Source organism: Macaca nemestrina, chromosome 1, assembly GCF_043159975.1.
Source record: "Macaca nemestrina isolate mMacNem1 chromosome 1, mMacNem.hap1, whole genome shotgun sequence".
Taxonomy (NCBI): Eukaryota; Metazoa; Chordata; class Mammalia; order Primates; family Cercopithecidae; genus Macaca; species Macaca nemestrina.
Window position 1 is genome coordinate 72,045,335 of NC_092125.1, and position 72,089 is coordinate 72,117,423.

The following is a 72,089-nucleotide window of genomic DNA, read 5'->3' on the forward strand; positions in this document are numbered from 1 at the left end:
GCTAGATATTTATCACTTAAAGTCATTTTTGGTGCCATATCTTACTGTTTGAGTCTAAAAGAAATTTATTTTTTCCAACCCTACGAGGCCAATATTCTATATTCTATTCTATTTCTGCTTGCAAACGCAATAATTATTTCCTGAGTCATCTCTTTCTTGTAACTTTCTTGTAATACACGAAAGAGATATTTCAACATTAGCCAATACCACTATTAAAATTCTGTTTGCTAACCATTTCCCCTAAAGGTATATACCAGGCACATGGACTAACTTCTCATTTATAGCAGCAATAGTTGGATTTATCACTACATAACATGAATCTCCATCTTTCCATTTTCTGGTATTAGTTTCCTTCCTGCCAGATGCTGTATTACTAAACCAATGATAAATACTTGGGATCATGTAAAGGTCAAGGAATATGGTTTGGTTATGTCAATATCCCACTTCTGGTACCAATTTCTATACTACAGCAATAAATACCGGTTTCTGTAACAGCAGTCTCAGTGATTTCACACACAAGTTTATTTCTTCCTTATGTAGCTATCCAATGCAAGTCTAGAAGCTCTCCTTGGAGGCTCTCTTCCAAGCGATGACTCAGGAACTCAAACCAATGGCCTCTTAGCTGACTGTAGAAGAGGAAGGAAAACTGAAATATTCTTTAAGATGTTTTTAAGGGACATGACTAGAAGTGGCTTATATCCCTCTGTCCCAATTTTTTTGACTGGAACCCTGCCACATGGCCTCAAAAAAAACTGCAAAAGGAGAAAACGAAGTCTTCCTGTATACTCTGGAATAGGAAATGGGATTGGTGATTTTTATGGCTATCTGTGTTGTATTACAATATGTTATTCATTTACTTGACTCCTCGTTGATGACTGAACAAACTGAGATTATCTTTCTTATCTTTCTTCTCTCAGTCACCAACTAGATACTTCAAAAATAACATTTTTATATTAAAAACACAGGTTCTTCCTACTTTAAAATTACTTATGAGGATTTAATGCAAGTAAAATATTTCACATTTAACAAATGAGACAAAATGGAAACATTGACAGGTTTCAAGGGACCCACTGTGAATTATCCAATGATCAGCAATATGGTAGTATGGCCAGGTAAGTTCGCCTGGCTCAGATAGTTGCTTAGGTGCCATGAAATAGAGTTTCTGGCTTCCCAAGGTCTGCCTGTACTTGGTACGCATGGAACCAGAAGCTCCCAAATACTCCTGTGGCATGATATAATGGTACTGAGAGGCAGGAGGACATGTGAAAGCCTGGGATTAGAACAAATTGGCTACAGAGTGTAAAGATTCTACCTCCAGAGGCAAATGGCCAGGACCATGGGCAGGACTAAGGGCGAAATCTAAAAGACACAATAAAGGAGCCACTCATCTGTGACACCAGCCCAGGGACCCAGGCAACAGACCAAACCTGTCCTGCAGCAAGACTCAGAGACCTTGCAAAGACCAGCAAAGACTTGGAGGTAACAAGCAAACCCAAGGTCCCCTGTCCCCACCACCATTAGGGTACATCCACCTCCTCCCCTGAAGGCTATTTCTCTTTCTCTCAGTCTGCAACATTTGCATTCTTTCCAATTAGTACATTCATTCATTGACAAAAAGCCCAAGTTGCTTTTCTGGTTCTTCAGCTTCTCAGGCTTCTGGTCTGAATGGTCATTGTCTGGACAAACCAGGAGCTGGGAACCTACTAGCTGGGCCACCTGGCCTGGCAGAGGTGCCTTCAGGTGCTTATCTGCTCCCTTTAGATACTGGGTGTTTCACCAGAGCCATGGACAGACCAGAAGGTAAGGTGCCATGGTCACTTGGAACTTAGCAGCTTGCAGGAGCACCTCGGGAGAGGATGCAAGTCTTCAAAAGATACTTTAAAAACAAATGCTTTCCAACATTCGGGCATCACATCCTATGGAGCATGAAGCATGTGGCAGGACAATTATGGTGGGCTTTCTGAAGTCATGGAAAAGACTAAAAATGGCCCGTTTCTCAGGACATAAGGAAAAATAGGCATTGAGCCAGTGGAAACCAAGAAGTAAGCCAAAAAGAAATGGAGGCATTTCTGCTTTTCCTTACTAGTTCCTTTCTACATTAAAAACCAATTTTACTAGCATTTTGTCAGCCAGAGTCTTCTGTAAACAAGCACTTCCAATTTCTCAAGCCAATGAAAATGGAGATTCATAAAGATGTTTTAAGAATTGCAAGCCTGAAATGCCTTGGTGCATCATTAATACAAATTAAATATGATCTGCCTTTTTTAAAACTATTGCGTAATAATACTTATGAAAACTGATAATTAATATTTAGAATGTTTAGAACATCTACTTAAATATTTGACTTACGGGCCAGTTTTGCTATTGAATGTGCTAAGAATTGACTAACTAGCATCATAAAAATCCATGTACTGCAGAATTCAAAAGAGAAGATCGCATGCCAAACCTGATAATTTATTAATTGTGTGAACTTCACCAGGTCCTTTAAACTCTCTGTGCCTTATTTTTCTCATTTATAAATGAGGATAATGATATCTCCCATCCCTGGTTATTAAGCTTCAATGAGATGGGCATGTGCCCATACCTAGCACATACTTGCACAAAGGAGGCACTCAACAAATACAGCTGCTATTATTATGATGATGATGATGATGATTTTTAATACTGCTACTACTAGCTGTGTGAGCTTATTTGAGTTCCTAACCCTTTCCTTGTTGTTCTCGCCAGCCTCTGCTCACCCTCGCATTCTGGCCTTGCATACCCACTGTGGAACTCTAAACGTTTTCTCAAGTTCTGTTATCAGTCCTTCCTTTTCTCATTAAAAATAATAATAATAAAGAGTTACTTGAGAGTGTCTGAGACTCTTTCAGAGTAACTCCCCCTCCAAAGAGACACCTCCCTCTGCCCTTGTCTTGGTTCTTCCCATCATTTCCTCTTCCTCTGGGTCAGACCTGGATAAACTTGCAGTTTCCTTCCTTCGTGCTCTCTGGAGAGCTGAGTGCTGCACACTTGAAAGCCTAAAAACTTGTCATTTCCACCTTGAACTAGTGGCTGACCTCGCCAGACAGCCTGAGAAATGAATTAGTGTCCTTAAGCGGAGGCAGAATATGAACAGTGACCCAGCTCTCCTAAGCAACCACAGAAACTGTCAAGCAGTAGTTAAAAGTTCCCTTTTTCCCAACCCCTTTAATTATGTTGAAAACTATGTCATATTGTTTTTGAAAAAGTTAATGAAATAGTAGGTAAAGGTGAACTAAGGAACATAATTTACTTGGATTTCCTTGCAAGCTTTTGATAAGGTCCCTCATAAAAGGCTATTAAGGAAAATAAATGACCAGAAGGCTGTGAGCAAAAGTCTTTCTGGTGTATTAAAAACTGGTTAAGCTATTTTAGAAGGAAGAATCCCTGATGCTGGCTACTTCTTGGAGCAGGGAAAGGTTAATCACAAACTGTCCTTAGTATTAGTATTTGGACTTCAGATATTTGAATGATTTATAAAGGAAAAAAAGCGAAGTTGGCCAAAGACAAAAAATTATTATTTTTTTTTACTTTCTTAGACTTTTATTTTTTTACAACATTCTTTTCATTTTATTTTTTTAAGCTGACAAATAAGAATTGTACATGTTCATGGAGTACATAGTAATGTTTTGGTACACATAATGTATAGTGATCAGATCAGGGTAATTAGCATATCCATCACCTCAAACATTTGTCATTTCTCTGTGTTGGGAACATTTGATACTATTCTAGCTATTTGAAACTATGTATTATTGTTAACCATAATCGTCCTACAGTGTGCTACAGCACACCAGAACTTATCCCTCCTGTCTTGCTATAGTGTTTTATTCTTTAACAAATCTCTTCATCTACTCTTCTGTCCCCCTTGGAATTAACCTTTTTTTTTTTTTTAATTTAAATGAGTTTTAGGGGAACAGGTGTTGCCTGGTTACATGGATAAATTATTTAGTGGTGATTTCTGAGATTTTGGTGCACCCATCATCCGAGCAGTAAACTCTGTACCCAATGAGACACAAAATTATTACCATGGTCAAACCTCCAAGTTTTTGGTATGAATGCAGGACCCTTGTCCATCAACAGGAAAACCTTTCAGAGTAAGATAAAAATGCTTCTCACTTGTGTGGCCCCAGTCCAGCCAGGCCTGAGGCTGGAGGGCAGGACACAATGATCTTGCGAGTGTCCTTCCCACCCTTCCAGCAGATGGTAGTTTAAGGCCATGAAAAATTAGAAATGAGTGGCATGGGTGGAAAGCATTGAAGCAATATGAAGGCACTATTTTGCATGTTTTTCATTCCAAAATTGTAAAAGAATAATTCTATTGGTAAAGGAGAGCCAAAGGAATGTCATGGGGACTCGGGCATTAAGTACATTTCCTGTGTAAGTTTTGTATTTGACTTGATGCAGCAGAAAGTAAACAAGAGATACTGAGACCTGTTTACTGCCTATTTACTGTACGGGCAATGGGAATAGCTGCTTTTTTTAATGAAAGAAGACCTCTTAAAGTGCTGATAATCTAACAACACGTTTATTCTCATAGGTATTTTCACCACTGCTCTCCCCCTTCCAAATATTTTCACTGTAAAATGAGACAGAAGAAATCATACCAATATCTGGGTGTTGATGACATAAATCCCAGGTCCTCTTCCAGCCATGGCCCTCATTAATCTTTATGACACTTTTTCTTGAGCCTCACCTGTGTTTCTCCAGGATCAAAAAGTCCTAAACACAAAAGTCGCACTGCAAAATCAATGGCAAAAATAATTCTAATCTAGGTTTGCCAAAGCTGCTTCTCTTCTGCTTAGTCAAGTACTAAAGTACTCTAGTTCATACATAGGGTGCCATTTATCCAGTAGGAAAGCATTTATTTTGAGAGACGGAGACTATGCAAAATAAGATGTTAGACATATTAGACATCCCCTCTCGAAGAATCCAGCAATAGACGCACACAAATATAATTATTTATATTTTGGCAAAAGTGCAAGGGCAATTTAATAGAGAAGGGATAGGCTTTTTCAACAAATGGTAGTGGAACAATTGAATGTCAATATGCCAAAAGAAAAAAGAAACAAAGAAAAGAAAGAATCGTAACACATACTATCTACAAAAATTTACTAACAATGGATCATATATCTACATGTAAATGTAAATTACAAAATTTCTAGGAGAAAATCTTTGTAGCATTAAGTTAGGCAAAGAGTTATTTGATACAACATCAAAAGCACTATCCATAAAAGAAAAAAAAAAATGGACACATGGGGCTTTATCTAATTTACTTTTTTATCTTTGTTCTGCAAAAGACACTATTAGGAGAATGGTGAAGCAAATCACAGATTGGAAGAAGACATTTGCAAATCTTCTATCTAAAAAGGACTTGTATCTATCATATATATATTATATATGTATCACTTTTATATATCATTTTTAAGACGGATGTGGTGGCTTATGCCTGTAATCCCAGCACTTTGGCAGGCCGAGGCAGGTGGATCACAAGGTCAGCAGTTTGAGACCAGCCTGGCCAACATAGTGAAACCCTGTCTCTACTAAAAATACAAAAATTAGCCAGGCATGGGTGGTGCATGCCTGTAGTCCCAGCTACTCGGGAGGCTGAGGCAGGAGAATCGCTTGAAACTGGGAGGCAGAGGTTGTGGTAAGCCAAGGTCCCACCGTTGCACTCCAGCCTGGGCAACAGAGCAAGACGCCGTCTCAAAACAAAAAAACAAAAAACAAACAAACAAACAAACAAAAAACACGTTTAAAAAGCAATAATTAGAAAACAAAGCCCCCAGTTCAAAGAAATGGGCAAAAGATTTGAATAGATGCTTTACAATAGAAGATATATATACAATAAATAAACACACAAAAAAGTTCAAAATCATTAGTTGTTAAGAAATTACAAATGAAAACACAATGCAATGCCAGTACAGACCTACTTGAATGGCTAATTTTTTTTCTTATTTATTTAATCATACCATGTATCAGCAAGAGGAGCAAATGAAATGCTCACATATTGCTGGCAGAAACACAAAATGGCATGTTTTGGCAGATTCTCATAAAGTTAAAAACACATGTATTACATGACCCAGTAATGTCACTCCTAGATATTTACCTAAGAGAAATAAAAAGTTAGTTTTATATAAAAATCTACAAATGTTAATCTCAGTTTTTCTCATAACAGCCCCAAACCAAAAGTCCTTTAGTGAGTCCAAGAATGGATAAATAAACTGCACACACACCTACACCACCCAGCAATAAACAGGAGCAAACTCCTGATGCATGCAACAGCAAAAGGGTGAACTTCAACAAATCTGCCAAGTGAAAGAAACCAAGTATAAAAGGCTAGGTGTTGTATAGTTCCATCTACATAGCACTCTAAAAAAGATCCAAGGAACAGATCAGTACTTGCCAGGCCTTGGGAGTAAGGAAGGGGGTTGGATATCAAAGCATGACCCAGGAAATTTGGAAAGCAGGAGCTGGGACTGGGCAAGGGCCTGGGGGTGGTGATGGAGCCATGCTTTATCATGGCCGTGTGGTAGATCCACAGCTGTGCCTTTGTCAAAACCCTCAGATCTGCACACTCCCCCAAAAGTGAATTATATTGTTTTAAAATTTGAAAAAAAATTAAGGCAACAAAACCCAAAACCAAAACAAACCACAACAAAACAAAAACAAAGGCTGTTATGATAAAAGCTGGATTATCATTTGTGTATAGGTTTTCATGTGAACATAAGTTTTCACATAAGTGATCATAATAATACATTGTATTTACATTTCATATGGACAATCTTCATTTCCTTTGCAAGAAAACTAGCCCGAATTGGGGTGCAATCTGCAGTCATGTTCTGCTGTGTCACTAACTGCCTCAAATGACACTGGATTCCTGACCTTCTCATTAACTCACACACACAGAGTGGTCAAGCAATCTTTTCCAGACTACTCTGCTTGTCTCCAACTGTGAAAAGGATTATTTGATGTTCTTAAATATTGCCCTTCGCCTTTAACTGTACATCATAATTATGTTACCATGTTGACGCTAATGACAACGAAGCATCTGCACTACTTCCTAAAGCTCCAGGACAGGACACCTGTGTTTTCAAGACGTAGTACCAAGACGAGAGTTACAGCCTGCATCCGCTGGGTACCAGCGACGTTGGGAGACTCAGTTGGTCCTGCGAAGCACCATAGCCACCCTGCATACACCAAAAAATGCTGGGGATAATTAAGTGGTGATGTATTTTTTTTTCGTAGTATGATTTTCCAACTGAGGAAAGAGAAAGATACACAAAGATTATAGTTATTCCCCAGTGTCTGTGGAGTACTGGTTCCAGCATCCCCTCCAAATACCAAAATTCAAGGACACTCAAGTCTCTGATATAAAATGGTGTGGTGTTTGCATGCAGTCTATGTACATCCTCTTGTATACCTACTTACAATACCTAATACAAAGATCTACAGTACAGACACCAATCATATATTTTTTCCTGAATATTTTTGACCTGCAAAATGGTTGAATCCACAGATGTAGAACCCATGGACAGGGAGGGCTGACTGTATTTCAGAGCAAACATTAGTTATCATTGAAGAAAGCAAGCACATTTCACTAAAAGCCCTAATACTTATTTCAGTACAATCAACCCAGCTGAAGATCATCATGTAAAAAAGTTATACAGCAAGACTCTTTCTGTTACAAATATTTACTGAGGTATCTGAGTTTAAAGCCACTCAGAAACTCAGAGCAGGCCCCATTCCCAGATAGCCTAACTACCTACTCAAACTTCAGGACCTGAGTCATAAGCAAGAGCTGAAACAAAAGCAAACCTTTCATTATTTCCAACCAGACCTAGCGACATTAAACCTTTTTCTCAGAAGCATAAGAAGCAAGAATGAGCAACTAAATTTTAAAAATGGCAGCTCCTCAGCTTCATTTCCCCAAAATGGGTCAGGTGAAATTAATGGCTCTTTCTTCTGCATTATTAGTCATTTGTGTGCTTTTACAGTGCTGTACTTAACACAGTCTATTGTCATTAATTGTCATAGACTCATCCCAATGTGCAGGTGTCCTCAATGGGTTGTGAGCTCCTCGGTGGCAGGGCCAAGCATTATGATATCTGTTCTCCCAGAACCTATTGAGGGTCTGGTACATAATGTGCAACCATAAATGTTTGAAGAATAAAAGAAAGAAGGAGGAGAAAAGCAAAAATGTAGGGGAAAGACATCATGAGAGGACAGAAAGAAAAGGAAGTAAGAAAGGTAGGAAGAGAGAGAGGGAAAAAGGAAAGGTAGAAAGAAAGAACGGAAAAATGAAAAGGAGGGAGGGAGGGAGAGAGGGAGGGAGGGAGGGAGAAAGGTAGGGAAGGAGAGAGGAAGGAAGAAAGGAAGGAAGGAAGGAAGGAAAGAAGGAAGGAAGGAAGGAAGGAAGGAAGGAAGGAAGGAAGGAAGGAAGGAAGGAAGGAAGGAAGGAAGAAAGGAAGGAAGGAAGGAAAGGAGGGAGGGAGGGAGGGAGGGAGGAGGGAGGGAGGGGAGAGGAGATGGAGGGAAGAAGGAAGGAAATAAAATGCAGAAATTAAGACACATAGGGTGAGTTGAAAGGCAGAGAAGTGTCTGGTGTGGGAAGGTGGCAGCCATGGTCCAGCCTGATCATCTGGGGCCTGTTCCCCAAATCTGCCTATGCTTGTGTGGCCAGTCCACTCTCCCTGAGATCCCCACCACCCTTTGTCCCTCCTGCTGCAACCCCGGGGATGTCAGAAGCCATTGTGCAGTTGAGCACAGGGCCAAGCCAGCAGCTGAGGCAGGAAGCAGGGCTGGAGCTGCTGGCTGGAGTTGCTGGGCCTGTGTGTCCTGCTCCCTGCTGCAGGCCTGGGTGCCAGAGCCAGAGCAGCCGGGTCAGGGTGGCGACGCACTGCTGGCATGGCCAGGCTCTCACACGCTCTCCTTTCCAATGGCCCGGCCGGCATTGCTGGGGAAACGGGAGGGGCCGGGCAGCCAGCAGCCGAGAGTGAGAACTTCCCCTTGCCAGAGCCAGCTGCTGGCTGCCATCTGGGCAGGGGCAGTGCCAGTTTCCCAAATCTGCCTTCCCTTTGGAAAAGGGGGAGAAAACTCTGTGCTGAGAAGATAGCTTCTCCTCCATCCTGAGGCTCTCAGTTAAAAACCCAACAAAACCAGCCTTTGAAAAAGGAAGGGATGAGAAATGCCACATGTTGGGTTGTTTCCAAAGGAATTTGCCTTTCCCGGGGCCTTTACTTCCAAAAAAAGTCTTTATTCATGCTCAAGATCCCTTGTTTCTTTCATTTCACTCCACAATAACCTTTCATTTTAGTTTAAAATTAAATATTTAAACAAATAAAATGCGGGTATCTGTGTGTCCTTTACACTGGTCACATAGGAATTGTTCACCATAAGCTGGGAATTCCCTGAGAGCTGTGACTTCCTCATTCATTCTGTAGCTTGAGTAACCCAACACCTCATCTAAACTGGTGCTCCCTGGATGCTTTCTGATAAGATGCAGTCATTCATTCACTGGATGCTTACTGAGCACCTTCTAAGCATCAGCACAGGGTGGTCACTGAAGAATTACAGATCTGGTCATGTTCTCAGAGTTTGGGGAATGAAAGCAAACCTTCCCATCCTTCTGGATGTCAGGGGAATGGACACTTTAGCTACTGTGTGTTGGCCCTAGTATGTCCTGCAAAGGATGCCAGCCCCAAGACCACGTTATTTGCTGTGCAACTACTATATTCCTAGGAGACAGGTGGGAAAAGAGTTGGCACCTGACAGAGCACAGAATCAGGGAGACCTTCCACAAGCCCCCAGAACAGCCAAGCTTTATCCAAGGTGAGTGTCAGTATTTTCAATAAGCCTCCCACCATGGGCACTAATAAATCAGAACAGATGCTGGTTGGGACTGACCAGTGTTGCTACCCTTGTGCATCCTATCCGAATGTGAATCCTGGATTTATTGTGTACCATCCCCTTACCTTTCAGGTCCTTCTTTTCTGTCTTGATATCTTTCTTCTCAGTGAAGGACACAACCAACCCAACTTCCTGACATCACGAATACTTGTTGAAAATTACCTGAGTGGATGGGCGCAGGGATAGAAGTCCCTATGCTCCACGAAGACCCCAACATGGCAGAGATCCTCATGGTGGGGCTTCAGATGGACTTCTCCAACTTTGCTGACATCTTCATTCTGAAGCAACTCTAAACATACCTATTATTCATGTAATAGTTGGAAGTGGCAGGCTGAAAGCCAGGGAGGTCTCAAGAGTGAGGCTCACTCTCTGAAATACAGGATTTGGTCCCCCAGCTCTGAAGCCTTAATATTTAGCTTGCCTAGGAGCAATCAGGCCCTAAGAAAAACTAGTTCACGTTGCCAATCTCATAGGAAAAATATCTTGCATTTTAAAGTGTTTCCTAAGTAGTTTTACAATGAAAGATACATGTAAACACAGCTTGAGTCTACAGTGAACACTCCCTTGATGAATTTAAATTGAATGATATCATTTGAGCCTCACCACATTGCCTGAGATGGCCAGGGCAGGCATTAGTAGTTCCTGTTCCATAGCCCCACAGATGTAAGACCTTGTCCAAGCTGGTGGAGTAAGTGTCAGCTAGACCAGAAGGTGGGTCTTCTGCCATCTCATTCAGTGCTCTTTCCAGAAGCCAAGTGACTAACTGATAATAGAAACTTCAGCATCCTAGTGAGGACAATTACTGGAGAAATGAAATGAAGATCAGAAGTTGCCCTGATGGATACATACATGAAAACACAGAGGATCTGTTGATGAAGAGCGCAGGCTTTGACTCCTGGCTGTTCCTTGCTGGCCCAATGGTGTTGGGCAAGTTAAGACTCTCTGCAACTCTCCTTCCCTCTGCGTTCTCATCCATAGGAAGAAAACAGCACCTTTCTTTTAAGATTGCCGTAAGGACTGAACTAGGTAACAAAGGATCCTTACTTCAGGGTCCAGCCTAGGGTATATGTTCCATATGTGATGATAATTTTTGCTATTTTTATCACTTATTTCTGAAAAGGTAACTTCCACCCACCCTCAGCCTGGAAAGGCTGTTCTTGACTGCTTTGTGCTACCCCGAGCTCCTGTTATTTGCTGTCTCCTTCATGAGGTGGGAGGAGACATTTATTCACATACTGGTATTTTCCTGTGTTAATCCTACCTACGCCCCTCCTGGGAACATTTGTTTGTTTATTCAGCACTGACTCTCTTCCAGTCATCTCCTAACACTTTAGAAATATTAATTCATTTCATCTTCATAATAACCTTGTAGGTAGGAACTATTATTATCCCCATTTTACAGGCAGGAAAAATGAGGTGCAGAGGTGAAGTCAATACGTAGCAAATGGCAGAGCCAAGATTAAAACCAGGCAGCCCAGCCACAGAGCCTATGTATTTATCCACTAAACTCGATGGTCTCTACGTTCAAACAAGAGGTAGGCCTTGAATAAAAGAAGTCTGTGACCTTGTAGAAAAGGTGGATTGCAGGTAGGATTCCCTTTTAAGCCTCTCAAATCTCACTTTGAAATCTATCTCCTACTCTCTACCAAAAACCGGGGTAGCACTGGGGTCTCTTCCTACAGGCTTCTGGAGCACTGAGACTTGATAAGCCAGAGCCAGGAAAACTGACTGATTTGCCTAAAAGTCGTTAGCCATACATTCACAAAAATTCATTTTCTAAATGCCTTTCAAACCATAGCTTTGTGGCAGGCCCTGGGCTAAGACATTACTAAGAGGGTGTTTCCTGTCCTCTGAGAACCTACACTTATGGAATACGAGACAGTTACTGACGCACATGTGGAAACGCCAAAGGTCTGACACTGATTCAGATAGACTCTAAAATGATCATAGAGTTAAAAAGACTCTAAAATTATCATAGACTTGGAAAGAGTCTAAAATGATCATCATCCCTTGGAAGGACCTTTGTGTGTGCATAGCCTGAAGGACTGAAACCTACTCACACTGCATAGGCAAACCCTGATGGAAGATGAGGGAAACTTACACAATCATGAAAAGTACAGACAGAGTGAAAACAGATCTGTTCTCAAATCCCAAAGCCTCGAGCCCAGGGGACATCTCCTTGTTTGCAGAAGTTTCAGCACAAATAAAAGGGAATCCTACTTCAATACACTGGCAGAGAGGCAGCCGGTGTGAAAGCACATGTACAGTAGCTTCAAGAAGGGTTTTCATAGAGGTGGGAATACTAGAGTTTCTATAACTCTAGTTATAGGGAAGCTAGGGTGATTGAGTTGTATCATAACCAAGGCCCCATCAATACTTTGCCTTTGAATAGAGCTGGGTGTTTCACATCTACCCTTGCCTGGGAGCTCATCAGGTCCCTGGGAAATTCTCAAGGCAGGCATTATTAGGCACACTCTATGCAGCTGGAAATGGAAGCTCTGAGAAGCTATTTTCTCAGTATTTATAGCACTGAGACATCTTCCATCTCCAAACTGAGGGTGAACTTGGTTTCTCAGCCAAGTGGAGACATCCGGGGACAGCCCAGGTCTATAGACATACTAAGAGTTTGCCATTTTCATCCAAGTCACCAGGATCCAAGATGATCCTGAATAGAAACTTTTGTAGACCAGACCAATCCCAGCCATTCAGAGGACAAAACACCATACCCACAAGCCTTTAGGTCTCCCCCACTAAAACCAGGCTCCCATGCATAACAGGCTCACGTGAAGATCTCACAGGGGGATATGCTGTTGATTTTTTAAAAAATAAAACAACGTATGAGTTTTATCTCTTTATCTCCTCAGTCCAGAGGGAAAAAAAAGAGCACAATCTGTCCTCCCAGTGGGACATCCACCTGATTAGATGTCATAAAACAGAGTAGTCCTTTAGTTAATAATGGCTGGAATACCTCCGACCCACAGTTACTGGAAAGAAAAAGAAACCTAACTACAGATAAACGCCCTAGGGTTTCAGATCCGTTTTGCAATAAGCTGTTATGAAGGAAACCTGGCCCCAAAAGATAGTTTGAATGCAAAATAAAGATAGTTCACATGCTTTGAAGCAGGGACAGGGCTCCTGTGGAAGCACCAGAATCATATTTTTGGAGGATCATTATATTTCCTGCTTCAAACTTTATTTGGGTCCCACCGTTCTTTTATACAACTTCTATTTTTGGTCATCAGAGGCGCCATGTCCTGCCAGGCAGGGGCCTCAGCAGGGCAGGTCTGGGCAGAAGGGGTAAGGATTGGATGCCTGCAGAGGGAGGAGCACTGGATAGGCGAGAGGCAGGCAAGGTTTGGGAACAGGTGTGACCCACAGAGCCAGACAGGCTGGAAGTAGGGCCTGGCACAGCCTCAGGGGAAAGATCAGGTGAGCACCACAGGTTTATGGAACAAGACTCTAGGTTCCAGAAGGCTAGTGAATTATCAGGAAGGGACTGGAATATGGGCACAGCAGAAGCAGGCAAGGACTCTCTGAGTTCTTCCATACACCCTGTCACAAAAGAGTGGGCAGGGGCATGAGTTTCAGCCCAGGAGGTGCAGGAGGACTCTGATTAAGGCATAGGCAGAGGTGCTATGCTTTCTGGATGGTCCCTACAAGCAGGGGTCTTTAAAGGAGAAAATGAAAACACATGTGGTCTTAAAACATAGATATATACTAAGGCTCCATCATTTGTCCATGGATTCATGGGTCTCCTAAGAACCAACTGCCATGCAAAAGTGATAGAAGTAGACAGGAGAATCCAGACCAGCTGGCCAGTGTCTATTGAGAACCTGCTTTGTACTCAGCCCGGGAGGAAGCAAGGGAGGAAAAGGCAGCTGAGATGAGACACAAAATAAATGCAAGTCATGGTTCTTGTCATCAAACTGGCTGAAGGGACAAAACCAATCCTTGTGAAATAGCTTGGGAGAACTACTTGGAGGAGACCTTCCTTCTCTTCGCAGTACCTTCCCCAATAGAAAGAAATTCACTTTTGTTGAAAAAAATGCTAGCTTTCCTGGGCATTAGTATCTTCTTGTGCCTTTAAATGTAAAGTTCAGAAGAGAGCTGAATATCTTTGTAACAGAAAGAAGGAGGTATTCAGTGAATGCTTGGGGAAGAGTTCAGAGAGAAAGAGAAGCAGAGACACCCACAGGTCCATGGCTAAAGAGGACCTTTGAGGAGAGAAGGTGAATATCTTGTTCTTTATGGATAGTTGGGTGTTGTATCATGTAGCTTTCCCCTCCATCTCCGCTTGAAATCATAGTCAACTCTACATCATTCATTAATACCTTGTGGGTTGGGTCTGTTTTGAGGGGATGTGATAAAGCCCCAAATCCAACTTAAAGAAGGTCATAGGCAAAGGAGGAAGAAATATGTTTCCTGTCTTGTGAGAAAAACTAAATGCACGAGTTACTTTGAGGACATGTTTAGCAATGCATTAGCAAATTTAGATGTGAAACACATGTGCTCAGAAAGCTCAGAGTTGGGAAAGTAATCTAAGGATTGGGGGGTAACCAAGGTAGTCTTCCTCAAAGAAGCAAATTTTGAACTAGCTATCCCTTGGGAGATAGATTCAGCATGCTGAAATACAGAAGAACTTGTATAATTTCACAGAGACCCAAAAATATATACACTGTTTCCTGACCTCAACTCAAGATATGGACATGTGCCCTCAGCTACGCCAACATCTACCATACAGGAAAATACAGGCATGCAGCAAATCACATATCCATTACACATACCATATAGTGTTTAACATCTTTCAGCCTGTGCAAAAGTGGCCACTGCTCCCACTGGGATGTCATACGAAAAGTGTTCATTAGTATTTAAACCATGTCACTGCCGAAGTGCAAAAAAGTCAAATTTATAACACATTAGACATTTTTAGTGGAAAATGCAAATACATAGCAGAGAAGGTTGGGCACATGTCCCTTGAAACCATTACCTCACAAAGTTTATCCCAGGTCTAGGTCTTTCACAGAGAAAGGCTATTCAATCTCAAGCAATATCCAAGATCATCTTATCAAAGTCAGGACTGAAGCTTCAAAGGACATGAATAGTAAACTCAGAAAATAAGAAACACAAATAGCCAATGAAATGTACAGATATTTTAAATCCAGACCTGCTGAAAGTTAAAGGAATGCAAATAAAAATGATATGATACTATTTTTGCTCTAATTTTCAAAACTTAGGCATAATAAAATAGTTCCTTGTTGGTTCAGATGGGGTATCTGTTACGAAGTGAGTAGGATTGCAGTTTGGTGCATAACCTTCGCAGGAGACCGTTTCTACCAAAAGCCCTAGCCACATGCATTTCCTCTAATCTGCAGTTCCACTTCTAAAGTCGTGTCTGGGTGGAATTCCCATGTAAATGCACAAAGATGTGTGTATAAGGATTTTCATCAGACTAGTCTTTAAAATACTGAAAAATTGGAGACTATCTAAATGTGTAGCAAAAGTAGGTTATTAAATAAAGTATAATACTCATTCAATGAAATACTATCTTACAATTTTTAGTAATAATGTAAGGTTTCATAACACAGAAAAAAGACATAATACATAGCAAGATGTTGTAAATGAGTAAAGCAGGTTCCACACAATATATAATACAATGCATTTTGTGGGAACAAAAATAGTTCATGTGTTTAGTTGTTAAACCAAAATAAAAGCTGCATGACAGCGGTGGATCTTCTGGGTGTTAAATGAATAGCAAAGACTTGGAATCAACCCAAGTGTCCATCAGTGACAGACTGGATTAAGAAAATGTGGCACATATACACCATGGAATACTATGCAGCCATAAAAAAAGGATGAGTTTGTGTCCTTTGTAGGGACATGGATGCAGCTGGAGACCATCATTCTTAGCAAACTATCACAAGAACAGAAAACCAAACACCGCATGTTCTCACTCATAGGTGGGAACTGAACAATGAGATCACTTGGACTCGGGAAGGGGAACATCACACACCGGGGCCTATCATGGGGAGGGGGGAGGGGGGAGGGATTGCATTGGGAGTTATACCTGATGTAAATGATGAGTTGATGGGTGCTGACGAGTTGATGGTTGCAGCACACCAACATGGCACAAGTATACATATGTAACAAACCTGCACGTTATGCACATGTACCCTAGAACTCAAAGTATAATAATAAATTTTAAAAAAAAATGCTATCTTGAAAAGTGCCTGGCATAAAATAGGGAATCAAAAAATATTTGTTAATTAAATGAATTCCTGCTTACTGTGCAGCAGGCACTGTTGTAAACGCATGGTATAGTATCTCATTCTCACAGCAGCACTATGCTCTAAGTCTTTCTGGGAATTCCACAGAGCCCTGAGGAAGCTGAGGCACAGAGAGGTTAAGCATTATGACCCAGGTCACCCAGCTAGTAAGCAGTGAAGCCAGAATTCAAACTCAGCAACCTGAATCCAGAGTCTTCATTCAAACACTTTATTAATAAATACGTGTAGAGAAAATTCTGGAGGGATATACACCATTACCTTTTCAGCAGTGATTTGGGCAGCTCTAGGTAGTAAGATTACTCAAGGTTTTGTTTTTCCTTCTTGCTTGACAGAGATTTCTAATCTCTCTCCAGTGCAGATGTAAAAATTACTTTCTTTAAAATGTATATAGATCTTACTTTTAAATAGCATGCTCTTTTCTTTAGTGGATGCTTTCTCTGGCTAGAAGCAAAAGAAAAGGAAAGCAGAGGAGAGGGTTTCTCAAGGAAGAGGGAAAAGATGAGGAACAAGCAGAGGGATCATGGTTCCCAATCCCCAGACGTGAATAACTTATTGAAAGCTAGATTTTCATGTTGTAAAGCAAGGTAGAAAATTTCTAGAACTTACAAGCCTCTTAATTCCCCATGCTCTGTACTGTGCTCTTCAACCCAACAGTATTCCAGGATGCTTCCTTGGGGTTGCCACTCACTTGGACAGACACGTGGTAGCCCAAAGTGGAGAGCTGGACAGCCTGTTGCATGGCCATCTCCACGAGGACACAATCATTCAAGTGCCATTGTCAACAAGTGTTTTCTGACCTCCTACTCTGTGCTGGGCATTGGGTGGGCATGAAGATTACAAATTCATTTTTTGTTTGTTTTTGTTATTAGAGAGAGGATCTCACTCTATCACCCAGGCTGGAGTGCAGCAGTGTGATCCTGGTTCACTGTAGCCTCGATCTACTGAGTCACTGGGATTACAGGCATGAGCCACTGTGCCAAGCTCATGAAGAAAACAAAAGATACAATACCTGCTTCAAGAAACTCAGAGACTGTTGGAAAGACAAACTGAAAAATACAGCTAATGTATTAAGGAGCTAATAGAAGGACGTTCAGGAGGCTGCAGGAGCACACGGGAGGGCCTCTAATTCCTGCAACATCCTGTACTTAACTTTATCACAGAACTCGTTTCATTTTCGAATGTATTTGTGTGCTTTGTGATCCATCTGTCCAATGATCTATTAACTCCTTGAGGACTGGCACTGTCTCTTATTCATGTCTGCATCTCAGTGCCTGGAACAGAGTAGGTCGTTTAACCAGCAGCTTTGCTCAAATAATTGTCTCCATATGGAGATGGCTTTGTAGGCAACTTCTACCATTTGGCCCACTGAGGATAAGGTCAAGGTAGAAGAGAATGCCTAGAAACCTCTCTAGCTCCGACAGAGTGAACCAGGTGAATAGACAAGAAGAGGAAGGAAAGAATTCTTGGGGTGACCAAATGAACACAAAGGCAAGACCCAGTTAAGAAACAGTTGGTTATATTCCAGTCAAAACAGACGTGGCTGAATGAAAGATGAGGCTGGGTGGTGAGCAGAGCTGAGTCATGAAGGACCTTTCATCCACACTAAGAAGTAAATTTTATCTTGCCAGTTAGGAGGATTCCAAGGAAAGAGGCGATGTGGTAAGATTTAGTTGCAGGAAATCAGTCTGGGAGCACTATGGAAAGAAGAAAAGGGGTAAATCAGAGGCAAAGAGGCCAGCTAAAACAGAAGACTACTGCAAGAAAGCAACCAGGAACTAACCAGGGCCTGGAGGAAGGTAGGAGCTTCACAGGTGGAGAGAAAAAGACACCCCAACATTATTTTTCTCCTAGACAGCTTGAAATGATTCTCAGGCAGGCAGAACAGTTAAAACCTGATGTCGAGTGTGGAAAAGGCAAAGTTGATCTTAAGTACCTAGCCATCCTGCCTGCTCAGCAGCACCAATCAATCCCCCGAGGTTTCACACCCCACTAGCACCTCAGAGCACACTCCTGCAACAGGCAGTAACGAAGACATCCAGGCAGCCAGAGAAACACTCAGAAGCAGTGGCAGAGGGGGAAAAAAGTGCATTACAGAGCCCAGCATCTGTGTCTAGCAGCTGCCAAGCAACCTCCATGTGTTCCTGCAGCTGTCGGCGTGGAAGCAACGGAAGACAGAACAGAAGGATGAAAAGAGCGTTCAGCAACAGGCTCTGAGTACCAGGCAGGTAGGCAGACTCTGAGGTAGTTGAGGCTGATTCACTGGGTGTTCTGGGGAGCTGTTGCTTTCTGTAGAGAAGATTTGCCCCACAGAGCCCTTAAGAAGCCAGGCCATTCCTAAGGCTGTGCAGAGGAGGAGACCTATCACCCCACCTGAGCCAGGCAGCCCAGGAAAGCTGAGACTGGACTGGCCACAGCAACCTCCTTGGTTTGATTGCAAGACCCTGGTCTCCATCTGTCTGAAGGTGTAATATGATACATCACTTAGTGTTCAATCAAATATGTGAATCAAAGTTAAGTACGGCGGGAGAATTGCTTGATAAGTTCATGAAACTTTTCCCACCAAATAATCAAAGAGATGACCCAGGGTCTCATCGTTTCACCAAAATAGGGAATTACTGGTTTTGATGTTCACCTTGGAAGGTCGGAGAAATGGACTATGCTGATTATCCACCCACTCATCCATTAATTCAGAGGTTTATCAAGTACCTACCAAGTACATAAGAATATTCCAGGCTTTGTGGCAGCTGAGACAGAGAGAGAAGGTAATAATGCCTAGAATGTTTGTCATGCTGTACAACTTACAAGACTTTTCGCATCTGTTACTTTTTCACAACCAAAGTGAATATTCAGTCCATTTGCACGGAACAGGCATCCCAGGTATGTACAGCCATTGACTATTCTGATTGGCCAGTGCCCTTGTGAACCAAGTATTAAACACAGCATTATTAAAGACCACCTGTACCCACAGCACCGTGGTAAGGTCACATTTACATTCTCAAAGTATCTGGACTGTGACCACTTCCTCCTTAGTGGTACTTCCAAGATTAGAACACTCGAGGAGCTCACACTCGAGTTAGAAGAGGAAGATATAAAGAGATCTGAAATAACTTCAGGGTGACATGAAAATGAGGACTTGAAAGCATGGGCCAGAGGAAAAATAAAAATAAGGAAAAGATTGCTGGGTACTCAATGCAAACTTGGTGAAGGATAGCATTTTGTGCTGGGAGTTTGACAGTTGACACAGCCTTGAAGGAAATTAGAGATTTGGACAGGGTTTCTGTCATGGTTGTTATGAGAAGAGGCTCTAGAGACATAATTTTTGGGTTCAAAATACAGCTCTCCATGTATCAAATGTAGATGATGATAATCACAGTATCTACTCAAGGGTTTCTGAAGATTAAGAGACAATCTAGGTAAAGCGCCTTACACAGAATGTGCTCCACAAACGGTCCGCCTTATTATTTCATTTCCCTTTGTACGTGGCAAATGGTATAGAGCTTCTGCAGAGGCTCTTCAGTGCCACCGGGAACATCTAGGATCCCGAGTTGCAGGCAACAGAAGTCACCTCTGGCTGATGATGATCCGTGAATAGCTAAAGAGAGAAGACTTTTATTGAAAAGTAATTCATAGAATCACCAGAAAAGCAGAAGAACCAGGCCAGAAAAAGGACGGGAACCAGACAGGTGTGGTGGCTCACGCCTGTAATCTCAGCACTTTGGGAGGCGGAGGCGGGCAAATCACAACATCAGGAGATTGAGACCATCCTGGCTAACACGGTGAAACCTCATCTCTACTAAAAAAAAATTCAAAAAATTAGCCGGGCATGGTGGCAGGTGCCTGTGGTCCCAGCTACTCGGGAGGCTCAGGCAGGAGAATGGCGTGAGCTCGGGAGGCGGAGCTTGCAGTGAGCCAAGATCACGGCACTGCACTCCACTCAAGCTTGGGCAACAGAGCGAGACTCCGTCTCAAAAAAAAAAAAAAAAGCACAGGAACCAGGGTAGGTAGGCTACCAAGACCACATTCCAATTATGCTGACGAGCCACCAGGCAACAGTGCTGCTGCTGGAGCTAGACAGAGCTCCACAGCAGCACGGACGAACAGCAGGCACTGCTCTCCCACCATCACAGGCACTGGCTTGTATACCCCCCACAATGTCTCTGTTATTTTGGGTTTTCTGTTACATGCAGCCAAACTCATACTCTCACAAACATTACTAAGAAAACTTGAAAACTTGAAATTCAGCCACTTCTCATCATCAACATACCTTCCTACCCCCTGGAAAGGTAGGAAATTGTCTCTGTGTGGTGGGACTTCTTTGGCAACGTCTATGTGGACCTTTCTCCACCTGCCTCAAACCCTCCTCTACCCACTGTCCCAAAGACTCCTGAAGGTCTCAATTCCTGCTGAAATATACATATCCCTCTGAGGAGTAGCACTTTATGTTGTTGTAAGTTTTTGAACTTGTGAAAGATGGAATTAAGATTGTTCTGTTAAAAAGGCAAAAAGGAATTTATAAATAAAATATGGCATCGCCACATATACATAAGCCTCACACGTTTGCCTAAAATTGGCCTGTGTGAGGCTAGATCCAAATCAAATACTACCATCATGATCCCCTTCTTATTGTTAATACCAATGTAAATTTTAATACACTTATGATGTTTGGGGTGGGCCTAGCCACCTTTGATCCCAGGCAGAACTCCTACTCTCTAGGAAAGAGAGTCACCTGCATTATCAGGTGAGCACCATGATGTTCTTGAGCCCCATGAAAGGAGCAGGACAGGGGAAGTTTTTCTTGGGAGAAGGAAAGTAGTCCTCCTCCTCCTCCTCCTCCCCCTCCATCTCGTCCTCTTCTTCCTCCTCTTCCTCCTCCTCCTCACTGTCCCAGATATCAGACCCTAACAGATAACACTGAGTCTTTCCCTGCCTTGTCCTTGACTTAGCAGACACTTTGATTTATCTAGCAGTTGCTTTTCTTTTCACTTTAGGATCTGGTCAATTTTACAGTCTTCAGTTGTCTCGGCCTACCTGTAAGTGAAGGAATCTATATGTGCTTTCTGTCTTCAGAGCTTTGGGGAAATGTTTTAAATGGTATTTGGTGATTGAAAGTAAGACATAATCACCCCATGATATGGTTAGTCTTTGTAGTCCCCACCCAAATCTCATCTTGAATTGCAATCTCCATAATCCCCACATGTCAAGGGAGAGACCAGGTGGAGGTTATTGAATGATGGGGGTAGTTTCCCCCATGCTGGTCTCATGGTGGTGAATTCTCACAAGATCTGATGGTTTTATAAGGGGTTCTTCTCCCTTTTCTTGGCACTCCTCCTTCCTGCCACCTTGTGAAGAAGGTGCCTTGCTTCCACTTTGTCTTCAGCCATGACTGTAAGTTTCCTGAGGCCTCCCCAGCCATCCTGAACTATGAGTCAATTAAACCTCTTTCCTTTACAAATTACCCAGTCTCAGTCTTGGGCAGTTCTGTATAGCAGCGTGAAAATGGACTGATAGACCCCGTAATGAAGAAACTGATGAAGGCCCCTCTAACAGTTTCTACATCACTGTTAAGCCACACAGTCTCACTCTATGTTTTAGAGAGAAATGGCCAACATCATAATTACGAACAGCGTAACTCTCCATACCATACCACTACGATGCCACCATCTTCTTCAAACCTCTCACTTAGTGGAAGATGGATGTGACTAAATTGTCAATCCTGTTGGGGTCTCTGGAGAGGGCCAATAAGTGGCAACCCTCTTTGCCTGCAATTGACAAACAAAGTAGATGGAAGCCAAAATAAAATCTTTATTACAATAAAGACCAAGCGGAAGGATACTGTTTAGTATTTGCTCAAGGAGGTCCAAGTCACATAAAAGCAAACAAACTGCCAGTCAACAGGTTTATTTAAATACCAGGGTTTTTAAAATTCCCTTTTAAATAAAGAGCAAATGAGGATAGAAAAGAAACAAGATGGTTCTTTTGTTGTTTTAATAGCTTTTGGGTTCTGCCTTGTGTAAATTTTTTCTGTCCACCTCAAACCCTCCTCTACCCAATGTACCAGACCTGAAAGATCACAAGGCAAGTGTTAATTCATATCCATGATCTATAGGTATATGAAGAAAAATGTTTAAATGTACTTTTTTGTTCTTGCTTTTCATTTGGATTCCTCCTGTCAAGGTGCCCAGAATAATGCTTCTGGAACAGATGGAGAAGGCATATGAAACCACGCTGGGAAACCATGCTTCCAGGAATGGTGTTCACGTCAGCCGTGTTCTCCAACAGCAAGAACCAGAAGTGCCTATCACACCATCCTCTGGGCCCCGCACATGTGACCACCAGACCTTTAACACATGGTTCTTCCTAATACGTATTAGAAATATTACATATTTGTTAATTTGGTGCCCACTTCTAGAGACCCCATATTTTTCACCTTAAGGCCAACATGAGCTAAGAGCTCAAGGAAGCTTGGTGGTGACGCAGCAACAGGAGTGAAGGTACATTCTCTACTTTGGCATGATGCTTGTGTTGGAAAGGATCCTGAGAGCAGTTACGAGGAGAGTAGCCACAGCTGCAGCCAAGGTGAACAGTGTCACCCCAGAGGAGCAAAACACTATAGATAGCCCAGAGAGACAGCTGCTCAAGAAGAGCACTTGGCAGGTATCTGTAAGACATAAGGATATGGTGGGAAACACAGACTCCAACAGTGCTTTTGTGGTGTCAGAGATGACTGTCTTATTATGGATAGTGTGGTTGGTATTCCTCAATTATACCTCCAGACTAACGGGATCTGGGGGAAACGGTCAACATCATAATTACCAACAGTGTAACTCTCCATGCCATACCACCACGATGCCACCATCTTCTTTAAACCTCTCACTTAGTGGAAGATGGGTGTGACTAAATTGTCAATCCTGTTGGGGGTCTCTGGAGAGGGCTAATAAGTGGCATTCCTCTGTGCCTACAATTGATAAATAAAGCAAAGGAGTGGAAGATGGAAGGCAAAATAAAATCTTTACTACAATGAAGACCAAGCAGAAGGATACTGTTTAGTATAAGAGCCGCAGAATTAGGAGAATTGCTCTTTTAGATACTGTCCATGTTGAACTGGGGGAGGGGGTCTACTCACTGTAGATAGGAAGAAAACTCCTGCTTCTTGCAGGTGGCTGTTTCCCCAGGAGGAAAAGAGAAGGTTGAGTCAAACATGTTCCATTTATTTTTTCTAACTGTGCCAATCAGGCAAGTCACTTTACCTCCTCTAGAGGAAGTGGGTAAAAAGATGAAGAGGGTCCCGAATGCCACACCTTCTACATGGAAACAAACATCAGGAATGGAGGACAAGCACCTCTGTATCATTGCAAAGGTGAAGAAACCAACAGAGAGAAGTTAAGAGATTTCCCTCATGATATCCAATTAGTAAAAGGTGATGCCAAACCCAATGACACTGTGTCATCTACACATATGGACTCTCGGGGCAGGAGGGCTCCATCATCCCTACAGTCCTCAGCAATTTCCCAACCTTCTCCATTTGCCATATCCTCACTTCACTTGGCTTCTCAGTTTTCACTAGCCTGCAACACTCTCCAAAGTTGATGTATAAAGCTAACTGATCACCATGACACAACACCATCACTGAAGACCCATATCAACGAAGTCAACTCTAAATTCTTCACAGCTCAACTTATTTGGAAAGGACGTTTGGGGGAACTTGGCAGGTGGTTTGAAACGCAATTTATCCTTCCGCTAGATGTCTAGGTTGTATTCTTAAGTAAAATCATCAAAGACCAATATATGTATGCTCTTTTTGTCTCGGCCTCATATACAGTTGATGCTAAAGACAAAATTACAGAATAAAATTATCTAATGTATTTATTGAAGGGATATTGTTGAGAATATTGTCCATGTTGTTATTCAGTCCACTGAAATCAACATACACGTATACACGTACACACACAAATGCACACACATACACCTTTTAGCCCTCATAATTTTGTTTGTTTGTTTTTCTGATTAGATACGTTTTGCTTAAGGTCAGTATATTTAATTTTGTTGTAAACATGTCAATAAATTATGTTTCTCTTTTTGATTTGGGCATCAGAAAACTCAAAACCAAATTTGTGGTTCAATGTCAGTTAAACAGTAAAAGACGCTAAAGCCTGTGTATCTGCAAATTCTCCCTCGTTTGCAATTCTCTCTCTTACCACGCCCTCACTCTGTAACAAATATTGTCTCTGCCCTCTGTCCTGTTTTTACTCTGAAGACTACAATATTTGTGTTCTATTTTGCAGTAGCCTATACATTCTTGCAAGAAATCATAAATTCCATGAAAAGACAAAGAAACAAATAAAATGCATCCTCTATTTTCTTTCATTGTCTTCAAAAGACTAATTTTAAAATTTTAGAAAAACACTCACTAAGTACCTATTACCTGGGCTTTACGTTTTAGAATCAATACATAACATTTAATTTTATATAAATTTTCAAATGTTTAACAAGTTTTCTCTGCCATCTCAAATCAAATGTATTACAACTAGAATAGATTTTCTTTTTAAGTTAAGGTTGTTGACTCATAAATTATTACATTCTATTTTTCAACTCAGTAATTATTGAAACTTATTTTCTTTTTCACTAAGCTAATTCACAGTGTTAAGCATTCACAGAATGAAGCGTTTGACCAGGTTAATTCTGTTTTATTCTATAAACATATTCTAGATACAAAATCGAAATCATTAAATGCTTTACTTTGCCACTTTGTATGTCATGTACAAACTATTGGCAGTTAGTAAATTTTGACAAAAGATTCTCACTGAACACATCTTCCAGAAGCTCTGTGTGTTGGCATCTGCAGCTACATTTAATCTCCTTCATATCCCCTTGCCTCTTGAGAATGGAAAGGATTTTTTTGGTTCTTGTTTTGGTTAGTGTTTTCCCCCAGAAATATCAACTGTTGCTGTCATTCTTACCAAAGGAGGTTATCTCACTGTTGGTCACATTAGCCAAGCTTATTTCTTGCAAAATATTTTTAATAATCCAAAGTCCAACCACTAGACCAGTTGTCACCAGTTTGGCCTTTAAGATTAAAAGTATAAAAGTGACAGAAAATGAGGCCATTAATTTTATTTCCTGTGTTTCCTTATTCTGCTCTTAGGTACAGAGTGAAGAGAAACTGTTGAAGGCTTTTTAAAATTCTGGATTTTTTTCAATGTCAAGTAATGTAACATTTATTTTCTAAAAAATAAAATGAGACACTTAGCCCTTATAGTCATACAGATTAAGTCAAACACTTGACATTTATTAATCCCTTTCTTCATTCATTCATTCAATAAATATTTACTTGGCACCCACTCTGTGCTGGACATCGTCCTCTGAGGAATTAGGGGAAGAGCAAAGCCATGCTATGGGGGAGGCCAGAGAAACAGAAGCCAAAAGGCCTCGCCCTTGGGGAGCCAACAGGCTGCTTTAGAAAAGACAGAACATCAGGGTCTAGCATACAGCAGGTGCTACATGGATGCAAGTTGTAATTAACTGTACCTACCGTAATGATTTCAGGGCTCTAATTCAACAACATATCAACTCCTGTCCACGTGAGTCCAGATCAATGTAAGAGCTGTGTGAGTTTCTCAGAAAGCAAGCCATTAGACCCTGATGATTTAAATACATCCATTTTATCTCAATAAATTTTCAGCAAGTAGTCACCTCCTGTTTTTCTCCCCTAAGAGTGTGAGGTACTTTAAGCATGCAGGCTCTGGAGTTACACTATATAGATTTCTTAAAAAATTAAGTCATAACTTACATATAATAAAATACATAGACCATAAGATCTTGAATGTTCATTTCAATGCATTTTAGCAATTGTATATGCCCACATAACTACCACTTAAACAAGATATAGACCATTTTATCACCCCAGAAATATTCCTCAGGACCCTTACCAGGCAACTGCTTTCTGGTTTTTATTACTATAGATTATGTTTGCATGTTCTAGAAATTTGTGTAAATGGAATCCTATAGCACATGTTCTTCTTTTATGCCTGTCTTCTTTCACTCAAGTGGTGTTTTTCAGTTGATGTTGCATTTATCAGTGGTTTCTTCCTTTCTATTACCGAATAGTGCTGCTTTACACAGATAGACCATCGTTTTGTTGATCCACTTCCTTGTTAGTGGAAATTTGGGTTGTTTTCAGTTCGGGGTTATTATGACTAAGACCATTATAATCATTTGTGTACAAGTCATATTGTGTAGATGTTTTCATTTTTCTTGGGTAGATACCTAAAATTTGCTATTGCTGGGCCATCGAGCAGACATATGTTCAAGTTTTTAAATCACTGAATAGTTTTCCAAAATGATACCGATGATAGGTGCCATTTTACACTCCCTACCAACAACATACCAAACTTCTTGTTGCTCCACATGCTCACATTTTGTATTGAGGATCTTTTGTTTGTTTGTTTGTTTTTATTTTTGTTTTTAGGGTTTTTTGACAGAGTCTTGCTCTTGTCGCCCAGACTGGAGTGCAATGGCGCAATTTCGGCTCACTGCAACATCCACCTCCTGGGTTCAAGTGATTCTCCTGCCTCAGTCTCCCAAGTAGCTGGGATTACAGGCGCCCGTCACCACACCCAGCTAATTTTTGTATTTTTAGTAGAGACGGGGTTTCACCATGTTGGCTAGGCTGGTCTTGAGCTCCTGACCTCAGGTGATCCAACTGCCTCGGCCTCCCAAAGTGCTGGGATTACAGACGTAAGCCACCGTGCCCAGCCAAGAGTCCTTTTTATTTTAGCCATTGTGATGTGTGTGAAATGGTAGCTGACTGCAGGGAAATTTGCATTTCCCTGATGACTAACAACTTTTCATCTGCTTCTTGCTATTTGTACATATTCTTTCATGAAGTGTCTTTTCAAAGATTTTTGCTCATATTTTGTCTTCTTGTCATTGATTTGTAGGAGTTTTTTATATATTATGGTTATGAGCCCTTTGTCACATATATGTATTGCATTTTGTTTTCTCAGTCTGTGGTTTGACTATTCATTTTCTTAATGATACAGCAATCCTTACCGCTTCCTCCTCCCACTTAAATTTCTCTGGACAAGGATGTAGAAGTGCAATCCTTTTAATATCACTAATCATCAACCTTCTCCTTTCATCATACAAAGAAAGGCATTTCTCAAACTCTTCCTCTATCCACTCTCTACTCCTTTGCCTGTGCTCTTTACTGAATTTGGTGTACCCTAAAAGTCTTCTGTATTGCCCTCGTCTGGATTAATTGCCTCATTCCCTAAACACACATAGCACATTTGTCTTCAAGCGGACTTCTTCTTGAGCTTGGGTACAATCACATATCTAACCATGCGTACTTAGTGTGTTCAACTGGACATTCCCCTCAAAAAATGAGCCTCCAAATGGAAATCTTGATTGCACCCCTTGCAAAGATATTCTCCCTTTAGGCTTCCCATGATGATAAGTGGCATCACCATATAACAGCATGATAAGTGGCACCACCATATACCAGAACCAGATGCTACATATATTTCTTAATCCAGACACTTGAGTATTATTTGACTTTCATGTTCAATTCCTCAGACAGGGCCGTTGATCTTGCCACTCTCCTTCCCTGCAACCAAAGACCCTGAATGCATCCACTTGTCTCCATCCTACTGCCACACCTTAGTCCAATTGCTATCACTTCTCATCTAGATTCCCATTTTGGCTTTGTCATCTTTCTCCCCACTACATTCCAGCTATGTAGTCCTTCATATAGTTTCTAGAATGTGCCAAGATTTCTCTTCTCAGATCTTTGCATTTGAAATTCCCTTTGCTTATAATGCTCTTGCCTAGCTCTTGATATATCTGGCTTGAGGGCATCTCTTAAGAGAGGACTTTGACTTCGCTAATCTGAAACAGCACCACATCACCCCACCCCACCTACCCTTAGACTTTTTAGCACACCAATTTATTTATTACCTTTTTAGGATTTATCCCAAACTGTGATCTTATTTTCCTTGTTGCTCTCTCCCAGTAAGTTGTAGGTTCTGAGAGGGTGGACTCCACGTCTTTCTTGTTCACCAGTATACCTCCAAGATCCAGCAAAGTGCCTTGCACATAGTAGGTACCTACTGAGCATGTGTAGAAGGAAGGAACATTACCCTTACTAATTTAAATCTAGGGTCATGTCTTTTTCATTTTCTATTCATCCCAATACAGTTCTTTGCAACTACTAGTATAAATGTCTTCTTAGGTGAATTGCACTGACTTCCCTCAATGCTTTGCAATTTGCAAGCTGCCTTACCTTTCTCGAATCAGCTTTTCTGATCTCACTTCATATATTCTCCAATCTTTTCCTCCCATAGCTCATCTATATCCTAGGCCCAATGCCAAATGTGTTGTTTCTCTTAGAGATTTATACACTGCATATATAGAGCCGCATCTATAAGATACCAAATAATAGGGCAAGTAATGATAGGTGCATTCAGGCATTTTAGGTAAAAAAAAAAAAAAGCCAGCACCTTAACAAAGCTGGCTAATCAGCTCCATCAGACAATAGATCAGGTAGACATGTTCAGACACAAACCCTTGCTGCTTCCTGTACCTTCTTCTGCCTGTTATCACTCTCCCCTCTTTGAGGGTGTGTGAGTCGGATCCTCTCAGCCAAGTGGCAGATGGGGAAATTGTTTGCAATAGAGATGAGAATATTTTATCAGACTTCCTACAAATGGGGTCCGCTGAATTTTAATCTGCCAGCAAAGCACTGACAAAAAGAGGAGGAAAAGTCTCAACAGGACATCCTGTAAGGTCTCCTCAGGAATTAGTGTGTTTTTGGTCAACAGTCAGTCGATAGATGATAAACTTCCAAGGGCAACTCAGAGAGACCTGAAACAGATCCTTCCCTGGTCCCTCCAGGAGGCGTCCTGTGAAGGCCACAGGGCAGAAGGGAACCTGGGTCAGGAGCCAGGAAGTCTGTATTCCAGACCTTGTTCTGGCCCTGACTCTTTAGGTCACCGCCTGTTGGTGATGTCACTTTTCAGTCTCTCGGTTACTCCATCTGTACAATGGAAAGAATATATCCTATTCTTAGCAACTGAGTGTGAAGATGCTTCAGAAAGGAATATGCCATCAAGAGATGAAACAAAAATTGTTTGTAAAATGGGTATTTTTTGTTCTTTTCTCACTCAGACAACTCCCCAGCAAGCTCTAGATTATAATAATAGCCACTGATATTTATTGAGCAATTACTATATGCCAGGTATGTGCAGAGTAAATATATGTACACAAAGTATACTTTGTTGCACATTGCATGAATTATCTCCTTTAACTGTTATTAAATCCCAGGCAGAGAGATAATATAAAGGGTACTAAGATATCTGGAAATCAGCATGTCTTATTAACTGATAGGCAAAAGTTTTCCTATCTAGGTATTGCCTAGGGCCTGACCAGCAGATGCCTCTGGAAACCAAGGGTCATGACAGGAAGTGTCATATGCCTCAGGAAATCTTCACAGGCAGATTGAAATAGGGAGCCACGCAGCCATGCTCAGAAGCACATTGCTGCCACCTCTGAAGCACTCCTCCGTCACCTCCTCCATCCCAAATACTATACACACACACACGCACACATACACAAATACATACACAAATAATAAGTCTAAATTTCTTGAGTCTCGACTATGTGCCAGAGATTGTGCCAAGTGTTTTACACATATTATCTCAATTACTAATCACATCAACCCATGGAATAGATATTATTTTTAGCCCCCAGATGATGAATTGGAGAGAGAGAGAATAGCTTGCCCAGGATCAGAAGTAAGTGGTAGAATTAGAATTTGAGCTCAACCTCACATATACACCATGGAATGCTATGCACTCATAAAAAAGAATGAGTTCATGTCCTTTGCAGGGACATGGGTGAAGCTGGAAGCCATCATTCTTAGCAAACTAACACAGGAACAGAAAACCAAACACTGCATGTTCTCACTCAGAAATAGGAGTTGAACAAAGAGAACACAAGGACACAGGGAGGAGAACATCACACACCGGGGCCTGTCAGGGGGTGGGGAGCAAGGGGAGGGAGAGCGTTAGGAAAACACCTAATGCAATGCAGGGCTTAAAACCTAGATGACAGGTTGATGGGTGCAGCAAACCACCATGGCACATGTATACCTATGTCACAAACCTGCACGTTCTGCACATGGATCCCAGAACTTAAAGTAAAACCAAAAGTGATGTGACCTTAAAAAAGAAACAGAATTTGAGCCCAATCTTTCTGAAATCCAGAACCTGCTTTTCTAGCCTCTACACTGCTTCTCGGTGCATTTTCTTCCCATTTTAATATTTCCAAATTTTTATGACTGATATGCACACTTAATATAGTAGCAGAGGTTTGGTTTTTTATTTTTCTAATCCTCAGAAAACAAATGGCTGTAGTAAAGCGATGGTACCTAAGAATGGAGAAAATAGACCTGGGAATATATGCACAGCAGAGTAGAAGAGGCCCAGAACCGGGAGGCAGAAAATCTGGTTCTCCTTTAGGCTCTGCCAGTAGCAGCCATGTGACCTGAGTCAAGCCTCTTGGCCTCCCTGAACCTGTATCTCCTGACTTAAAAAAAAAATGCAGAAATTGAGCTAAATGACATTACACTTTCATGCCCCTTCTAAATCGCTATATGGAATCAAATGCAAGTGAGCTCACATACATTTATTCTCCTACCAGGAGCTTGGTTTGTGCTTCAGTGGCTTGGGGGTTTAATCTTCATTCGCCACAGTAGAGACTAAAGGAGTTTCGTGCAAGGTCTCTGTCCCAACCGTGCTGCACATTCCTCTCCATCCCAGGCCCTTTCTGTAGCTCTCTGAAAACACAGGCCGGATCCAAGGCGCCTGTTCCAGCATCACTTCTGTTTACCCCACCATCAGGATGGTGTCATTTAGCCAGAGCCATCATTCATAGTCACACCAAATGGCCCATGGAAGAAAAGTTGGTTATACTCGAAGAACAGATGACAAGTGACAGGCTCCGCTCTTGATTTTCCACAATAACAGAAGAGACCAGCAACTGCCGTGGTGGTCCAACACCCGAACGAACTACTCCCTTCCAAGCAGACACGGCCTGCCCATATCTGCTTCTTTACAGGGATTAAAGAGCAGTCCCTTGTCCCTAGTGAAGCTCTTCATCTCTGTCTTTCCATATATATCAACTGGGGAGCCATAGACAGCTAGCCCCACTAACCTGAGTTCTGCTGTCAAATGACTTTTGTTTTGCAAATAAAAATAAACCCCTTCAATTTTTAAGAGATTTTAACTGTTCTCTTTCCCCCAAAATGGCAAGAATGTGAGGTAATGCCTCTATTAATTGGCTTGATTTAGCCATTTCACAATACATGCATATATCAGAACCTTATATTGTATGCCATAAATATATAAAATTTTTATTTGTCAATTAAAAATTTGAAATATTTTTAAAATTAAATATATTACTTAAATTCTCTGTGTACCCAATGCTGCCACGGTGAGCAGACCTGACATAGAGCGGTGGTGAGAAAGGGCTAATGGCCAAGAATGCAATGGAGACAAGGGCTCCGGAAGGCCTCAGCCAAAAGGAGCAACGGGAGACAGTTAAACGCACCTTGCCAATCGCCAGGCGGGTCCGCATCTACGCCCCTTTATGTTGATGAAGGAAAGGCAAAAGGAGACTTTCCCAGAAAACAACTGAACGTGCGTCTGCTGCCCATGGGATTCACAGAAGTTCCAGGAGTCCCAGCAGTCAATCGAAACAGAATTATGAAAATGTTTCCAGCCTGCTCTGAGGCAGCTATTCGATTCTAACTTAAAAGCTCTACTAGAAAGGCCAGGTTCAGTATGTGCTCATTTAAGTCTTTTATTTAGCATTTATTAATTTGAACCATGTAAAAAGGCTGATATTTGCAGATCTGTGACTTACAAAAGTGGAGAAACCACACGGTTCAACCTGATCCTTTATGCAAGCCACTGTCCTGGGTGTTGAAGATATAAAGATAAGAAAGAGTCTGTCTTCCAAGGGCTACCAGGAGACAATCCCATAAAGAATTAGTTGCAAATTGGGTGTTTTGGTGCTATGGAAAAGATGTATAGACAAAGGAAGGGGGTAGAAATTCAGAAAGTCAGTGTGATGAAGTAGAAGTTTGCTTCTTTCATTAGGAGAAGTCCAGATCTGATGGAAAATGCACCAAGCCCCTCTTCTTGCCATCTCAGCATCTGCAGAAGGACCAGTGAGCCCAGAATCTCAAAGCAAGCATAAGAGCAGGGTGAGTTCCGAACCTGCCAACCTCGACTGAATCTCTTTAGCATTTGTTATTTTTATGGGCCCCTGAATGCTTCCCTTGAATATTAATTGTCTTCAATTCTTTAAGTATATATTAGTTATTACATATTTTTGATTAATATTTGATGGCCGCTTAGGCTGCCAAGAGCTCTCATAAATTTCCCAAGTGGATATCTGACACTAGGTAAGTGTGGGAGACCCTTGTGCAGAGCAAAGACATCAATCATTTTAAGCCTCTGACTCCACACCTTAATACCCAAAGATATATTGCTAAGAAGCCCATAACAAGTCATTAAAAATGAATGTCTTGTGGCAGTTTTTATGCCTGCAGAATTCAGTGAGAGAGGGAAGGGAACCTGAAATGTTGCAGAGGCCAGATAGCTCACTAATACTTGTTTGGACATTTTTAAAAAGATTTCCCCATTTCTCACTCCAGAACCAGCTACGTAATTTATGGGGCCCCAGTGCAAAGTGAAAATGCAGGATACCTTGGTCAAAAATTATTAAGTATTTGGAGATAGCAACAGCAGGGCATTAAACTAAGCATGGAGCCCTCCTAAACATGGGGCCCTGTGTAACTGTGTGGGTTGCACACCAATGAAGCCAAGACCCTGCCTCTCTCTGCCCTCCCAAGGACCCTCCTCTCCCTCATATCTCCCTCTGCCTGAAACTTAGTCCCTATCTATAAATGCTTTTAATAAAAACAGCAGCAATAATAATATAATATTTAATGAGATACTATGAGGGGCACTCCATTTTCATTAACTCATGGAATCAAGAGAGGGTTCATATCATGAATCCTGTAAATACTATTGCTACCCCCATTCTACAGACAGTCAATTTCATGTGTCAATTTGGCTTGGCCATGGGAAGCCCAAACAAGTCTCACAGCATCTGAGCAAGAAGCAGAGCTCAAAGTCAAACCCAGAACTTTCCACTGCATCACACGTCCCATGAAATGACCCAGGGTGATAAATGGAAACAGAGCCTGGAGCCAATCTGATCTGCACACTTTGAATGTGTGCTGAAGCCACCGGCTAACCTCATCAAATATGTTAGTATTTGTTCATTGTTTACTGATATTCCGATCAAGTCGAGAAATTTAAAGTGAATAAACCCACCTCCATAAAGGAAGTTGATAATGGCTGTGACTCCAGTTTCCCTCTTCTCCTAGATTCCCAGGTCCCATTAAGATTCTTAGGGCTGCACAGGGGACTTTTCTTCTTGTTTCCCTGTCTCTGGCCCCTCTACCTTCTAATCAGCCCTAAGGAACACCATCAATCTTGTTTATTGAGCTCTCCAGCACAGAAACCTTTACTTGCACTGAAAATGTAGCCCAGAATTTCACCAATCTTACAATTAATAAACTATAGTGTAACTTCAATCCTTCCTGCTGTGGTCTAAAACTCTATTTCCCAGGGCCCTGGTCTAGTCACAAATACAACCTTAGAACCATGGAAATACAGCCCAATACAACAACAACAGTGACTGAGAATTTCTTCTCTGCCATGACAAATCCTCCCACACTTCCTACATAGCTTCCCCCACTTCCCAAAGCTGTGCATTCTTCCAGCTCCTCTGACTTTCTCATTTACTTCCCTATACTTAGCTCCGTGTTAATTATTTGACCACTGGTTTTAGAACAGGGGTGATTTTACTCCTTCCCTCCTCAGGGACATTTGACAATATCCAAAGACAGTTTGGATGGTCCCAGCTGCAGGGGTGCCACTGGCATCCAATAGAGAGAGGTCAGGGATGCTGCTGAACCTCCTGCAATGCCCAGGACAGCCCCCCAATGACAAAGAACGAGCCAGCCTCAATGCTAAGTGTCAGTCATGCCACAGTTGAGAAACTCTGATTTAGACCCAGGGTGGCAAGTTTCTGCCACAAGTGCTCTTCCCCCCTAGTTTCCCTGTGTCCTTTGCTGTCACATCTAGTTGATCAGGGCATTGATGCCCTCTGAGCCCGGTTCTGAAGTTAGAATCCTCTGAACACAGAGCTCCAGGCAGCCTTTAATGAGTGATGGGTGCTGAAATGCAAAATGAACTCGATTGGCCATCCTTGCATTAGACACTTCTTGTGTTGGCCTTGTTTACTGATTCACACAGTAAACCTTTTGAAGCAAAGATCAAGTCTTCTATACTCTTCGTAGTCTCCAATAGTGCCAAGGCAAAGAAAGGAAGTGATGGAGAAGGAGTGGAAGAGAGGGAGGGAGGGAGGGAGGAAGCAAGGAAAATTAAAGAGAAAATCAGGGGGAAGAGGAAATAAAATTACAGAAGTAAAAAAGAGTGAAAAATAGAAGAAATAAAGTTCAAACCAGGCACTACTGAGATTAACTGAAGCAGTCCCGCTTTTTCAGGAGCTTATTTTGTGTATTCTTGAGGAGGCTCTACAAAGTAAAAGAAGTCAACACCACGAATTTCCCATAGTCAAGAGACTGACCATGAAAACCTAGTCACTTTGTTCTTTTGACAATGCAACTCACTCAGGCTCACTGTAAGAATTCCCCGGTTTCCCCCAGTCCCTCCCCACCCCAAGTACCAAGCTTTCCTGCCAAGTGGTGAGAACTAGCTGTCATCAGGTTGTCATCTTTCCAAAGGCCACACGGGGCACCCCGAGGAAGCCGGATTCAAGTTCTTCTCCAAGGTTTGTCAGCCCTCATCTTGGTGGGGATTGTAGATTAAGGCAAGGGCATCCATCCTAGTTAACACCATAATAAATGGCCAACAATGCTGCCATTTGGTGATGATAAAATCCTAAATAGTGTGTCTTGTTGATAGTCTTGACAGATAAATTCTGAGTGTTTTTATAGCTTAGATCTTCAGAAGAGATTTGGCAGGCCCTTAGTATTTAGGGGTTTATGCCATTAAAAATGACACAACCACATGTCTGTTTTGAACTTGTCTCTAATAAATGTGGACGTGTAAGCAAAAATTCTCATGTATACAAAGGGCACGCCTCAGAAAATAACAAGCCTTATTATTGAGTAATCAAAGTGATCAATTTGTTGGAAAAAAATACTCTTTGAAGGCACGTATAATTTTTGGCACTGTTCATCTGGGGATTTTTTTCCCTCATAGCATTGCCAACTAAAAACCCAAGCACAGTTTGTGCTTCAGATGCTTCCACCCATCTCTACCAGCTGAACTCACCCTATCTAAGGTACAAAGCGTTTGCTCAGTGAAGCTTCCCATGCTCAGCTCCCACAGAGGCCAGACTTGCAACCCCTTTCCACTGATTTTTTTTTTAAGTTTCTTGAACATATTCCTATTCTCAGAGTCCATCTGTTAAGTTTTTTAATCAGTGGCATATCTGGGACCCCATGCCATGCAAAATTCCACAAAGTACCCTTCTTTGTCCATTGTAAAATGAAGTGATCTCTACCTCCTCTCTGCAAAAGAGAGCTGTTTGTGGGAGCTCCTGATCTTCGAAAAGAGAAAATGCAGATGGCAGAAAGAGACCATCCTCCTTCTTTGAATCTTTACTTGGTTCCTACACTACTGCCTTTTCCATAGGGCAGACTAGACTGACACATGTAATGCAACCTCAATAAACAACTGAGCAACAGTATGTGGATACTTCATGAAAGTTTAAAAGAGTTAACTGAAGTGGGGACTACATGTAAATTCAGTGTTTGTAGAGTCATGGCATTTTCTAAGAAAATTCTAGGAAAGAAGTCATACGACCACACTCTTCACCTTTTCCCCAGCAACTTCTAAGCAGCTTGCTTTGTGCCCCTTTCATTTCCAAGCAACTAGGTCTATCGGGGCCCAGTGGGGGCAATGGCTCTGTTTTTGCTACTACTGCTAAAGCAAAGGCATCTTCCGTCACCTTTGCCTCCTGTAGAGAAGAGCCTGGTTCTCATGTTTTCCCTCATCTCAATAGCTCAGGGCTTTGCTAATCTTGCTGAACACTTCAGTTTTTAGATGGTATATCAATGAGGCATTCAAACAGAGCAGTTTATACACAAAAATTCTGTCTGCTTTGTAAAAGATTATCCTTTTATAAACACTCTGCAGAAAACATAAAAGCAAATAAGGGGCAGCACATAGAACAGGAAAGATGTTAGCAGGGAGATTAATACTGAATGGGTCGAAATGAATGGCGCTTACTAAAACGAGGTCCAGATACTTTGGCTGCAGTGAAACATAAATAATGGGAATGACACATCGTTTATTCGGGATAATGAGTTGATCCAGAGTAGAGGCCTAGGACAAGAGATTAAAGATTAAATATCCATCTCCTGATGAATATCAGTAGCCAACTTTAACCTTTTCCTTCCAAAAGTACAATTTTACTTGAACCATTCTATGTGCTTATGCTACAGTACAGAAATAGGATCCTCAGAAAGCAACAAATGCCACTTGAATCACTTTCTTATCCTGGTGGAAAATATTGTCTCACGTTTTAAGATAGGAAAAGGAATTTTATTTCTAGGCTATAAACCTCTAGATAGTGATTTTTAAAAATAGATTCCTCCCCCCACCTCATATTCTGCATTTGAGAAATCTAGTTTAGGGACTCTTCTCGCATCTCCTCATTAACATCCATTCAACAATAAAGTTTTTCAAAAGAAAAACAAAAGTGAGACTGGCACAACCCAACACAGATTTCACATCACCAGTGAGCTCTATAGAATGATAAAATGAGACAAGCATTCAAAATCTTCTCGTCCAAACTCCTCATCCCATCAGTGAGGAAACTGAGGCCCGTGGCCAGCATGTGTCCCGGCCAGAGTCCCACAGCTAGTTAGAAATGGAGCTGGGACTAGTACCCGAGGCCTTCTGGCTTCAGGCCCCGACTCTTTCCACTGCACCCTGCTGCCTCTTTATCCCCTCAAGTTGGAAATAATGACCAAAGCAGCTTGCTGGAAGAGCCAGCACCCCACATGCTAAATTAAAGCCCTGAATTCATGAAAAACTTAGACTATTGGAAGCTCTGAATACATAAGAGTTGGAAACAGAAAAGGGGGATGGGAGGAGCTGGAGCAGCAGGGAAAAATAGAAGAAGAGGATGCAAAAGGAACAGACAGCAATCACAGATGCCCGTGATGCCAGACCACAGGCTCTGCCACCTGGGTATGATTCTGAAGCAGTCTATTGGTGGCCCTTCCCTCTCAAGGGGCGAGACAACCCATGGCAAGAAGGAATTTTGTCATTTGCCCATTTCTTGGAATAAGTAGCTGCCCACTGTCAGCAAGCCAAGACCAAGAGAGTAGTCTGTGGCTGGTAGATACCAGTGCAGTGGGAGAACAACAAGATTCAAATGTGGCATTAAAAAATAAAAGAAAGAAAAAATGAACCGAAAAACCCAGGCCACCAACCAAGTGGGAGCAGGAGACCATCACAGGTTAATTCCACAGCCACTCACCTACAGAGAGCAAGGTCAGAATTTGGCTGGTATCCCATGTGATATTAGTTTGGTGGTTTCAGTCTATGCTCCAGGGAACATTTGTCTCGGTGCCAAACCAACATGCATGCATGGTTGGCAGGCTGTCCACTGGAGGTCAGGGATGAGGAGCTGTGGAAGTGTGTCTATTTTCACTTTGCAAGTATTTGCATGCCAACACCTCGGCCATTGCGGCTCTTTGGAGAAAGAGGGGAACTTATGCTTGAAAGCGAGGCTGTGTTCAGACATCTTACTCCACATTGGGGTGGTGGAGCTAGCAGTTCCATTCCCTCTATCCTCTTGCTTGGGTGAGTATTCTGAAGTTTATCACTTTGTCAGAGGTGAAAATAATTGAGCCACTTCCTAGATAAGAAAGGTATTACTGGGACCACCTGCCAGACCTTCTTAGCAGGTGAGAATTCTTTTTGTGGTTGCCATGTGCATCACAGGTTTCCACTAAGATGGGGGTAATCAAGAGACAAAAAAACAAGATGTTCACAAGACGTGCAAGTGCTGTTTAGGAAAAGGAAGGATGTGTTCAGTAGAAAGCATTTAAGAGGGGTTCTGAAAGGGAGGCCAGCATTCATTCAGATCTTTATTTGAGCAGTGAGAATGTTCAGCCATAAAGACCCAGAAAGGAACACCACCACCTAGCCTCCCTAGATTAAAAGAGTTTTCAAAAGGAGTACTCACTAGTAAGCAGACACACTTTAATATTTTTACCAAGAGATATTAAATAATTTGGTGCAAGTAATTATGGAAACAAGAAGAGAGTAGCTATGGGTGGAAAAGGGAAGAAGATGGTAGAAGGACTTCCCAAAAGAAGCATCATGCTTTCATTGAATCATTTCATGATGTCCAACCCCAGTTGAGGTGATGGTTAGCAGCAAAGAGCAGCAAACAATATGGTGCTGTGCTAGGGATGATGTCAGGTTAGAGTCAGAAGGATGATGCTATGTAGACCTTGAACCTATCTGCAAAGAACTTCCAGTTCAACACTCTTGGTACTTAGAAACACAACCCACATTTCCCAGGTGTTACCAATATTCCCTTGTGGATGGGGTCTGTTAGTAGATCTGACTGTGAAAACACTGTAGTCTACAAAGTGAAGTCATTGCATCTTTACTTCTCCAGAGACAATTTAGTGATTTGAAAAAGCCAAGATGGCTGCCCTTAAATTAATCCCTGATGGACCAATGATAAGTTGAGCTTGGGAATTTCCCCCAAACTGGCATTTAAAAATGTCTCTCTACTAGCAAGTAGCTATTGAGGCTTTGTAGAAACTCCTTAAATTGCCTCTTTTTCCTCCTATTACCAAATTCTCAGCAAATTACATGGTCATTTTCATAGCTCCCAAGTGACGTACCTATGTGGCTGTGAGACCAAATTTGTCGTTAGGACCAAAGCTACTGATAACCATTAGGGATCTTGATAGATCTTCATAGGCCAAATCCCTATTATGTTCCAAATATATTCACTGAAAAAAACCCTCAATATTTTCATAGATAAGTGGGAAGAGTGGGAAAGAAGACATCTTCTTTTATGACTAAGACAAGTAGTGAATGCTGGAGGTCCTAGGTCTCAGGTATGTTTTCCTAATTCTGGGCCTGCTTCTAGGTGGTTTTTGTTCAGACTGAAACTATCTTTTTTTTTTTTCTGACAAATTTACTAGTTTCCCTTACTGCATGCTCTGCAGATTTACACTTCCAATTCTAGAGTAGAATTGGAACATTTTTGTGTGAAGTCAGCTAAGTGTGTTCTCTATTGATTTGTTAGCATATTCTTCACAACAAGAATGGAATGGACTCATGTTTCACACATTCTAGGGACTCGGTGTCAGTTCGACGAGGAAGAAGAATCAAGAACTGAAGGAGAAAGGGCCAAGAACCCCAAGAAAAGCAGGTTACAAAGCAGTTCAAAGTGGTACATTAAGTGGTACAGCTTCATGCAGACAGCATTGATATTTAAGGGGTCTTAATGGGACAGCAAAAATCTCCAGAGGTGATACCCTGCCTGCCATGACAACTTCCCTTCCCTCAGTATGCTCTAGCCCAGTAGTTCCCAGTCCTTGCTATATATTAGAGTCACCTGGGGAGGTTTAAAAAAAATTCCCATGCCCAGCTCTTACCCAGAAATTCTGACTTAACGGATCTGGGGTGGAGCCTGAGCATTGCATCTTAAAACATTCTCCTGGGCATTGCATTGCAAGCCATTGTAGTGGGCTGAATAAAGGCCCCCCAAAATATTATATCAGGTCCTACTTCCAGGAACCTGTAAATGTTACTTTTTAAGGCAAAATTGGGTTTTGCAGATGGGATTAAGTTAAGGATGTTGAGATGGGGAGATTGTCTTCATTATTCAGATGTGCTCTAAATGCAGTCACAAGCATCCTAATAAAAGAGAGTCAGAGGGTGACGTGACACACACAGAGGGAAAGGTGATGTGAAGATGGAGCACAGAGAGATTTGAAAGTTCTGACCTTGAAAATTGGACTGATGTGGCCACAAGCCAGGTAATGCTAGCAGCCACCAGACACCAGAAAAGGCAAGGAAAAGATTCTCTCCTAGAGCGTTGGAGGGAGCACTGCCTTGTCAACACCTTGATTTCAGCCCAGATATTCTGATATCAGACTTCTGAACCTCCAGATCTATGAGAAAATATGTTCTGTTATTTTAAGGCACCAAATTTGTAGTAATTAGTTATGACAGCCAAAGGAAACTAATTCAGCGGGTCAGCAACAGCCACTGTAGTCCTACTGGCCTCTGCTGAAGTCCTCAAAAGGCCTCAGTGCTACCTCCAAGTCTTGGCACTTGCTTTTTCTCTACCTATAGCACTCTTTCCCCTGGACTTCATTTGGTTGACTTCAGGAGGCTTTCCCTGACCCAGTCTCAGATCGTGCTTTTTTTTTTTTTTTTTTTTTGGATTTTGTACTTGTCTTTCATAGTACTAATCACAGTTTTTAATGAGATATTTAGCTGTTTATTTATTCAATGCCTTTCTTTCCCACCAGAATAATAAACTACTCTCTGAGGACTACGCTTACGTCATTTTATACATCGCTATATTTTCAGCACCTAACATGGTGCCACACACATAGTAAGTAATCAATAAAAACTCATTAAAAGAATAATGAATGAACTAATAATCTTGTAACACATAGGACTGAACTCCAGATAACAGTCAGGGATGCCAGAGCAGAGTCTATCTCCTGGGAGAGGGAATAACAAGGCCCGGGAAGAAAATCTGGGCCCCAGATAAAAAAAAATCTCAGTGCTGGCCGGGCGCGGTGGCTCACGCCTGTAATCCCAGCACTTTGGGAGGCCGAGGCGGGCGGATCACAAGGTCAGGAGATCGAGACCACGGTGAAACCCCGTCTCTACTAAAAATACAAAAAATTAGCCGGGCGCGGTGGCGGGCGCCTGTAGTCCCAGCTACTCAGGAGGCTGAGGCAGGAGAATGGCGTAAACCCAGGAGGCGGAGCTTGCAGTGAGCCGAGATCGCGCCACTGCACTCCAGCCTGGGCGACAGAGCGAGACTCCGTCTCAAAAAAAAAAACAAAACAAAAACAAAACAAAACAAAACAAAACAAAATCTCAGTGCTGACTGTGCTCCAGACTCTGTGGGAGAACTGGAGTGGTAGGGGAGGGTTTATGCAGGGGTTTGTATATGAACACTTGACTCCTGATTCGAGCAGCCAACCACACTTCCAGACTGCATTTGGTATAGGTCATGAGGATCTTGATACAGTACCAGGTTTGACAAGTATTGGCTCAGGAACTGGAAAGGGAAAAGAAAAGGGGTGAAATAACCTTAAGACCTGCAGCAGAACATAACTGGAAACATGTAGGCACTGACAAATACGTGGACCAGGCAAAACCGATCCATCCCTGTATCTGCATAAAAGACAAAACACTAACTGAAATCCATCAGTCTCCAGGTGCTTTAGTGTGTTCCCACTATTCATCTGTCTCCAACTTAAGAACAGCCCCTTTTGTGATATTTGTGTATGCATCTATTTTTAAAAATCACTTGAGTAAATCCAGAACACGAAGTAAAATCCATTGTACTGTTCCTTACTGACTGCCTGCTTCTACTGTAGTAAATAGATGCCAAAGGTAAAAGTGAATGGTGCTGGATGCTGATTTTCAGAGTCAGAAAACAAGTTGATTGTCTTATCAGAACCCCACAAGCTATTCCCTCCCTTCTCTGGCCATTGCTTGGTGAAAAAGCAATGGCAAGAGAGAGGTAACTTTGAAAATCTAGGAATTCCAGGATTGCAGATAGCAATTAAACAAAAGGGCAGAATTAAAAGCCCCATCTTCTGCCAAAAAGGTAGAATGATCAGGTAAGGGAAGAAGAGGCTTGGTAAGGCAGAAATGCTTGGAGGAAGATTTCAGTTAGGTTCTTTTCTTGCAAGGAACAAACTCAACCACTCATATGAAGAAAAAAAATGATGCTTTAACCATGGCTGTTGTTTTGGTTTGGTTTGTTTTAACTCCTCCAATTTGACCTCAAGAACATATTGACTTTGTGTTTGTGAATGTAAACATTTCAATCAGAGTTAACAGCAACATCAAAAACTTTTCATCGAGAAACAATTTTCTGGAGCAAATTCTATTGTTTTTCAGCATTTCAGTGTCTCAATTTCATAGTGTTTTCAGTGTTCAGCCTCTGAGCACTGTATTTCTGGTTTTTAGCAGTTCCACTATGATGTACCTAAGTGTGGTTTTCTTCGTGTTTACTTTGCTTGGAATTTGCTAAGCCTCTTGAATCTTAATGTCTTTCATCAGTTTTTAGAAATTATTCAACAGTTATCTCCAAATTTGCTGCTTCCTCATTGTCTCTCTCCTATCCTTTTGGGATTCCAATTACACATATGTTAGAACCATTCACTATGTCCATATATTTATTTTGCTCTGTTCCAATCTTTCAATTTTCTTTTTCTTTCTGAGATTTAATTTTGCTCTTTTCTTTGGGCCTATCTTTGAGTATACTAATTCTGTCTTCTGCCATATGCAGGCCAAGCTCTTGCTAAACCTGTCCAACAAATTCTTAATGTCAGCTATAATATTTTTAGGTTATATAATATCTGACTGATCCTTTTACATAGACTCAAATTCTTAGTTGAACTTCATCTTTTCCTCTCTTTTGTATGTATTTTTCTGCATTTTTATTTAACATATGTATAATAGTTATTTTAAGGCCTTCGAGGTAACTCCAATATCTGGATCATCTATAGGTTTGCTTCTATTGCTTTTTAAAAAATTTTTAGTCATGTTTTTCTGCTTCTTCACATGCCTCATAGTATTTAATTGTATGGTGAACATTATGTGTAAGATAATCTTAGAGACTGCTGTCTTTGTTATTTCCCCCAGAGCATTTGTGCTTTCCTTTGAAAAACAGATAGGGAGAGGGACTATCTATCAATCACCTCCATCCAATCAGAAATTGAACTGGCTTAGAGCTAGATTGCAGCTTCAGCTAGACTTAGTTCACTTCTGCTTTCAAAAATCTCAAGGACATGTGTGTTTGTTGTAGCTATTCGTCTCAAGGATTTTCCAAGTGCTTTGAGGCAGTGAGAGAGTGAGACACTTGACTCGGCTTTCCAACCCAGCCTCCTAGTCTCTCAGAATCCCCTCCCCCAGACCCCAGCACTCAGCAAATGTCCTTTGGGAAAATTAGCTAAGGCCTTTAAAATCCCCCAGATTCCAGCTTATCAGCATCCTCTGCAGGTTTGTCTTTTCCTGGTAGAGTCCCTCGGTCTAGCCAACCCTGACCAATCCTCAGTCTGTGAGCGCACTTGCAATTGTCCCCAGGGAAGGAAATGATCAGTGACCTCAGCTCATCTGTGAAGGGAGCATCTCTCTGGAATTTTAACTTATCTATAACTTTTTGCTTCCTACATATCGCATGTCTTTAAAAATATAATTTTTGTAATTTATCCCATTTTTCTAGTTATTACAGCAGAAACCCGCAACCTGCCTCAACCTTCTACTCAGAAACACACAAGCCCCCATTATTACAAATTAATTCCACAAATAATTTTCTATATAGAATAGTCAGGCTTTTCCTGGTATTTTTGCATTTCATTCTTATTTTACTAACATGATTTTCATCTAGTTCAATTTTTCACCATGTATATTTACAACCAAGATGTGGTTTATTGATCAGTATCTTTGACCATATGAAGTTTCATCATTCATAGCATCTGCCATTGTGAGTTTTCATGTGTGACCATAGAATTTTCATCTGTGACCAAGTTTAATTTTACACTTTCAAATTTTGCATATCTAAACTTAGTCAAGATTACATTCTTCAGACAAGTTTTAGACTGTAATACATTTTACCAAGTACACTGTGTGCTTTCAGATATTGTAATTTTTATTTTGTATTGATTATTTTTACCAGTAACATCTATTACAAACTTAATAAAAAGATGATGGTCTATACTTAAGTCTTATTTAATCTCTAAGAAAATTGTGTGCAATTCTTCTCTGATATTCCAAAAATTTTGTAGTATATATTGGTCTATTCAGTGTGAATTGTGAATTGGTCTATTGCATTCTTAACACATTTCTGGCACAAGCCTGTCTTTATAGAGTAATAATGTCTAGTGTTGGCAGTGAAGAAAGCAAAGTGATGAAACTGAAGGGGTAAGCTTGTAATGGCAAGATCAACATGCCTTGCATCATGACTGGAACACAAAGACCTTGGTTGCTGAAACAGCTCTAAGGACTTGGGGTTGACTCTATCCCACCTTGCCATGCCCTTTCTTCTCTCTGTGCCTCTGCTCTTGCCTCCACTCTCAAGAAAAGGCTTCCTTTGATTAGTTATGGTTGTTCTCCTCACAACCTCAGATCTCTCAGAGTCCATTATGGCTGGCCCCTCTGTATCATGGTTCATTCAGGTTTCATTTCGATCACTAATCATCTCCTCTCATTTGGTATTATGTCTGGGTTCACATTCCTAAGAGAAGGAGTATGACTAGTCCAACATAGCCAGAAGCCTACGAGGGCCCTAGTTCAGGGATCATGCTGAGAAATCTCTCTAATCCATTGTTTCTCAAGGTATAATCCACTGATCACCTTCAAATCTGAGGATCACCCTTCCATATTCCACAGCCCCAGGCCTTTCCCTTTCTCCCAGCCATAAGGGAAACCAGGCAAGAAGCTGCCAGGGATCCCTGCAGCCCTTCCCCCACCCTATACCATGAGAAAGCATCCTGGTGTACTTCAAAAAGCTGTAATATCAGAATAGTTTGGGTTCAAAGTCCAATCCCTTTTCCTCTAAACTGATTGTGAGTGAGTTCCTAAACTCTCTGAGTCTTAGTTTCCTTGTCTGTAAAATAAGAAAATTAAACTGATAAAAACAGATATTATGCTTGATCTTCACCAAAAAGCCAAGAAGTGATAAAATAAGAAAATTATATCTGCCCTCAGAAAGAAATGGCATATATAAAGAGGCTGGCACAGATAAATATTAGTTCCTTTCCCTCTGAGGGCAAGTCTGTAGCATCACCCTCATTTGCAGAGAGGAGAGTAGAATAATAGTGCGTGGTCAGAACCAAACAAAACACATGAGATGATCAAGGAAATAATGAATAGATTTGCCAGCAAGAGACATTGTTATTTTTTCTCCCTGCCAAGACTTACTTTCCCAGAGATACTGCATTTCTTTGGATAACTCCACAACCACTCAATCCAGATATAGTGTCTCAGGCAGGCAGCATGTTTACAGTCAAAATGCTCACTTCCACTTGAAGTTTCCAAATCCCTGCTGCTACTTTCTGCAAACTTAATTAATTCATTGTAGTTAACATTTGTTCAACCTCATGCAGCAATGGGAGACTGAAAGAAACAGGCTTTTGTAAATTAAAAACATTTCAAAATATTGTCTTCTCCCAAGAAAACATTTCTTTTTTTTTTTTTCTTAAATTAACACTCCATTTGGATAACTTTAAAGTTTCAAAAGAAAACAAACAAGGAAGTTCCAATTAATGCTGATTGTCTTTAACTATTTCACTGCCATCCATCCAGGCTACCATTCTTATTATCCTAAGCACTGTCATCTTCTTAATAGATATGCAATAGATCCTCCACCTATCTTCTTTGCGATGCTTAGGTAATTATATCACATATGGTCCTAGTGTGAAAATGCCTGCCACACACTCCATCAGTCAGCAGATTAAGATGTGCCTAAACCCTAAGTGATAATGTTGTCTTGGAAAATTAGAAGTGCAAGTGCCATATTGAAGGCAATGATGTGTAGCAACGGGATATAGCAGATTTTCTTTTTCTTATTGGTTTGGTTGTTTCACTACCAAGACACAATTACATTGTCTAAGACTAATGTAATAATAGGAAGACTAAATATAGGAAGAATGGCTAGGAAATGGCCCTGCAAGCAAATGTCGCCTTATCCCAACAGATTAATCCAAGGGATTCAGATTGGGGCATTCTGATCTGTTGGCCTGGTTAACAGGCACCAAGGATATGTGTAATCTATCAGGGGAAGCCCCTACAATGACCAATATGTGTGAAAGAACATCCTAATAGCTGTTCTTCCACTACCTTCCATGAGTTGTGTATAATGTTTCCTTATCAAAGGGGCTCAATAATATTCATTCTGTCTCTAGTGCATGATCGGTGAGGCACTCTGTGCAGTTCTACACAGATGTAAAATGCTGTTGTTATTGTTGTTGTCATGAATAATGTAGTAGAAAGAGCTTTGAGCCTGGAGTTAAGTGACCTGAGTCCTAACCACAGCTTTGCTCATAAACTGATCAACTCACTTCCTTGGGAGTACATAAGAGAGTATACAGTGACAAAGTAAAAGACCCAATATTGGGAGACGCTTCTAGGGGGATGCTTCTACAGGCTCTGTGATACTCTGTTAAAATGGCCATCGTTGTGCAGTTATCACACAATACTCCGATATCTTTTCTCTGGTTTTACTCTAAAGTCTTTTCATCTTTCCATACGTGCTGATAATAATTCTAAGATTCAAAAATGTGTCACAAGCATAGTTTGAGGACACCTGGTTAAATCAGAGAGATAGAAGGGAGCAAAAGGGGAAAACTAAAATGCAGACATTAAAAACTAATTCAGTACTTTTAACTTCTAAGAAATGTGAGGCATCAATGTTTTCAGAGATTCCTGCCAACAGTAATGCTGAGCCAGGGGCAGTGGCTCGCTCCTGTAATCCCAGCACTTTGGGAGGCCAAGGCGATAGGGTGGCTTGAGCTGAGGGGTTTGAGACCAGCCTTGGAAACATGGAAAAACCTCATCTCTTAAAAAAAATAAAAAAGAAAGAAAGAAAGAAAAGTTAGCCAATCTTGGTGGTATGTGCCTGTAGTCCTAGCTACTCAGGAGGCTGAGGTGGCAGGATCGCTTGAGCCTGAGAATTTGAAGCTATAGTGAGTTGTGATCGCACCACTGTACTCCATCCCGGATGACCAAGTGAGACCTTGTCTCAAAATAACAAACAAACAAACAAAAAACAGTAACGCCAAATATAGGAAACCAATAAAAGCTTCTATGACATTAAGGAAGAAATACTTGGTTTAATTCTGTTAAGAAAGCAATAGTTACTTATGAAAAAATATCTCCACTGTGTCTATGATAGGCATGGTAATCGGCATAGTATTTAACATATCAGATTATTTTTATTGTAATCTTTATTTGATTTTGCTCAGATGAAGAGAGTACTATAGCATAATCTCTCTCCATATATGCATATATAAATTATATATATTATTATTCAAATAGAGAGATACAGATACTAGGATAGAGCATAATCTCTGTCCCTCTGTTTCTGTGTCTCTGTCTTTCTAAATATATAAAAATATATGCATATATAACATATAATGTTATACATGCAGGTATCTGAATAAAAGTTTATATGTATATACATCCATATGTACATATGCATGTTTGAATAGATGTACATAGAGAGACAGAGAGCATAGACAACTGGTTACCTACTAGTTACCAATAGCCCTTCTTTTTACTAAAATAATGCAGACATTGTTGAATAGCAATATGTCTAACTGAAAATATTTGGGGCATTGCTTGCAAATAGGGGTGGCTCTATATCTAACTGCTGACCCATGAAAAGTAAGCAGAAATCATGGGATGGAGCTTCTAGGGCAGCATGTTGAAAAGCTGGGCTGATTCAGTCTGCAAGCCCCATTTGCCCCGTTGCCTTCTCACTTTTCTCTGTCTGTTGCACAGATGCTGTGTTTGAAGAGGATTGGCCAGATTGTGATTTTGAAGTGACAAATCCATGCTAGGGAGGGCTAAATGAGAAGGTGGGGAGAGGCTGAGTCTCTGCTCTTACCAAGGTTTGCCACATCAATCAGCTTGGGATTACCTGCCTCCGTACACCTCACAATATGAGAAAAATAAAACCCTTGATTTTTAAGCTACTGATTAGGAGCCTCTGTTCTTGATAGTCAAATATAATTCCTAACTGATGCAAGAGGAACATTGATCCTTACCCTCAAGGCATTTATAGTGTTCTGACAAAACAAGGTAGACATTTAGGTTTGACCTAATTAAACAACATAGACTTGCATAGAAGTGAATGCTTATACAAATGCTACCTCTAAATGCTACAGGTGTTCAAAACAGAAAGAGAAGAGTGTGGACTAGAATTTTTGAAGAAACATTTTCATGGTGTGGGAGGGACCTGTGCTTGTCCTAAACCTTGGGGAGATATTAATAACTAGAGATCTAGGAAGAGAATTCCAGGCAAGAAAAACAGCAAGGATTTTGTCACGCAGTGAAGAAAAGCATAATTGCTAACTAGCTGACCCAGAAGGAGGAGGGCAGACTATGGGGTAGCTGAAGATGAGTCGAATAAGTAGTATGAGACTAGGTGACAGCAGCCTTGAAAATCCAACTATGAAGTTTGATTTATGGGCAGGGAGTAACTGTTCATCATTAATTCTTCATGTCTTTTTCTGGCCCCTTTGCTACTCTGTAATCCCATGTTTGTAGTTGCTTATAAGATAGTTCCACAAGATATCCCAATTGAACCTAGATTTAATTTGTCTGAAAATAAAACCCACCATTTTCCTTCATCAAGTGACTAATGGCATTATTAACCATCCAGGCTTCTAGGGTAGAAATTTTGGAGTTTCCTTTGACTTATTTTTCCTTCCCCAACCCCTATATCCAGTGCCACCTAATCCCATCCTTCCTTCCTTTGAAATGTCTCTTGAATTCATTTATCTTTCTCCTTTTCTACCATCACCATCTGTGGCTGTCTTTTCCCTCTGTTTCCCAAAAGAGTCTAACAAATCTCCCCACCACAGCCTTTCCCTGCTGTAGTCAACACTGCCAGAAAAATCTTCCTGAATGACTACTTAAATCACATTACCCTACCCCTACCCTTCAGAAACCTGGAATTTCCTCTGCTAAGCTTATAAGACCTTTGATATTATTGCCATCCTACCCATCTACCTTATTTCCTACCACGCAGGAACCTGAAACCAATGCTGTAGTCATCTGGACCTCCCAAGATCCTCCCTCACTCTACACTCATTCCCAGTTCCCACCCATTTAGAATATCCACTGTTTCCCTTTTTACTTGTCTAAATACTATTCATTCTCAAGATTCAGCGAACTAACCTCTTCCTCCAAGATTATTTTGATCAACACTGATCTCTTCTTTGCCCAAATTCTATCCCATAGACAGTTTAGAGTACACAATGTATTAATTCTCATTATTTATGTGTTTCAAGCTTGCCAGCCAGGTAGATAATAAACTATTCTAAGCTCTCTGAAAACTGGAACCAGTTTGCCACCAACTCTTAAGATTGAGGAAATCCTATGCAATTCATCCTTGCTGTTCCCTGTGAAAGTCATCTAGTCTCTGCCAAATCATATCCAATGATACACCCTTCAACAGAGCAGATATTCAACAAATATCTATTCATTTAATAATTTATTAAATTTGTGTGATACTATGTTAGAAAAAAATTCAATAAATATTCATGGATCATTTGATAGAAACAATTAGCTGATTGAGGTTTACAGATGATGACATTATGAATGTATGTTTTAATAGACTAATCCTTTTATCCACACCCATGACTGTTGACTCTGCCATGAGAGTTTCAGACACACTAAGCCTATATAGCTTATATTAATTACAAAAACTGAAGGAAGTTCCATTGTTCTACAAAATTTATTATGGTTTAATGACCACTGCTTATAGTCCAATTACTCCTCATTTATGGACAGATCTACTTTGAATTGCTGGACAATTAACCATACCATTGTTCAAAAGGCAGTAACTATTTTTAGCTGAAAATTGAGAGGTATAGAAGTAAACTAGGTGTTCCCAGTGAAAATTCCTAATGAATTGTGACAATTCATATCATCCCTTTTCATTTATTGAACCACTCAATATTATTGTAGTTATTTCCTCTTAATTTAAAGGAAACAGTTCCATTGTCAAGCACAAAGAGAGTACCTAGTCAAAGGTGAATTTAAGAAAGAAGAATTATATCCTTAAAGAAATAACTCATAATCATCTTATAAATAATTGATACCTGTGCTAATTTTGCAAAAACAAGAAAACTAAACAATCAATAAATATATATTGTTTTTATATATTTGAACACTTATTATTACCAAATCAACTACATTGCTTTGTTTTAACAGGTCATATGATACATCAGAAAAAATTCCAGATAATGTGTTTTTAAATTTTTCCTTTTATCTTGACATCACTAAATGATTGGGAGTATTCACCACTGAGTTCTTTAATGACAATATCCTTTTCTTTTACAAATGGCTTTGAAGTCTTCCACCGCCTGTTACAAGTATTTGGATACTTCCCCACCAAGGGTGGGCAGGAAGCCAACACAAGCCACCAGGTGCCAATATTACACCTGACAAATTAGCCACACGACTGGAAAAGGGTGGGTCCATCCTCCCGTTAGAGGTTCATTTCCTCTCATTTTCCCATGAACAGGAAGTCATTGGAATGGGAAAAAAAGCTTTCCTTAAAGAACCATCTGATCGAAGGTCTGAACTTGTTAACTCCCTGCTAACAAGCAACTTGAAAACAAGTTCAAACGAATCACAAGACTGTATTTACGTTGACTTGTTTAACCCTGCTGAGGGCCTGGATTCTGGGATGTTGGGATTCATTTTACACTTGGGGTGAGGAGTGTGCTTGGATGTCATATGGAATAAGGACAGTTGACAGAGGAGGCGGATGCATGATAGCCCTTGCACAAACCTTGGGAACCTAAAAGACTGAAGACAAGATCTGACTGAAGCCACAGTTTAGGGACAGAACCCTATTTAATTCACCCAACTCAAAAATGTGATTTGAAGAATTTGATCAGAATTGACCGATATTCCATAAAATGCTACACGGTATTCATACAATACTTGATTCAGTTAAATCCTCTGAACTAATGAGTTGTAACTACCTCCTAAAGATCGGTTATAAAGCTTGATGAGTATAAAATAAAGCATAATAAAAGAATGTTTTCCAGCTGAAAAGTAATCCAAGAATAGAGCTCTATTTATCTTAACAGCATAGAGATAACTACTGTATTATATGTTTATAATGCATAAACAATTGTTAAAATATATTTTATATACTAGTTTTTTAAAAGTATTCCAAAATGACATAACATAATGCACAGTGTTCTACAACTTACCTTTTCACCTAACAACATGTTACTGACATCTGTCCTTGACAGTTTATACAGTATATTCATTCATTTTAATTGATATATCCAATCAACTCCCTTAATTTTTTGCCAACCAGATAGGTAGAAAATGGCAACATATACTTTTTGAAATTTTACATGTCTTTTACCATTGAGGTTGAGCATATTTTTCAAATGTTTGCTAGACATTTGCATTTCTTCTGATAATTATATTTTATATCTTTTGCCCATTTTTTAAGTGTTAGTTACATTTTTCTCATTAACTTAAAGGCATTCTTTGAATAATAGATAGTAACCCTTTTTTTCTGTCATGTATAATTCAAATATTTTGTCCCAATCTGTCACTTCCTCTTTAACTTTTTTTTTTTATGAAGTCAAATCTGTCAGGTTTTTCTTAATGGCCTCTGGATTTCTCACCTTGTTTACAAAGACCTTCTAACCTAGGATTATTTTTTTTTAATTTATATTTCATTCTGATACTGGTATAGATTTGATTTTTATGTTTAGAGCTTTATTCCATCTGGAATTTACTTTTGTGTATAGTATGAGTCCAGATGGAGAGCCAGTTGTCCCAATACCATTTACTGAACAGTCTCTATTTAGACACTCATTTGAAATGCCTCCATATTATCTGTTAAATTCCTCTATATTCTTAGTTCTGCTTCTGGACTCTAGCCCTTTTGATTAGTTGATTTCTCTAGCACAACACTTGTGTATTAGATTTCTTAGGATGTATAGCTTGTTTGGTAACTACTACGCAAGTCTTCTCTCAAACTTTTCTTTTTATGACTACTGTCATGTGTTTCCCTTCCAAATCAATTTTTTTTTTTAAATGGAGTCTCACGCTGTTGCCCAGGCTAGAGTACAGTGGCACGATCTTGGCTCACTGCAACCTCCGCCTCCTGGCTTCAAGCAATTTCAGCTAATTTTTGCATTTTTTTTTTTTTAGTACAGATGGGTTTCACCTTGTTGGCCAGGTTGGTCTCGAACTCCTGACCTGAAGTGATCCACCCACCTCAGCCTCCCAAAAGTGCTAGAATTACAGGCGTGAGCCACAGCCTGGCCTAAATGAACTTCAGAATAGGCTGCTTAAGTTCTATTAAAAATCCCATTGCATTTCAATTGATAAAAACTGAGTGAAATGTTACATCTTAAATTCATCTGATTTAAAGCACAATCAATGTTTCATAAAATAAAATCACACATTTTACAATCCTTTTACAAATTAAACTATTATAATAACTAGGATATACTGTCATTATTTTTGTTATGTCATATCAAAACTTTCAGGGGATACAAATGGAAACACTTCCTTTTGATTAACTGTTCAGTCTACCAAACAGTAGCCTATTCTATGCTAGAAAACTCTACTATCTGTTATGAGAATACAGAGATACATGTGGCATGATCTTTGTCCTTGAAAACTTACAACCTAGTTAAGAAAATAAAGCATATATATTTATATATATACACATACATATAAGGCATATTGATTAATGCATATTGATATAAGGCAGCATATTGCTTCCAGCTTATGAGGAATCAAATGAGTTACTGTAGAAAATAAGAGCACTAAGAGTACAAAGGCAGGAGACTCAAGGCAGAGAAGTTAGAGTCTCTCTCTTATTTTACAAAAGAGAACGTTTAAGGCCCAGACATTTCAAGTCACTGAGCCAAGTAGACAGAAAACATCAGGTCTGCTGATTCTCATCCCAGTGACTTGTCTACCACATCAAATAAAACTCACACTTATCAGTGTCAGTACTCACAAACTGGTTTTTCAAAATCAGTTAAAAAAAAAAAAAAAAAGACAAAGAAAAGATTGCATTCAGATAACTCCATTACAGGGATTTCTTTTCATCTATATGACATCAAATACCAGATATTAATGATGTTTCACTTTTCAACCAGTGGTTTTGACATTAGAACATATAGCCTATATCTAGGTAATAAAATGGGAGGGTTGTTTTTTTTTTTTTTTTTTTTTTTGCCCCTTTACACAATTTATCCCGTTGTCGTATTTTAAAGCCCTCAGGTAACAAACCCTAAGACCCACAGGAATCTTTACACCAGCAGAGAAGAGATTTATAAAACTCAACATCAAATCTACTTTTGATTTTCCCTTGAGTTTGTTTCTGTCAATGTTAGGCAGGTAACACATTTCAGCTTTTAAGCCATGGAGTGATCTTTTTTTAGAAAAAAAAAAAAAAGTGCACTCACAGCTTTAATCTTATATTTCTATGCATATTGAGTTAAATGTTGTAAAACTATCAATTCTGTCAAAACCTAGCAAATAGAAAACAAGACACCATGCAATCTTAATGTCCAAACTGACTAGTGATTATCAGAAATTAAATGTGCAGGAATTCCAAATCTTTTTTGATTTGAGATGTCTAGATAACTTTTGTTTTTCCATAATTGTATGAGGTTTCTACATAGTATTTAAGAATCAATTATATTGCAATTGATGTAATTAACTCTAATAATCCATTAAAAGTCAGTAGGAGGGCTATTCAAGTCAATAGAAAAGAAGGAGTATATTATGAAGGTGTTATTAACCTATACAGAATTTTACCAGACATTTTCTTTTCTTACATAATAAATACACAGTGGTTAGGAAGGCTGTCATTATAATTTAATGTGAACAATAGTCCATCACTTCTTTTCCTATGCAACTCTTAACTAATTCCATGTACCACGCACAAGTAAAATGAAACCTTTTCTAATCAGAGTACAGTCATATCAATCATCCATTACTCCATGATTAAAGAAGAGGTCCTTTCCCAGCTAAGTGGAAGAGAATTGGTTACCAGCAGAAGTTTCAGGCCCACCTTCTCTTTCAGTTGACAAGTCTCAGTTTCTGATGGCTGTCTGTACTTTGCAATTAATAAAAGCAAAAACGCCATCCAGAAAGTTCTGTTTAGAATACTCTGGCAACCATTAAATTGCCACTGAAAGCATGACTACATGTTGCCTTGAACATCAAGTGAATGTTTGAGCATTCCGATCTTTTGAATTAAGGGGGATATAAGCTAGTCACCTTGACAGCATTCCACAGGTCTACTCTACTTCCTCAGGAGTCTTGTTTGGCTCTAGCTGTGTACCTCACAGACATCTAAAACAGTGAGCCTCAGTAGAGCTAACCCTACTGGGATTCCAGGTGGCAGAGCAAGTTCAAGGGTCTCAGCTCACTTTTCATTCTTTCTCCATTATTCCCAGTACAACAAGATGGAAATAAAAGTCAGGAGAGCACAATTTAAATCACACATCACCAAATGGGCTGTCCTTCTCTGAAAGAACTTTCACCTCGCCCCAGTTCCCAGTTGTGCTTTTCCAATATGATAATGAACAAAAATGTACTCTAATATTTGCATGAAAGAACACTTCATTCATAGTCTTATCCACTTATCCTACTATAGACTTCATTAGGAATACGGACTGTGTTAGCTTCTGCTGGTTTCACATATATATCATGGTAACTAGCCCTAGCTATGTGGGCAGCAAGCATTATCAGGAATAATAACACTTCCACACAAAGAACAGCCATGCCTGAAAGAGTTATAGAGCCACAGGGGTTGCAGGGGAAAGAACAACATCCCTGGACTCAGAAGGTGGGATGAGTACAGGCTCTGCCACAAATTGGCACATACTGCCACAAACAGGATCGAAAGAATATCATTCCTCTGCCTCAGCCTCTGTACAATGGGTGGAGAAAGAACTCGCATCATAGGCCTGTTATTAAATTAGCCCCATTAAATCAAGATTAAATTAGACAAACATGTAAAATAAGCCTTACAAGAAGTCATAAAACATTACACAAACCTGGGATTGTGTTTGTGCTTATAGCATTATTCAAAGTCACAATAAGTTCTTAAAGCCAAGGGAGAAAAGGATAAAACAGCAGTTCTCAAACTTCAGTGCACATGAGATTCACCTCGGGTTTCATTTCAAAGTACACATGCCTGTTTCCCAGGTGAGGCCGATTCGAACTACAGGCTGAGAGACACTGGGATAAGGGATAGGCTGAAAATTGATTCCTATGCATTCATCAGATAGTTTAAGTACTAGGAAGCCTTAGAGGATACAAATAATTACAAGATACTGCTCAAATGTCAGGCAACTCCGGCTCTACATGTAGAGAGATGACAAATATCCAGAAATAGATAAAATATAAAGCTCTGGGTGTCAAAGCAGAAAAGCAGCTAATGAGTAACACCTCTTCTAGTTTCCCCCTTGAACCAGAACCTCGAAGAGGCTTCATATTCCCCGAAAGGAAATTCTGGTTCACTCTTACTCCTAGATAAAGTACACACTGTCAGTGCTTTCTGGTCCCTTATGCATGAACCTCACTCCTAGGCCTCAAGAGTCAATGTGAGTCCTAGAAGTCTCCGCCAGGAATCAGGGAGAGAGTGTGGACCCCATGCTCTCTCCTGGAAAACCAGGCCTCACCATGAAGTGGCATCTCTCTCACTCAAAAAGTTCATCTCTGATATTGAACAAAGAACCGTTTTCATTCTGGAGAACTCCTGTTTTCTGAGGCCTAGGTGCAAACTGAACAAACCAACCACAGGCCTGGGCAGTCACAGTGACTAGCACATGAGACTCGCCCTCTGAAGGATCCACTTTGAATCTCCTCCCTACGGCTAGTCCCCGAGAGAGCATTTGGGCACAGCAAAGCTGTGGCTTCAAAGTCACAGTAACTTTCTACATGCCTGGGAGGAGATAGAGAATGTCACCTTCCTTTCTTCTGAAACTCCCACTGTCCCTTTGTACAGGTTCAAGAACACAGAGAAAGGAGACCTGGTCCAAGAGACAAGAGGTCTGGGTTGCCTGTCTGCCCTACCAACAACAGGCTAGGAAACCATCTCTCTTTCTTTTGCCACATCCTTTTCTAAAGAGGAAAATTCAGGAGATCAGCATCTACTCCAACTACTTCATAAGATGAAAAACTCTTTTGAAAAAGTAAAACATGGCCGTGTGCAGTGGCTCATGCCTGTAATCTTAGCACTTTGGGAGGCCAAGGCAGGTGGATCACCTGAGGAATTGGAGACCAGCATGATCAACGAGGAGAAACTCCATCTCTACTAAAAATACAAAAAAAATTAGCCGGGCGTGGTGGCACATGCCTGGAATCCCAGCTACTCGGGAGGCTGAGGCAGGAGAATCACTTGAATCCAGGGGGCAGAGGTTGTGGTGAGCCAATATTGCTCCATTGTACTCCAGCCTGAGCAACAAGAGCGAAACTCAGACTCAAAAAAAAAAAAAAAAAAAAGGAAAAGGAAAACATGTCCCTGAAATATAAGAAATTAATATCAAACCCAAAGTACAATAGTCAACCTTGGAAATATCCAGTTTGATTATGAACATTGTGCCTCAATTCTCTAGATAATGTTTTGTGGCTTTGCTTTGGAAGTATAGGCTGGTCCTCTGATAAGTCACCAACACTAATTTCTTTACAGATAAAGACATGCAAGACTAGGTTACTGGAATTCTCTATGTGTCTCTCTCTCTCTCTCTCTCTCTCTCTCTCTCTCTCTCTCTCTCTCTCTCTCTCTCCATCTCTCTATCTCTCTCTCCAGGCCTACAGAAGCTTGAAGTGCTGTTGCTCTGGCCAGTACTCTCCCACCCCCAGCCTCCACCTGCCCACACAGATCTGGAGGCACCCAAGAACATATGACCCCAATCGCATTCATGTGACACCTTTGTTCAGCGCCAAATTCACTTGAGAGGGGAAAAAAATACCTCAACCAGGAAATACATCTTTTACAGCTATTTCATCCTCCCCTCACGTGGCGCTGGAATATCGCTTTAAAGAACATTCTTGTGGCATTTCCAGTTCTTTTCCTTTAGGACTGCAAACAGGAGTAGCCCATCCAAGGGGAAACTGCTCCCCAGCAGAGCCGTTCTTCAAAGGGGACTTCTTCAGGCAGGAAAAGGGAACGTCTGATACTGGAGCTGAATAAACAGACTCATCAAGCTGAGTGCCAGATTGGAAATCCAGGCGCTGAAGCGTGAGGCCCTCCAGCCGCACACCTCACGCATGCTATGGCTCTGTCTCTCTCCTCTCTTTCCTTCTCTCTCTGTCTTTTTTCTTCCATTCTGTAATCTTCTTCACTCAAGTGACTTAGTGGTCCTGGGCATACAACCATCATTTTTCACAACTATTAACTGACTAATCTAATCAGCTCCAGAGGTTTCAAAGCCCATTTTTGAATCACAGACTCTTCTACCATCTCTACTCATGCAGCTCACTCTGTCTCTCAACACACGTCTCCCCACAGCCAACAACCTTCCTCAGAGTAGCTCCTTTTAGGGCAGGGCAGATTATTCACACACACAATGTTTCAAACCCTGGGTATGTGGCTGGTAGAATCCTAGAGCTTGATGGAAACTCCAAAGGTGTGTGTGTCTGTGTATGTGTGTGTGTGTGCGTGTGCATGTGTGTGTGTGTGTGTTTCTTCAGGAAAAACTACAAATTTGTAATCTCAGAAAGATCGTAGTCTACCCTGGACCCTGAAAGAGTTCATCCCCATTTACAGGTTGGTTCAGTGGCTCACAGTCTAGAGTAGAAGTGCTTCCAAATAATTAAACTAAGTTTTTACTACAATTAGTTATTCTACTTGAATAGCTGCTCACACCAAATTCCAAGCCACAAGTCATAGCAGGTTTAAGCTTAGAAACCGTAATTTATATTGTCCATACTGGAAAATTTCAGTTTTTCTTTTAAATTTTAAACAATTATGCCAGTAAATGTTGTGATTATTCAGATAATCTGGACATTAGTTTTAGTTGTTATCTATACCAGCAATCCCCAACCTTTTTGGCACCAGAGACTGGTTTTGTAGAAGACAATTTTTCCACAGACCAGGGTCGGGGGATGGTTTCAGGATGATTCAAGCACATTAGAGTTATTGTGCACTTTATTATTGTTACATTGTAATATGTAATGAAATAATTATACAACTCACCATAATTAGAATCGGTGGGAGCCTGAACTTGTTTTCCTGCAACTAGATGGTCCCATCTGGAGATGATGGGAGACAGTGATGGATCATCAGGCATTAGGAGCATGCAACTTAGATCCCTCACATATGCAGTTCATGATAGGGTTTGAGCTCCTATGAGAATCTAATGCCACCACTGATCTGACAGGAGGCAGAGCTCAGGCAGTAACGCGAGTGATGGGGAGCAGCTGAAAATACAGATGAAGCTTCGCTTGCTGGCCCACCACTCCCCACCTGCTCTGTGGCCCAGATCCTACCAGGTCACAGACCAGGGGTTGGGGACCCCTGTTCTATATTATACATATATCCATACATACTCACGTAGACAAAGACAATTCCCTGTGAATTTCCCACCTCACAATTTCAGTCCCATTAGGATTTTTTTTTCAAATATCCAAAACAGGCAGAGGGTTTCACATTTACCATTTTGTTCTTAATATCTAAACCCTTTTCTAGATATTTCCTTGAGGAAAAATTATTGGATGATAAATGTCTTGGAGAAGGTTTGTAAAACTCTATAGCAACTAATTTAAAAATGAAAAATCAGCTCTGTAATTTACTTAGTTTCTATCCATAATTGACTGCTGGCTCATTCGTTATCATACTTTGTGACTATCGCATATAAAATGTCCCTTTAATGAGCCTTATAAACCTAAGTTCCAACAGAAACAACAATAACAAAGAGTCAAGACGAAAAGAATGGTTAAGTAAATATCTGGTCAGTAAGGATCACTGAGCTCCAAAGCATTTTAATTTTTTTCCCCATAATAAATGCTTAACCTCAACGATTCAGTCATATCCCACTCTCTTGTCAATATTTATGCATAGAAATTTATCTTTTAAAACACAAGCTGAGCCTCACACTGTGATTCACATTTTCAGAAAGTTTGTTTATTCAGAATTTTTTTTAGTAATTGCTGTGGAGTAATCATAAAGACAATCCAGTTGTCCTTATTGTCGTTAAACAGCAACAACAAATGTCCAGAGTAACCATGAATTTATAAATTTATTTTAATACTTCCTTAGAGCTGTGTGTGTCTATCTTTGGAGAAAGAGGAAAAACTCTAACTCAGCCACCCAGAGGCTGTCTGACAATACCTGGATATTTGGCAATAATTCACAAAAAATAGATTTTTCATTTTTTAAACGATTTTTATGTAGGCATCGTCATCCAATAATTACCTGTCAAACTAAGAAGAATAAAGGTCACTGACTCTTTTTAATCATGAGGACTCTAAAATGCACCTCCTCTCCGTTTGACGTGCATAGATTAGGTTCTCCATTGTGCAACCATCGGCACAAACATCACCTTAGACATGCAAGAGGGACAAGGTGGGAGACGTTCATTTCAGTTACCTTTGCCCAGGCTTTATTTGTTCTGCAGATAAAAAACTTTGGACTTCTTTACCCAACCAGTCATCTTGCACAAACAGTAAACTCCCTCAAAACTTTCTGTTCCCATGGGACCCTTGAGAAAACAAAATGAAAAAAAAAAAAAAAAAAGCATGATTGAAATCTACTTTCTTCGGTCAACATCCTAACATTGAGCAATTTCTTCACATCTTAAAAGGGACTGTCCTGGCGTCAGAGTAAGAGTTAGTGAACTCCCTATTGATCAAATAACTGGAACCAGTAGTAACCAGAGTCAGAATTCAGAGATTACAAACACTTGTTCCGTAACCATTTCCCGTTCCTCCCCAGAGCATCACGAGGACCTTATTCATGTTCAGTTCACGTTTGGAAAGCAGTGGTTTCTAAATTTTTAGATCACATATCGTAAAAATTTTCGAGCATGTCCATGCTATGCATTTTTATTTATAAATTACATGTGTATTACTCTATTCTATGCATCAAAAACACATGCACCAAAAAAAAAAAAATCTAAATTTAAGATGAAACAAAACATTGAAATAAATAGAAGGTTAAATATATTCTTTCTGTACACCAATGGATCATTTTGGAATGTTCATGAGGTTGGATACCCTAAATCTGAGCCCACTGCTTTAAGAAATGCAGTGAACAGTCATTCTCCCAAATCCAATCACCACTTTGGCCTAATCAAAAACCTGTTTTCAAGAAAATATCTGCTATTAGTCATTATCATCTTCTGTGAAAAAGGACCCATCATTATAGTGAGGCTTCCAGCAGTATCTGCATTTTAAGTGTATGTCTAATTATGAGAAGAAAACTTTATTTTCTTTTCATATAATGTCAGGGATGCCAAAATAATTCAAGATATTTGGAGGATTGAAAATGTTTCCTGGTGGCCCTGATCTTGGACAAGTTGGGAAGCTCCCCATCAATGTACATACCTGCATATAAAGTGGCAGCAGCAAACCTAGTAAATACAAAGGTTTTAAGCAAACTTAGTAAACAAAAAGGTTTTAAGAACAGCAAATTGGTTAGAAAAGGTAAGGTTAACATGTTGGGTAGGAAATTTTTCTGAGTTGACGAGTTAGATAAAGACTTTTATTAATTCAATAAAAAAATTATTTTTGTCCCAAATAATCAATCACAAGCACTTGCATAGCTCAAGTACTTACATTTTTCATGAATTTATGAAAATAATTTTCCCAGGGGAAAAGACGAGCAATACTCTAAATTATTTTCATCTTAGTGGATATGAAGTTGAAAATTTTTTTAGAAGTCTGAATTATCCATCAAACATATGCATTGATCCAATTCACCAGGTAACCGCAAAATAGTCTACTTAACTCTAACTTATAAAAACAAAAGGAAAGTGGAGAGTGGAAACAGCTGATCAGCTGTTGAGAATGTCTCTTATGTATGTATGGGTACATATACTACACATACACATATATATGTAAACACATACATGTAAATTTGTATGTATGGAGAAGCTCCTGCCATTCACTTTACCATCCAGTTGGGCAAATTGCATACCCATGAAAAATTATAAAGTGATTTATCAGCAGGCACAAAATAATATAGCATAAAACATATCAAACATCTATGTGTTGGCAGAAAAGAGTGGCATATAATTAAAATCTGATTATTATAAATTTCCAGAGAAAAACGGGGGCAAACATTTCAGAAAAATAAATTGGCATGATAAATGGAAAGAAGTTTAATGTAGCAAATCACACCCTGAGGACACAGGTTTCACTAATGTGGGAAAAGGACCCATACGGACAGAGTATGAGCTATGAAATTAAAGTTAATGGATTGATAAAGGACAATTGATATGACAAGCCAAATTTTAGTTTTGCTTGAAACATCCAGGTAAGTAAGGCAACATTCATATTGTTGTTGTTGTTGTTGTTGTTGTTTTGCTTAAAATATCCCATAATTTCCTTTTATGCTATGTAAGACAACATAAAGATACCAACATAAGAAGACACAAAATAATACTAACCTCATGTCAGGGAACTTGACATGTGTGCACAAGAATTGTGCATGCTCTTGGACCTGTTCAAGCTTCGACCTTTGTTTCTGAAATGTCGAGGTATCTCTTGTGTCATCATGAGCCTCTTCCCCGGCCCCTCAAAGTTGTACCACTGAATGGACATAAACTATGCCAGAAACGATAAGACCTGAGATTTGCTGAACACCACCAATTCTTCTGTCAACATTCCTGTCCTGAAATCTCCTTTTACTTAACAAACTTAGATCACTTTGTGTTTATGGCACAAGAGAGAAGAAAGTGGAGGCAAATAATCAATTATTTCTCTCCAAAAGATAATTCTCAGAGGGAAACTGATACCACCTGTCTAGTTTATCATGCACTGTCTGGGTTCGCTTTTTTCTTTGTCATTGTCACAAGCTTCTCCACCTGCGTATTACCCAAACTGCTAACAAGAATGGAAGCTCATCCGGGGCAAAATCTGACTTTTCAATTTATTTTATATTCCCTATTATGAGTCAACGAATTCAGTTTCAGCCCCCATGCATATCAGGAACTCAACATGCTTGTTAAGCAAGAGGTGAACACCCCAGTTTTGCTCAGACTGTGTTTTAAAGAATGCATTAAAAAAAGAATTCATGAATGAATCAGCTCATCAAGGTGATCATCAAGTTATGGATCAGATACCCACAATTCCATTGTTTGGTTATTGAAAAAGTCAAAATGACCAAACCACAAATGACCAGAATAGATGTTTTGCATATTTCATAACTAGACTTAATATTGAATATATTGCACAGCAGTTGATTGTGAAAACTGTCAAGTCAAAGCTAATTAAACTAGATTTTAACCTCCATAAACCAAGGGGAGTGTGCCCGTTTTGTCAACATGTTGCACCAGCACATAGCATAGTGTCTGCCACACAGTGGGTGCTTATGGCAGCTTCTCAAGATGAACACATCAATTCTTTCCCTAGTTGAATACACAAATTATTCCCCTCTTGTGATACCGAATCTATTTGTCCAACTACTAGATCCTGGGTTCTCCCATGATTGCTTTGGCATATACAAGAGGGAAGAAGTGATCTGTATGACTTGCAAGGCTAGGTTTAAGAATTTTTGCAATTTCCACCTGGATTTCTTGGAACACTTGCTTTGAGCAAGTCTGTCACAAGAGAAGAAGCCTGATTACCAAGAGACCAGAATGTTTGCTAACCATGTGGAGAGAGAGAGAGAAAGAGAGAGAGAGATTCCTGACTAGCCAAATGCCAGACGTATGAGTGAAGAAACATTTAGATGGCTCCCGTCTCAGCTACAATCTGACTACAACCAAATGAGAGACAAGAACCACCCACAGGAGTCTATCAGTCCCAAGAACCATGAGCGATAGTAATAAATTGTTTCATTAAGTCACTAGATTTAGGGTAGCTTATTACACAGCTATAGATAACTGAAACAGTGTTAAATGTTTATTGAATAAGTAAATGGATTGATAAAAGAAAGCCACTTAGAATAAAGGGTTCCCAAAAGAACCCAGTGAAATCCATTAAATAAATTATTTAGGTGATGTCAACAACAGTCAAGACTATCAGAAAATTGGACAACTCTCTGGGTAATTAAGGCCAAGAGGAAATCTGCTACAGAATAGAGAAAGTAATTTTTTTGAGAGTGGAATTTTCCAAATTCACTAACCATCTTGACCGTATTCATTAGATGATTGCTCAGTGCCCTACTTCCCTTTCCACAAAGTAAACTCACGATTGCATTTCAGCCATAATCCTAGGTACAAAGGAGAAGAAAACATATTAACCAAGAAGGAACATGGGGAACCAGGGAAAACAGACTTTGGGGAGCCTGATCTTTCTATGAAGACTCTCACTCTTCTCTCTCTTCCTTTAATTTTGTGGAAGAGACTTTGGGCTAGGTAATACTGTGTAAAGCAACTAAATATAGCCAGAGATCAGGGTGGGTGGGAATGGAAACAAGAGGCTAAATGTTGAACACTAGCAGCTCTTACCTCATCACATCCCCCATAATTGCGCCATTATGCACACAGAGCTCTTCAGCTGGGTATGGTCACCATTTCATAATGATAAGAGATCAGTTAATGACCTGATCCACATCTTTCATTGTTTTGATGATTGCAAATAAGTCTGAGTCACTCTACCATCATTCTTACCACAGGCACAATTGCTTTTCTTTTTTCTTTTTTGTTTTTTGGTGAGGAAAATAAACATCAAGAGGATGTATTTAATCTTCCTTGGTGTTTTAACTTTGTGCCTTTTCAGATGAAACCACATCAGGGTCTGGTCCTCTCTTTTCTGAGTATCCATTTCTTATGGCAGAATAAGTCCTTTTCAGTGCACAAACCCACCCTACCTCCTTCTCAGTTACAGAATACTCCCCACCCTGCCCCAACATGAATACACAAACTCCCCATTCCCAAAGAGATTCCAATTTTGTCAGAGCCCAAATGTGTTCAAAAGAGGTGCTCTTGCAATCACTGGAAGATGGAAGAGGAAAAGACATTTTTCAGTAGCCACAGGCAGGTTTGTAGGCATTGGCAGATGGCACATGGAATAAAATATAGAAGTGCTTTGACTAACTCTACACAATCAACTTCACAATGCAGTTTACAACAAAAAAGATATGATTGACAGTCTCCATGGATCCAATAAACCAACCATCATCAAATTTTTTTTATTTGTCTGTACAAACAGGATCCAGAGGAAGCTCAGGGTCACCTGTTGGGCAAGCAGCCCTTCATGGTCACTCTGAGCAGGCTAGGGGGCAAAATGGCTTAAACAGAATTTAGGGCAGTCATTAAGAAGAATTATCAGATTTGATGGACAAAGTTCTTGAAATCTAGCTTCAACACATGGGAAAATCTTATTTCCTATTGACTCTATTGCCATTTTATTCAAATCAATTCAAAATGATTTATTGTCTGGTATTGTCTGGCACTGAGGATGGAGAATTGTAAGATCTGTCCTCAAGGAGCTTTCCAGAGTGATGGGTTATGGAAGTATGACTCCTGAATTTCCCATAAGAAGGATAAGGACCACGTGTGCCAGACATTTTTTGTTGTTGTTGCTGAGACTCAGTAAGTACCGTCTCTGACCCTAAGCTCCTCCCATATCACAAGGACTGAAAGCCTGGAAACTACATTTCCCAGGCTCTCTTGCCCATGGAGTTCTTGGTATAATCTTCCATTAAGAGGTGCTCTTGCAATCACTAGAAAATGGAAGAGAAAAAGACATTTTTCAGTAGCTACAAGCGGGTTTGTTACGCATTGCAGATAGCAGACATGGGGCTATGTGTCAGCTTCTGAGCAATCTTCTGAGAATCATCCACTTCAGTGCTGTAGGCAGCTAAGACCATTGGTGGCAACTTGGCTTCCCAAGGATTCCAACACTTCATATTTCCTGGAGGTTGACCTTCACTCCCAGCCCTCCCAGTGATTTCATAAAACCTCTAATTCCATATGTTGTATTCCTTCTTAAAGGACTAAAATACTTAGAGAATATTAGTCAGAATGGGATAGATATATTTCAGTCATAAACACCCTCCCAACTCTGAACAGAATAACAAGATAAGGTTATTCTTTGTTCGGGACATAGGCTGATTGGTTTCCCATCTTGTACCTAAGATCTCTGTGGAAGAGGAAGACAGTACATAGAGAAGGCATCCTAGAATAAAGGTGACACAGTACTTCTACTCACATTCCATTACAAAAAAAAAAAAAAAAAAAAAAAGAACTGTCTCAAGGCCCCAATTAAATTGTGAAGAAGGGTGAGACTATGGTCTTCCTCTGTGCCCAGAGGGAGGAAATGGTATGATGAACACATTGCATCTTATCAGGCTTCTATTTTTTTAAATTAAATCTGATGGTTATATTTGATACTAAATGCTGTGTCCTGTAACAAAATTCTAAAATACGTGGCATAGACTTCATAGTCTAGTAGTGTTTCTAGAAACAGATGTAATAGGCTGGATGGCTGGAGATCCATATCATGGAGTGGAAAAACACTTGGCAACATTGTTGCGTTTGGTAACCTGAAAGACCACATGACTCTTGAGCTTGTAGGTGAAAAATAACATGTGTTGGTTGCTATTGACTGCTTTTGGGAACACAATAAAACAATAAGAGGCTACCAGGAAATAATTAACTGGTTTTTGAGCAAAGATAAAAAGGACAAGCATCTACTTCTAGAGCTCCCTTTTGATATCAACTTCTGTATTAGTCAGGGAAAGTAATGCTCACTGCCATAACAAACAATCCCCAAAAGCTCAATGGCTTAACATCTAAAAGTTTATTTCTTACTCACAAAAAGTCTAATCTGGATATTCCTCTGAAAAGGGATTCAGGGATCCAGATTTCTTTCATGTTATGGTTCTACGTCTTCTGGCATCAGGGTTATCCTGGCATTATCCAGCCAGAAGATGAAGAGAGGGAAAGGAGAGAGAGAGAGAGAGAGAGAGAGAGAGAGAGAGAGACTGAGAGAGAGAGATTGTCTCTCTGGCTGAGCAATTGCTTCCTAGAAGGAACTCTACACTGTGGAAAGAGAGGAGGATAAATCTTCATTGGTCAGCTAGCCATTTCTGCATTGGACTCTGAAGTTTTCTTTTTGTTTCTTTTTTGCTGCCATGTAATTTATTTTCCCCACTTTAATAATACAGCTTCCTCCTGTTCTTTCCAACTTCTCTTCCTTTTTCTTTTGACATGCACTTTCCCTTTCATCTCTTATTTGATCTTGCTTGCTTTTCTCTTTTATTTTACTGCTAATAATAATTAACCATAGCATCCTACTCTCTACTCTGAGTAATTTCTAAGCATGAGGTCGAGAGAAAAAGATGGGGCTGTCATCTTGTGGGAGGAAGTTACTTTAGTACTTTTTCCTGCAACTCAAATACCATCTGATTCTGACTGTTAGGAGTGATAGGCATTGGAAGGGAGATGTCAAAACAAATCTACATGGCAAATAAGATATTTGCAAGACTGTTGATGTTTTTTATGCTTCCATGATCCAAGTTCTTCAGTTTTTCAGGTTTCATGCTGGCTTTGGGGTAAAAGTTTCCAGTGTTGAGTTATTTTCTCTTTATTCAATTATTAATAGGGACCACTCGTTACTGCTGGATGAGAATGGCAAATGTGATTGAAATCATTTTCAACTCTTTAACAACACAATTATAATATTTAGACAGTTTTTTTTCATTTACAGATGTAACTCCTATCCATTTTTAGTTTGGGGAAAGAAATACACATTTTTTAAATGTGAGATTTGAGTATTTTACCATATGCAAATGCCACATCCCCCATAAGAAGCAACCAGCACAAATAACTATTTCTTCCCTACAAGCTACCTCACCCTACACTTTACTTTTTGGTTTAGGACAGAAGAATAAGGCTTTAGTTCCTAACCTTTCAAAGTATTCCCCACGTTGAGTCCAGGATCAGTCTGCTCAGAAATTTGAGTTTTCCAAAATGGAGGTTCTTCAAAGAATTAAAAATAAACCTTCAATATAATCCAGCAATTCCCCTACTGGTATATATCCAAGAAAATAAAATCAGCATCTCAAAGAGATACCTACACTCCCATGTTCATGACAGCATTATTCACAATAACCAGGATATAGAAAAAACCTAATTGCCTATTGACAGATAAATAAATTGTGTAATATTTACACATATATACACATACATATATATGCACATATATACATATTTGTATATATGCATATGTATGTATACATACCTGCGTATATATGTATGTATATATTGGAATACTATTTAGCCTTTAAGAGGAAGGAAATCCTGTCATTTGTGACAACAAAGATGAACTTGGAGAACATTATGTTAAATGAAATAAGTCAAGCACAGAAGGAAAAATATTAGATGATCTCACTTACATGGGGAATCTAAAAGAGTTGAATTGATAGAGGCAGAGTAGAGTAGCAGTTCTTGGGGACAAAGGGGTAAGGGAAATGGAGAGATGTTGGTCAAAAGATACAAAGTTTCAGTTATGCAGGATGAAAAAGTTCTAGAGACCTAATGTATAACATGGGGACTGTAGTTTATAATACTGTATTGTATACTTGAAATTTGCTAAGAGGGTAGATCTTAAGTGTTCTCACTACCCACAAAAAAGGTAACTATGTGAAGACATGCATATATTAATTATCTTGATTATAAAATCAACTCACTATGTATATGTATATCAAAACCTCACACTGCACATCTTAAAAATATACGATTTCAATTTTTAAAAAGAAATTTGAGTTTTCTAACTTGAATTAAATCTATGTTGAGCAAGACTCAGTCCTCTCAATTTCACTTCATTATTTGGCAAAGGGTCCTAGTAAAGTCACAGCATCCAGCAACCTTTCTATTTCTGTGGATTTTTTCCTCTTTTCTGGTGGAATATTGACATGACATTAGAGCCCTGGAAACTTGACAAGCTTCTAGAAGCACTTTTGAGAATATGAGCACTGTTTTGTATATTTGGGGCAGCAAAAATAATACCAATACATAATATTTTTTATAATCTTTATATGCTTGTCAGATATTGTGCAAGTATTGTCCCATTTAATACTCTTAAAGTGTTAAGAGGCAACTATTATTATCATCCTTTTTAAAAATTATTTTATTATACTTTAAGTTCTGAGATACATGTGCAGAATGTGCAGGTTTGTTACATAGGTATACACGTGCCAGGTGGTTTGCTGCACCCATCAACCTCTCATCTACATTAGGTGTTTCTCCTAATGCTATCCCCACCCCACTCCCCACCACCTGACAGGCCCCGGTGTGTGATGTTCCCCTCTCTGTGTCCATGGGTTCTCATTGTTCACCTCCCACTTATGAGTGAGAACATGCGGTGTTTGGTTTACTGTTCTTGTGTTAGTTTGCTGAGAATGATGGTTTCCAGCTTCATCTATGTCCCTGCAAAGGACATGAACTCATCCTTTTATGGCTGCATAGTATTCCATGGTGTATATGTGCCACATTTGCTTTATCCAGGTTATCATTATGGGCATTTGAGTTGGTTCCAAGTCTTTGCCATTGTGAATAGTGCCGCAATAAACATACGTGTGCATATGTTTTTATAGTAGAATGATTTTTCATCCTTCTTATTTTGTAGATTAAGAAACTGAGGCTTGGAGAAAGTAAGTCAAGAAGATATGGCTCTTAAATACTGCCTTGGGAACTTCAACTTGACTCTATTTGACTAGAAAGCCTATAACTTAACCACTCCATTTCCAGTCTATTTCCATAAAAATGACTCAAAGAGTTTGCATAATTATAATGGGAGTTGGACAAAGTCAATCAGCAGAAAAGAAGAAAAAATTGCAAATTCTTGTGGAAATGAATCATAGCAATAATAATTACCACCAACATTTCTTGAGCACTTATTGTATGTCAGGCACTATTCTAAAGCCTTCTACTGGACTAACTCATGGAATCCTCACAATGACCCTAAGAGCGATGTGGTGCTGAGAAGAATGTATATTCTGTTGATTTGGGATGGAGAGTTCTGTAGATGTCTATTAGGTCTGCTTGGTGCAGAGCTGAGTTCAATTCCTGGATATCCTTGTTAACCATCTGTCTCGTTGATCTGTCTAATGTTGACAGTGGGGAGTTGAAGTCTCCCATTATCACTGTATGGGAGTCTAAGTCTCTTTGTAAGTCTCTAAGGACTTACTTTATGAATCTGGGTGCTCATAAAGTGAATATATATTTAAGATAGTTAGCTCTTCCTGTTGAATTGATCCCTTTACCATTATGTAATGGCCTTCTTTGTCTCTTTTGATCTTCCATGGTTTAAAGTCTGTTTTATCAGAGACTAGGATTGCAACCCCTGCTTTTTTTTGTTCTCCATTTGCTTGGTAGACCTTCCTCCATCCCTTTATTTTGAGCCTATGTGTGTCTCTGCATGTGAGATGGGTCTCCTGAATACAGCAAACTGATGGGTCTTGACTCTTTATCCAATTTTCCAGTATGAGTCTTTTAATTGGACCATTTAGTCCATTTACATTTAAGGTTAATATTGTTATGTGTGAACTTGATCCTGTCATTGTGATATTAACTGGTTATTTTGCTTGTTAGTTGATGCAGTTTTTTCCTAGCATCGATGGTCTTTACATTTTGGCATGTTTTTGCAATGGCTGGTACCGGTTGTTCCTTTCCATGTTTAGTGCTTCCTTCAGGGTCTCTTGTAGGGCAGGCCTGGTGGTGACAAAATCTCTAAGCATTTGCTTGTCTGTAAAGGATTTTATTTCTCCTTCACTTATGAAACTTAGTTTGGCTGGATATGAAATTCCAGGTTATTCCAAAATTGACCACATAGTTGGAAGTAAAGCACTCCTCAGCAAATGTAAAAGAACAGAAATTATAACAAACTGTCTCTCAGATCACAGTGTAATCAAACTAGAACTCAGGACTAAGAAAATCAATCAAAACCGCTCAACTACATGGAAACGGAACAACCTGCTCCTGAATGACTACTGGGTACATCACGAAATGAAGGCAGAAATAAAGATGTTCTTTGAAACCAATGAGAACAAAGATACAACATACTAGAATCTCTGGGACACATTTAAAGCAGTGTGTAGAGGGAAATTTATAGCACTAAATGCCCACAAGAGAAAGCTGGAAAGATCTAGCATTGACACCCTAACATCACAATTAAAAGAACTAGAGAAGCAAGAGCAAACACATTCAAAAGCTAGCAGAAGGCAAGAAATAACTAAGATCAGAGCAGAACTGAAGGAGATAGAGACACAAAAAACCCTCCAAAAAATCAATGAATCCAGGAGCTGGTTTTTTGAAAAGATCAACAATGACCCTAAGAGCTAAGTCCTATTATCTTTCTCTTTTTTTCAGGTAAAATTGAGGCACAGAGAAATTAAGTTACAGGATCACACAACTAGCCATAAAGTAATTGAAATAAGAGCATCATGAACCTATTTGTCCCCCATGGAGATAAAAATGGACAAACTGGAAATATAACTATTGTAAGTTCTTCAGCATGGCTTACCTTCTGTGATTTGCTCACATGGTCAGAACCGTCCTTAGGTAACAAGCATGCCATGCTCTGGCCCAACCTCTGTCCTCATCTGAATGTAGGAAGCTTTGGATGATGTCTGCGTATCCTCAGAACAGTCTCCTAACCATTCCTCTCTCAACCAGACCCGGAGGCATGCAGTGCCAAGGAGCTCTTCTGTCCTATTGAAAGCAGAGAATGGTTCTCTCTGAAATAAGTACAAAGAGCAAGCAAATTTAGTCAGTTTATGCAAAACACAAAATGGCATCTGCCATCTGGAAAAACACACTAAAGCCGTGAGCCGTCAAGCCCCTTTCAAGACTTTGGCATGTAAAATCAACATTTTTTTTTTTAAGTCTGAAAGGTCCATGTGAACTTCCAGCTTCATTAAATGTAATTCACCCTGCCCCCCAACCCCGATTACTGTTGCTGACATCCAATCACCTATCACACATAGTTCCCCATTTTAAAAAATTAGATACATAAGTAGATAGATAGACAGATGACAGATAGATAGATAGATAGATAGATAGATAGATAGATAGATAGACAGATATTTTTTACTAAGTGGTGAAAAGGTGTCTGAGAGATAAGCTTACCAACAGAGGATTTTTAAAGAAAATAATAAAGAAATATCCTCCATAATTACCTTCTTTTTCACGTTTAAAATGGTTTAAAGAAATAAACTTGCCTTTATGTTGCCTATATAAACTTGGAACCTAGTTTGTCACTGACATTCCAGAGGCCCAAGATTGGGGGTTGATACTGCTGGTGTCTCTGCGATCACAAACGCCTGATCTTGCCTCCATCTGCACTAACCTCAAGGAGCTCAAGACAGATGAGAACAAGAAGGGCTGCTTAGGTTTTGCCTTAGTGCCAGGCTGAGTAAGCAGGGCATCCAGGCAGAAATATGTCCAGCAGACAGGAACAAAAATAAGGTAAGATGCTGTCAATGCTTCATTAAGAGTTACATTTAAATGGGTAGGAACTGAGACCTGAAAAGTCACTGATGCAGTGTCAGGGGAGGGCTGATCAAACCAAATGCACTGAGAAGGAACAGAATCACCACTGAGGATGAAGTTATCCATGGTCTTCGAATCAAGGA

The 72,089-nt window shown here is 40.1% G+C and overlaps 1 long non-coding RNA gene across 2 annotated transcripts; it reads left to right on the forward strand.

Annotated features, from left to right (window-relative positions):
* The first annotated feature begins 18,381 nt into the window (after positions 1-18,381).
* LOC139358727 (uncharacterized) lies at positions 18,382-48,248 on the forward strand. Of its 2 annotated transcripts, none has more exons than XR_011614151.1 (6): positions 18,382-18,433; positions 32,366-32,472; positions 39,383-39,462; positions 39,654-39,779; positions 40,888-40,973; positions 48,110-48,248. It is a non-coding gene; the product is annotated as an uncharacterized lncRNA (long non-coding RNA). The 2 variants fall into 2 exon arrangements; XR_011614150.1 differs by having other exon boundaries at positions 39,704-39,779.
* The last annotated feature ends 23,841 nt before the right edge of the window (positions 48,249-72,089 follow it).